This window comes from Vulpes lagopus, chromosome 1, assembly GCF_018345385.1.
Source record: "Vulpes lagopus strain Blue_001 chromosome 1, ASM1834538v1, whole genome shotgun sequence".
Taxonomy (NCBI): domain Eukaryota; kingdom Metazoa; phylum Chordata; class Mammalia; order Carnivora; family Canidae; genus Vulpes; species Vulpes lagopus.
Window position 1 is genome coordinate 21,980,445 of NC_054824.1, and position 72,089 is coordinate 22,052,533.

Sequence of the window (72,089 nt, forward strand, 5' to 3'; positions counted from 1 at the left end):
CCAGACATTTGTCTGGTGATTTCCTTATGCACGCACTTGCTTTGGAGAAAGAAATGGCAAGCAGTTAGAGTTTAGGGTTACAAAAACAAGGCAAGGGGTAGATGCACAGAAGTGCCCATGTTGGATGGCGCTTCTGATGACAGTGTTGTCAGAATGTAAAAGGATAACAGAGAAAAATCAGCATGAGAACAGCAGGATTGTCCACAATGCCTTTATAGAAGAATAGCCTAGGTTTGTGAATAAACGCTCTTTGTGTTTCTGGCTCAGCTTTGCCTTGTCTGCTACCTAATTCAGTCCACATTTTACCTGCTGGCTGCCACCTTTTATATACAGGCAAGTACTATTCCTTGGCAATGCTCAGCCATGTAGCATTACCTAAGGCACCATTACAGTGTCAGTTTAGCTGGTTAGAACAAAATGCTCAATAATCTAAAGGCACAGAGGGGTGGTTTAATCAGGTCGTTTGGCTTTGTACAGAAAACCTCTCCCCTGCAAGGCCTGGGGCTGTCCTTCACATTCCTGTCTCTTAGGGACAGTGGAGTTATGCTGACACACCATCACTGTCTGGAAAACCATTGAAAAAAACTGCTGTGACAAGAGGGTCATTTTAGGGATGTCATCCTGTGGGAAACTCACATTATTTCCCACTAGTCAAGTTGTTTGGAGGTTTGTTTGTCTTTGTTCATAATGCTTAGCTGTAGCCTATGTCCTACAATTTGAACAACTACTTGAATAATCTATTCTAGCATGCCTGCTTTACATGTAGAGAAAAACCTCTGTAGCAGATATGCAACTGCAGCTGGTCCTGAACTTGGTTGGGATCCAGTTCGTAGATAAAATCAAAAGGTGATATTCTAAATGGCATTCTACAGGTGGCCAAAAAACTCTGAGTGTTGCCCTATTTCTCAGTGCCCTAAAGAATAAAATGGTTTATAGACCTTTAGTTTAGTTTAAAACTTGATGTTATATTGACATCACACCCTCACTTGTACACTGTTACATGCAGGGACAGAAACACTGAATCACTGCTCATCCAGTCGGAAGTATTCACAATTTGCACCAATGTTGTTTGCTGACATGGGGGCATGTGCAGAAACGATTTTTCTATGAGAAGTCAATGAGAAATTTTAATTGTTTATGTGGCATATTTACATACTATGGTTTGAAACAGAACATTTTTATAAACATATTAATCTTATGTATAAACTAATTATAAAATTAGAAGTTCACATAATTATACCTATTTTATTGAAGGAAAACAGAGGTTCAGGTATATTTGAACTCAACTATAATGGTTATACAAGGCAGGCAAATAAGAGTCTGCTATTTTTAAACCGGATTTCATTGAATAAATACTACTTAATCTTAGAACAAAGCTAATAATCCTAGTGGATAAAAATGTAAAATATATGGAGATAAATTGGGCTATGAATTATTATTCATTTTTGTGATCAGAGAACATTGTATATAGACTGTTTCACCCATTGTAATACCATAATATAGAAGACCATATAGCCTACAAATATGGGAATATATAATAAGTATTTTTAAATGCACAGTTGTGTTTGAAAAATATGTTACGGAATTCAACAGGGAATAGGAACTGCAATAAAATTCCAGAGAAGGTGCAGAAAGGATTGTTAGTGTCAGTAACCTAGGATTAGAGTTGTTATCACAGAAACAGACATAGGGATGAGGTCTTGGGCAAGCAGAACTTTGGTTTAAAAGAATACTCATGTAGAGACTTTAAAATAGGAGTATGGGGGCTCCTGGCTGGGTTGATCAAAAGAGTGAGTGACTCTTGATTTTGGGGTTGTGAGTTCAAGCCCCATGTCAGACATGAAGTTTGCTTAAAAATAAAATATTTTTTAAAAAAGTTTAAAAAATGACAGTTTGAAATAAGACCAGTTCACTTTGAAAAAAGTCCAGTGAATCTTTTAAAATTTAAAAATACAGTCTTTGAAATTAAACACTCAGTAGGTTAATCAACAAGCAGATCAGACACTGTTAAAGAAAGGTTTTGTAAGACACTAAAGAACTTATCCAGAAAACACAGAGGTAAATATGGGAATCCATGAAATGTAGATTGTAAGTCATAGAAAACAGAATGACAAATTCCAATAAAATTCTACCAGAAACTCCAATACAAAATAGGGAAGATGTAATATTTACAGAGTTATATTTCAGAATTGATGAGAATATCTGATTTCAGGATAAAGACACTTGGACACACAATAATGACATTGAAGGATACTCCAAACGAAACAAGTTGGTAAATGTAACATGCAAGAAAAAATATGGATTATCTCTATAGGAGAGGATGATGGACAGGTAGCAAATCTTTTAGCAGAACCAGTAAGAGTCAGAACAATATATTCAAATGACATATGAGCAAAGACTTAAAGCAGGTGTATTACTTAGCCACATAAATTTCAGAGAGCAGGGTTAGGAGAACATTTTGCACCAAGACTCTGAGACTACAAAGTCTTTAGAACAAGGATATGTCTTGTTTGCTCAAGAAAAAGGCCAGAGTGGCCAGAATTTATGGAGAAAAGAAGATAAAAGAAGCTGGTAAAATCAAAGAAGAAAACAGGGTCAGGTTATGTGGGGCCTTACAGGCTAAGTAAAAACTTTCTCCTCACTTTTAGTGATGTGTGAACCATTGCAAGGTTTTGAGCAGAGAAGTGGCATGATCTGATTCACCATTTAAAACGACTACAGTTTTATTTTGGAAAGCAGGTGGTATAGTTAAGGAAACCAGCTAAGAGGCTGATGGAGCAATCCAGGCTTGGACTTTGGTATTGCAACAGTAAAGGTGGTAAAAAGTGTTCGAATTCTGGGCCATTTTGAAGGTGGAGTCAATAGGGTTTCCAGATTGATTAAATGCAGTGTGTGGCACAAAGAGAGGAATCAGGGATGATTCAAAGATTTGGGGCTTGAGGAGCTTAAAATATAAAATTGGCTTCAACTGTGATAAACTGTGATAAAGAGGCTGCAAGCCCATTTGGGGAGAGAGTACTAGTTTGGTTTTAAATATACTCTGTTTGATATGATAAAGCTTATATGTAGAATGAAGTTGCTAGAAATGGGATGCTTCACCAGCTCTTTCTATCCTTTAACCCTGACCCCACCTTTGTGAAGTCCCCTTCATGAAACTCCTTCCAGTTACCTTGTCTGATTTTTCTGTTTCCTGTTACAACTATGAGTGATAGGATTATGAAATGAAAAATTTATTAATGTAATACAAACTCTTCCACCTGCTTGGATCCTTAATGCCAGAACCCCTTAAAGTGTGTATTTTGGTACAAATGAATTTTAAGTACTAAAAAAAAAAAAATCACTAGATTTAATTAGCAGTATGCTACATGCATTTATCTTAACCAAATTTCAGATAATGAAGATAGCACTTTAATCAAACTACTTTAATGAAATTTTCCTAAGTAGTAAATGACCTGAAGTTTCCCATGTTTAATTCACACGTCATCATCTACCATCATAAGAAAAATTATGGATAAACCATATGTGTATTTGGGATGTTTTGCTTTACTTTGTTTCTTTCCCAGGCTGAAAGCCAATAATGGCATAATCTGGCAGAGTCTAGGAAAGCTACCGATCACATTCCTAAAAGAAGAGAAAAGGCTAATGTATACAAGACTATGTCCAAAATTATAATTAACTGACAAAGAGAGATTTTCATGACATGAAGCATTGGGTCTTTGGGGAAAAATGGATGCAAAAATGTGCAATTTATCAATGAACTACAGAAATGAGAAATAAAACATGCATAATGCTAATAGATGTGTAGACTCTTCCAAGGGATAAAGTACAACTTTTATCTTCTTAAAATGTCACCTGTGAATTAATGCCCATCTTCCAAATCCCATCTCCCTCTTCCCTGCGTGTGGGATGAAGTATGCCAGGGCAAGGAGAGTACCCTGCAATGCCACTATTCCTCCAAACAGATGCAGCTCGTGTTTTCACACCCACTCAAGTAATGCCACGTGTAGGTGTCATGCACCATAACACATTTGCTTTCCAAAAATTCAGAATAAAGAGAGAAAAGAAATAAAAAAAACATAATTTTAGAACCATGTTTATATTGAAATTTAAACACCCAAGTGAAAGAGATTTACATAAAAGAATATGACCTACATGGTATAATGTACATGAGTGAAAATTGCTTCTCAGTTCTTCATAAAATTTTAGCTTGACTGGCAGGTACAACGTAAAAACAATATGCATGCCCTGCTTTCATTTACATTTTCACTCTCCCATGTCACATTGGATAATAAATTTTTTTTAGTATTTTATCACAGCAATAATCACTTCAAAGTGTATTAGTGCTGTGCCCTTATGCAATATAAACAAATATGTGCCGGAACACTGAATTCTTGCATTAACCCTTGTCTAACATGGCTTAACATAATGGTATTTTTCCTCATTCATATGAAAAATGTAAAATAGTGGTTTCACACATCACACACATACAAACACACATACACAGAGACACCCATATCATATCACATAATGACAATTATTCACATAGATTAAATCAACAAAATTAGCATGTTTGATTCTCTAAGAATTGGGAATTAGCATCTTTACTTAACAATATACATCCAATTCTAATATGTGAGCTTATAAATATTTACTAAGTGCCTAATACATACGGGGCAAGTATTAAGTAGAGGAAAAAGAAAATGGATAGCTTTTTACAGTACAATTGCAAGGAAAAATACTTATATCATAAATGGGAAATTTCCATATAGTATGTTAAGTGTTAAAATAGGTAGAGGCAGACTGTGGTAGAGGGCCAGACAGGAAGCCTGCTTAGCTAAACCTAAACTTGAAAGTAAATTTCCTGAAAGAGATGATTTGATATTTTTTGCCAAACGGTCACACAAAGTATACCTACAGAAATTTGGAACCCAGAAAAATAACACTTTCTATGCTAAAATGATGTTTCCTAGCTTAAAAGATTTGAACATTTTATTAAGCATGATTCTTTATGAAAATTTACACTTTCATGAATATAATAAACTTAGAATTAATGTGTAGAATTATTTTCAATGATTTATAACATAAACTACTTTACCTTTGTGTTATTTTAATGATGAGATATATTTTTTATGGCTGATAAATGGATATGGTAATTCATGGAATGTTTTGATATTAGAACTGGGTACTTCAGCAAGGATTACTACAAAAGGCTATTGAAAAAATTAAGGTAAGAAAAATGGTAAGCCCTAAACTAGAGAAGTAAATATAAGTGTGGAGTCTGACTGAATTAATCATTTGTGTTTATGTAGAACATCAGCAAGATGTGGGGGTGTGAGATGCAGGACTCTGGGGTGGCTCCCATGATTCTGACATGGTGAATGAGGCATGCAGAAGTGAGTAATGCAGAGAGAAGAGCGATTCAGGGCATGTTGAAGTGAAAAGTGAAATTGGACTATCCAAATCATCTTATGATCTAAAGCTCAGAAAAATCAGAGCTCAAGAAATATTTAAAGTTATCTACATGCATAGGGCACTTGGGTGTCTCAGTGGGATAAGTGTCTGACTCTTGATTTCAGTTCAGGTCATGATCTCAGGGCTGTGAGATCAAGCCCAACTCCATGGCCAATGCAGAGCCTCCTTAAGGTTCTCTCTCTCCTTCTCCCTCTGCTCCTCCACACCCCTGCTCTCTCTCTCTTATAAAAGTTATCTATATGTAGATTAGATAATAATTAAAACTAAGAAGGACATGAAATCATCTTATAGGGAATGCATAGAAGCAATGCTAAAAGCCAATGTAGAAATCCAAAGTATTAACGATATTTAAAGAGCAAATAGAAGACCGAGTATCAATGCTCACAACGAGAGTGGAGAGAACAAGAGGAAAAGATTACAGAGACACATGGAAAAGCTGGAGAGAATCTTGCCATGGAAATCAAATGAATAGAGAGTTTTCAGAAGAAAATCAGCACTATCCATTGTAGCAGAGATATCTAGCAACATTAAAGACCGAAAAGGGACTATAAACTTTCATTTCCAGAAATTGAAACCTGGGGAATTCAGGCCAGACTCCTGCTGCAAAGAACCACAGATTGAAAAGAAAAACAAAGGGTTGAACTAAATGAAACAAAATGAAGTCGCCAGAAATTTGATGATATAGTGAAGATACAGAAGATTAATAGAATAATTTTATTCACTAATTTTGCCTACTTTTAATGTACTGTGAACAAATACAAGTAACAAGATTTTTTATCAAAGAATTAATATCTTCTGAAGAAGCATGAGAGAATGTAAGAATTGAAGGACACTCACACTGATAATTTGCCATAAAAATTGTGAAATACTGGCACATTTCAGTGTACTTCTTAGGTATTTCTCCATTCTTTGCTCCTCTGAAGATAAGTATGGGTAGCTAGCTCTCACATATCACAACTGGTTTGAGAAACTGTCTTTAAATCTAAAAATCTAAAAGAGGAAGCTTCAGGGAAAAAAATCTTCTCAATCCCATTGTTTATTATCAGTGATGGTTTTAGACAATGTCAGCTCTTGAAATTGTTTTCAAACATTTTCCTCCTCTGCTGTTTTTTTGTATTAGAATTACCTTTCCAAGGGGACTATTTAAACCAGTGAATGCAAGGACCAAATAGAACACGTGTGGAAAGGCTAGTTCTGAGTGTAACATAGTGAACAAGTTCTCACTTTGGATAAACAGAAAGGTGTTATTGTTCCATTTGATTTTTGAACGTGAAGTTCAGTCTATTAAAAAAATGTTACTTTGTTACCTTAAGTAATGTTTTTCCAGACGCTTTAATGTTTCTCCAACTTAGTTTGTTTTACCACAAATTGAATTATTAGTTTAGAAGCAATGACTTTTAATATCCTTAAAAAGTAGCATTTTTTAGAATAAGAACAAGTTGGTTGTAGTGCCATAATTCCCCTCCAAAAGCTGGTACTAATGTATATAAAACATGAATTTACATAAAAACAAATTATATAAATGTGGAAAGAAATCTGTTTAACATTTAAAAAACACCCCTATTGGGGGGGTATAAGAAGATTTGAGGGAGTGCAGATATTTATACAATCTCAAGTATAAATAATAGGAAGTAAAAAGCAGAGGGGGAAAAAGATGTCTATAAAATCTTGATGATTCAGAAACTTTTTAACTGGTGTCATTAATTTACAGTTTTGGATACATAGCATAAAGTGATATAGAGTTAAATGAATAGATAAGGGCTTCTCCACATGTGCCCCTTTTTCACTCCAGTTCATGTCTACTAACAACAATGGTTTTAATAAACATTTAGTTGCCAACAACTCTCAAACCTACATTCTTTATTCTCTACCACTCCCTTGGCTATTTAACTCTTCCACTTGCCTGTCTCAAAGGTACTTCAGACTTCATCTAATGTCAAACTCATGATCCTTTTGCATAAACTGACTCTTGTCTAGAAGCTCCCAATTCTATGAATAGCATAACCATTTAATCTAGTTTAGCAAGATAGAAGTCTAGGGTCATCTTTGACATCCTTCTTCCCTTTTCTATTATTATAAAGTATGATAATTATATGCATATTTATTTCAAAAGTTATTAATCTTCTGCATTTTGTTTTGTATATGCCCAAATAATCATTAATAAAATCCTATTTCAATAGTTTCACTGCACATTGCCAAGCCTACACTTCAACATCCTCAATCTCTCTTGTCTCCATCTCCTCCTTCTTCCCTCTTTCCTTCTTTCCCTCCAATTTCTTTTTGTCCTCTCTTTCTTTCTTCTTTTTTTAATCTTTGTGGTGGCTAGAATCTTCTTAGTAGTTACATTTTTTTATGGATGGCTTATGGATCCATTCATTAATGTATACATTCATTCAATATGTATGTATTATGCACCTACTTTGTAGATTGTATTATACTGGGGAATTCATGTCTCAACATAAATTACAACAATTCCCCAACATAATTAATTTTCAGCAATTGTGTGAGGCCTTATTTTAAAATGATGATTGGACTCCCTTTCTAACAATGTGGATTCATTCATCCAACAGCCATAACAATAACAATTATGTGACCAATCCTGTACTGGGACTAGAATACAAAGATGAATACATCACAATTTATACTTACACCATAGTACAGGGAAACAAGACAATAAAAAATAAAGAAACTTGGATGCTAACTATACTGCGATAAAATGGACAATGCAAATAAGAGTCATAAATTCCCTGGAGAGTGAGTGTCTGGAAACGCTTCATGGTAAAAAATATTTTTCTCCTAAGGACTTGAATAGTTATTCAGAAGACTTTTCCCTCTCTGGAATACAATCAAAATACTCTTTTCACAATGAATTGGGCATTCTATTCTTAACCCAGTAACTTAGTATAGGTTTACAGTGTTGTTCGAAGTCTCTCTTACATTACCTGGTAAGTCAGTTGAAGAAAATGTCCACATCTGGTTACTGCAAGTGCTATGGTGGTTCAGAAAAATGAATATTAAACTTAATCTGTTATAAATCGTTTCTGTGACCATTACTAGTAGTAGTATTAGTAGTAGTAATATCATTATTATTATTATCCAGAATTGGAATTACCCAAGGATAGAACTCAGTTGTTGTTGTTTTCCCTTCTCCTAAGCCACTGTAGAAATCAGGGAAATAGTTGTCAAGTTATCATTATAGTCAGAAATACAGAAGTCATGTTGGGATAGGGAAAACATTCCAAGAAAGCAAACTAAAGAGGAAAAACAAGGACCAATGTAAGTGACTCTGGATATGAAGCCAATGTTGAGCCCATATGAGAATAGATACCAGTTGTGGAAACCAAGATTAGAATATCCAAGACCACCACTGAGAAGGGCAGGGAAGTCACTCTAGATCAGAACGATAGATTCAAAACAAAAACACAAATGCCTTGGTGATTTATTTCCTAACTTTAAATAGAGGCTCATCTTTATGGAAGAAAAGCCATTTGGCTTCCCAATAGACTCAACAAATCTTCTCCTGAAACCAAATCAGATACTTTTGCTAGTCACATTACTTCATAAAGTAGTTTGATACAACTACACAAATATCCAATTTTAAGATGTGTAGACAATAAAAATTATTTATGACATATCTAGATATTCACTTTAAGTTAGTAATTCAGTATTTTGATTATCCATCATGAGTGTTATTTCTGAGTGATTTCAACTGCGGAGCAATATTAAAGGTGAGCCCATTCCCTTATTTTACTAATAGTATAACTTAGATCCAGAGAGGTAAAATGCCAGGTGGGGGTCACACATGCAGCTAGAGTTGAGATGAGGATTAAAACCTCAGTGCTGTATCCTCTAGCACGGTATGCTTTTCTAATACCTTACTGCCTTACACGAGTATTTTAAGTGTTTGTGAACACAAACATACTACCTACAATAATATATGAATAGCCATGCTAAAAAGTAATTATAACAATGATTAAAATTAGTTTTAATTAATCTGTGTTTAAAAAATAAATGTGTCATTTCATACTTGCACGTGCCACAAAACCCTAGTGGGAAATACACATGCGAAAATGTAAGCTTTCATTCAATGACCTTTCCAGAAATTATAATCTTGCTTAATTCTATCTCAAATATTGCTTCAAACTATATGTTTTTTACAGAGAAACACCTCCCTGAAAAATGCTCTTAAACAATTAAAGTAAATAATTTTTCCATGATACAAATTTTTTAAAAAATGAAGAAGAAGACTGGGAAACGATGATGAAGAAGAAAGATGTTAGGCTTCAATCTGTCAAAGGAAAGCATTGTGTTCCTCAGTTACTCCGGATCTGAAGGGAAGAAATGAATAAGTACAGAGGCATTACAAAGGAACCTCATCTCTTACCTCGCTGTCATCTGGCACCTTCATAAGACGGGACCCCCTCAGCTGCCAGCAGCTCTCGTGAAGGCAGACAAAGAGGGCAAAAGGATCAGCACCGCAGCGCTCCTCCTTGACAGGTGAATGTAAGTGGCACTTCTAATGCTGTTACTAATTTATTAAGTATTCCAAAGTTAGAATTTAATCAGAATATTTTTGTCACATTATCCATCACTAACTTAGAAGAGATGGAATTTTCTTAAACAGCCGTGCCGTGCAGTGCCTTAGGCAGGCTTTTAGTCATTTCAGTTTGTCACAATGGACTAGTTCCATTTTAATGATTTAGTTAATTGTGTGACAAGCTATGAAAAATGGGAGTGACCCAATACCTAGTCCAAGGAATATGCCAAGGTCTAGCGGCTAAGTTCCTGAAAACCACTCTCATTTGCAAACGAAAAGGAAAGAAAGAAAAGTTTCTACTTTTCTCTTTTTCCTTTATAAATTTCAGATTTCATTTGTTAAGCCATAGTCAAGTTAGAGAATAGCAGTTCATTTATATAAAGACAAGATGAACATAAAAAAGTCACATTAGTGGTTTAAATGATCAAGTTAAATAAGACACAGTTTAGGTGAAAAGATAATTAAGTGTTGAAAATGTAATGATCCATTTGACAGTGGAAGAATATAGATGCAGAGAATTCCAAATACAACCGCCCCATCTAGATATCACACTTAGCATTCCTCACAAGAGAATATATACATCTGATAGTACTTTGCTAGCTTAATACTCAAGCTATCACTTAATTAGGGCACACTCACATTCTATACAATATATGTTCTTAATCACGGTAGAGTCAGAGACAAGGATTTTTTTTTATAAAAATCATGCATCAGAGAAACATTGATAGAAAATAATAAAAACAGTGTTTTGCCTTTGCTCTGCTTCGATTTTGCATAAGAATTTTATTGGTGCAAACTTAGACTGTCCTGCTAATTCCTTTTGTCAAAGCATTTAAAATTTTCACTCCATCTTGGCAGGAAAGTAACAAACAAAAAAGAATGACTCTATAAATAAAACACATTAATAACATCTTCACACTCAAATCCAAATATCATATTAATCTCTGTGGCATTTTGAAAATAAGACAGTCTGTACAGTCTAAAGATCTAGGTTCAAATAACTGATTGAAGCAGCTTGTGTAATCTCCCTGAGCTGTGGTTTCTGCATCTGTCAAATTGGACTAATATTATCTACCGTATGTGGTTATTGTAAAGGGAAAATGTTAATTTATGGAAAAGAAAAGATTTGGGTCTATATTAATAAGGCTATGTATTATAGTGGCAAACACTGGGAAGTTAAACAGGCTAAAGGCAACCTCTCTGGCATATCGAAGGAGAACACCAGGCAACCAGGCATCGCAGATACTGTACTGCAATCCATTCCAGGTAGGTATTATGATCTATGGAGTGCCCACCGAATGATTCCTTGAAGGTACTATAGCACTATTCAGAAAAAAAAAAAATAGCATACATTCTAGAGAAACCTCAAACCATTACATATTTTAAATAAAAACATATTATGAGATATATTATTGAACTGACAGGTAAATGGGTTCGGTGAAGTACCACATTTTTTGTGTCTCTATTTTTATAATGTTTAAACAGTCTATGTATGCCCCCAGCACTCTATCACCATGCTCTAAAGACGATTAAGTGGAATAAATGTGCATTGAAATTCAATGCTGAAATATAGACAGTGACCTGGTCACAAAAAAACCAAATGCATAGCAATTCTATGACAGCCAACACATCATCAGTTTATAGTGTATATTATGCTCATAGATTGTAGTGTTGTCTAAAAGGCCTAAAAAACAAAACTGAACAAGAGAAATATATACTAATACTCTTTAACCAAATGATTCATATGAAAAGGAGAGTGGATGATGATATCCATTTGTAGTTTCTTCTGTCTTTATAATTAGGGCATTTTTTCAATTTATCCAATTTCATACACAAAATTTTCTCTTAAAGAAAGCATTAAAATCACTATAGGAGCCTGTGTTTTCATTGTTTGACTTAAAACAATGTGATTAGGCTAAAAATATTTGAAGCTATATTGCAAAATGAATATCCTCTAAAAAACAGATGTGTGTAACATCATTTTTATTTTTACAGTTTACATGATACTTCTCCTAGAATGAATTTAGCTGTGTATACATAATAAATTAATTCATTAGAATATCCACATCTGCATGCAGAATCAATTTTCCTGAGTGCCTACAAAGTCTCCAGCTACACTATAAAAACTATGTTGAAACTTAACTCATTAATTACTCTTAATATTTAAGCATTCTCCTTATAATCTATTTACAGCTGACTTCTCTTCCAAATTAATTCAAATGGCCAAATGTGATCCATTACTTATTATCAATCAATCAACCTACTATATATCCAGAACCTTCCAGATGTGCTTGTTTATGCCTCATTTATACCTACTGACCAGGAATTGGGTGTTTATGTACCAACTGGAGCATTGATATATAATTATTAATGATACCTCTGGTTAGTACTGCTTAAGCCCTGACATCTACTGAGGATTCCAGTCACCTTTAATGATAAATTTATGGAATTTAGAGAAAGAACTTTTTCTGTAGAGGATTTTGCATTTTAAAATTGTTTATTTTTTTTAGGTAAGACCGTTAAGCTACTGGATGAAACATTTCCTTTAGTATTTCTTTCTGGGAACCACATCTAAGTTGTTCCCATGTGCTGTACAAATTTATCTGCATTTATCCCTGAGATGAAAGATCAGAGTAGGTAACATCCAAGACCTTCCCGGTTCAAAATACTTGACACTCAGCCTGGGAACAACCACCAAAGATCAGTGGTATAGAAACTTCCCTGAACTCTATCTAATGGCCTCAATTCCGACTTCATCGCTCTCCTCTTCTCCAATCCTTGTTATTACAAACATTGGCAGAGTGTTTGGAATCCCCAAACACCCAGAGATAGTGCCTCACTTGGTATCCCAGATGACAGAGTGAAATGTTTGGTAAGAGGAATGGCTATAAGGAGAAAACGTGAAGAAATTACATAGGCTGTTTTTCTTTTCTTAGTGACATAGCATCAGAGGAAGAGGTGGTAAATGACACTGCCAACACCATGATATTTCACCCCTCTCGTATTTTAGTTTGCTTCATTATGCTTGCACATAATGTCCCCAAGTCTCAAGCTCACAAAACAATGTTTCACAAAAAAGAAAATTAAATAAAAATGATTAGAATTTTCAGAACTTGAAACTTGATAGTATATGAAATCAGCTATACAGATTTAAAAAAAAAAAAAGTCATTCTAGCCTAGAACATAAATTCTTTTTCTGGGGCAATGGGGAAAAATCAGAAAATTATCAACAAGATGGAAATATAAGGAAGCTGTGAATATCCTATCTAGCAACTACCCCTTTTCCATATTACTATATGCCCCTCTAGATATTTTTAAATTTCTCACCTTCACTCCTTGTTCCTTCTACCTTCAGCCCCTTCTCCATACATGTTTACCTAGTGACTTGTGCATACAAAATTCCTCTCCTTTTCTCTCTAGCCCTTTCTTCCTCTCCCTTCTCTCTCTCTCCTCTCAGATTCTCTCTTCAAAACTACTTATTGGTGATTCACGTGTAGTATCTCTTTTTAACTCACATCCATAAATGAATGACCTTATCCTGCCCTCACCAGAAATACAAATTTCTTCCTTTCTCGTAGCATCAGAATCTGCACGTCCCTTGTGCTAATGTGCCAAAGAGCCTGAGTTTTTTTTCTAAAATATTTCAAGGAATATTTAGGCTGAGCATTTGCCTAAAAAAAAGGACATTATACCAATATTTCACCTATATCATGACCACCATCATACATATACAGCTGTGTATTCCCCTTGATAAATTTGTTTTTATCTCTTCAAAGTTTTAAATATTTACTAGAAATTTCACACTATCTTCAGTATTTTTTTGTGGGGTGAATAGGAAGCTAGAAAGTACATAACTGTTTTCTAGTTCACAATGTACCAAGGAAGTGAGAAACCTTCATGGAAACTGTCAAGAAATTGGTGGTGAAAATAGTTCATAAAGTCCAAACCCTGGGAAACTTAAATTTAAAAAAAAAAAAAAAAGAAGAAGAAGAAGAAAGTAACTCATAAGCTAAAAATCTAGCTCCAGATCTTCTGCAGCTCACTACTATCTTTTTGCTTCCACATTCCTTTTCCATATCCTGCCAGCACCCTGGATCAGTCTTTCTCCAAAATCTCCTATGATGTGGTTTAGAGATGAGGACTGGATGGTGTTAAATACAGAATTTCCAAAGACTGTTGCCAGGAAGTCAACAGAGGAAAATGTTTTTTCCAGAATCTCTAGTTGGACATTCTGATTCATAATCCTGCAGAACCATCATGAAACATACCAGGTGATCCATGTAGCATCACACATGTAGAACTATACTTCAGTTACACACGCATGGAGGCACATTTAGACTATGTTGAGACCCAAACTCGGTATTTTGTCTCTGGTTCCAAACAACCAACAATCCAAATGACTTTTGAGAATCCAATTCATTGACAAATTTGGATTTGTCTATGCCTGTATTTGTTATAAAATTATCAAGAAGACTAATGAGGTAGTATATTTGGAAGAACTTTGAGAGCCTACTTAAGAAAGCATTACATAAGTGCAAAGTATTGTAAAGAAGTGATGGTGGGAAATGTGTTGGCCGAGGAAATAATTGGCAATAGGGAGAGGCAACATTTCTTGCAGCTGGACAGAAAATGTTGTCAGGGAATACTGAGCCAGGTGAATGGAAAAAGGATTTAGGTTTATTGGAGGAGGATGACAAGTGCCAGCAACTTGGAAAGAAGTGGAAAACAGATTTGACTGTTTGGAAAACATTCTTCGAGAGTACATGATGATATTTCCAGATTGTCAACTGGACATTCACCCTAAGTTTCCCAAGTGCCAACTCTTTGCCTTTGAATTTGAGTCAACATATGTTATTAAGAAGTATGCAGGTAGGTATTTATGTTTTTTTTGTGCCTATGTGCATGTATAATTACTTATAAAAGGTAGAATAAGAATTGTTATTAAAATATCCAGAGAGGCCATCCCTGGTGGCACAGAGGTTTAGCGCCGCCTGCAGCCTGGAGTATGATCCTGGAGGCCCAGGATCGAGTCCCACGTCAGGCTCCCTGCCTGCTGCTCCCTCTGCCTCTGTCTCTGCCTCTCTCTCTCTCTCTGTCTCTGTGTCTGTCATAAATAAATAAAACTTGTTAAAAAATAAAATAAAAAATAAAATATCCAGAGAAAAATGCAGAGTTCACAAAAAAGTAATGCTCAGAGAGATCGATAAACATTACACTAAACAAAACTGAAAATTTTGATTAAGTGTTCCGACTAAATAAAATTATTTTGAATGAGATTTTTTTCTAGAGATTTTAAAGGTTTAATTTGTTTAAGGCTGGTAACATTTGAAGCTTTATCTGCACGTGTGATATACTGCTTTTAATTAATAATGACATATCAACCACCACAATACCCAGGTATCAAAGAAGGATATGGTCCATAGCTAGTAGTACAGATGAGAAAAAATTTCTTGGGAAATAAAAAAACACGCAAAAAATGTGGGCTTTTTAGCAAAAAACGGCATGCTGAGTAGATATATTCACTTGTTAATTTAACTTGTATTTATGTAAGATAGTTTTAGTCTCAGAATTTTAAAAAATCCCACTTTATATCATCACATCAAAAATCTTTTCCGTTTCAATATTTAAGGAAGGCCTGGGAGTGGAAACATTTGTCCTGTGCCCACTGTCCCCTAGCTCCCATAAAATCCATAGTACTGAGCTGCACAGTAGTCCAGCTGTCTTCCTAAAATTACCTTTGGATAGAAAGTTCCTTTGTTTCTGTCCTGTGCTGGACAATCTCCCTTGATTCCACATTATTCTCTTTTTTCATTGTTCCCCTCATATCGATGAAACAAAACTTTTATTACCTCCTGGAAAAGGATGTATAAAACATTAAAATTTGTATGCATGTAATGTCTTTCTGCCATCACTTTTGTTTTATCTTCTGGTATAATATAGAATTTTAACTGAGAATTTTTTCCCCAAAATTGAAAGTATAATTCCATTTTCTTCCAGATTTCAGTATTATATCTCATATATCTGATGCTATTCTGATTTCCCAAATCTTTGCTTGCTCTACTTTTTCTCCTCCCTGGAAAATGTTGGCATCTTTCTTATATTCCTGGAATTTTGAATCTTAATGAAGTAGGGTATTTTAAAGGATCTTTTAAAATGCTTCTATGCTGATTATAACATGCTGTAATCTTTTGACATGGAAACTCATGCCCTAATAATATAGATGATATTCATCTATTATTTGATTCATAATTTCTCCCTCTTAGTTTTCTCTTTTCTTTATTACTGAAATTCCTATTTAGTTTATACTTCCTGGACTGTTTCTTTAATGCCCTTATCTTTAAACTTCTGGGTTTTTGGTCACCTTTTTGTTTTCTTTTTGTTATTGTTGTTGTTACTTTTTACATATATGTTTAGTTAATTTCTCCTCAGCTTTTTTTTCTTCCAAGCCTTCTTTAAATATGTTTTGTACATGCATATGTTAGATATGTGTATATATATACACACATATATAAACATAGATATATGTTAGATATGTATATATACGCATGATAGAAATATACCTATTTCATATGTATACTTATGTTCTTAGATATGTGTGTATATATATATATATATGATTTCTCTGTTGGTCCCTTTTTATGGTGCCATGTTCTTATTTCACAAATGTAATAAAATGATCATTTTAATAGGAACAAAAAAATCTATTGAACACTTTATGTTCCAGTTATGGTTTTAGGAACTTTCTGGTCTTAAATAATTTCATCCTTTTATTTCTATGAGATAGTTTTTTTTTCTTTTGTTTCATTCACTGCTTCTGTGTTCTACAATGCATTTAAATAATCTTTTTTCTTTTGTTTCTTTTGTTTCTTTCATTCCTCATATCTTCAGTGACACTTTCTATGAGGATTAAACATTTGATTGGAAGTATTATGTGTGGGGCAGGGTTGGTCCACTGGTGAGCTAGGCAGAGAATTAGACTTCTTTGCAAGACGCTCCTTTTGTGACAGGCAGGATTATAGAATGGCCCTCCATGAGTCTCTACTCCCTGATGTTATTCCTGTATTTATGTTACATTATATAGCAAAAAGGATTTTGCAGATGTAATTAAGGTAAAAACCCATTACTTTAAAATGGGGAAATTACAAACAAATAAATAAAATAAAATGAGGAAGTTATCTAGGTGAATCTAAGGTAATATTTTGAGCTCTTTAAAATCTGGCCATTTGGGCAGCCCCGGTGGCTCAGCGGTTTAGCGCCACCTGCAGCCCAGGGCATGATCCTGGAGTCCCAGGATCGAGTCCCACGTCAGGCTCTCTGCATGGAGCCTGCTTCTCCCTCTGCCTGGGTCTCTGCCTCTCTCTCTCTCTCTCTCTCTCTCTCTCTCTCTCTCTCTCTCTGCATCTCTATGAATAAATAAGTAAAATCTTAAAAAAAAAATTTAAAATCAGGCCATTTCCTCCAGGCCATTTCCACCATTTCATGGTGGCATGAAAAGGAGAGAGATTTGAAGCACGAGAGAGATTTGGTGAGAAGGAACAGACCACATGGGAAAGAATCGAGCGGCCTCTAAGTGCTGAGAGCAGTCTCCAGCTGACTAGAGCAGTCTCCAGTTGACAGCTGGCAAGACAAGTAGACCTCAGTCCTATTGTGAATAATATTACTAAGGACATAGGTGTGCAGATATCTGTTTGAGTTCCTGTTTTTACTTCTTTTGTTTTATACACCGAAGTGGTTTTAAAGATATTACGGTGGTTCCATGTTTAATTCTGGGGGGAACCACCATCTGGTTTTCCACAGTGGCTGCACCATTTTACTAAATTTGTGTTGTTTTAGCCACTAAGTTTCTGGTAATTTTTAATGTAAGAACAGAATATTAACACATCACCCTTCCCACCAAGTGTTCATATCTACAGGATTTCTTGTTGTTGGATAAGGGAATGCTAGTCAGTTTTTGCCAGAGAGTAATTAATTCAATGTTTGGAGAACAAAAAGTTTGATAAATCAGTAGAAAAAAAAATGGCCAAGTCCCTTATTTCTTCCACTTTCAAATTGGTTCTTCTTCCCTAACATTAGCCACGCCAAATATTTCTTATTCCATTTATTGAAAGAGTAAAACTTCAGTTTTTTTATTGGATGGGAGAAGTAACTTACAAGTTGTATGAGGTGGGCAAGGATATTGAGAGGGTTGATTGCTTGCTAATTATGAAGAAAATGTTTAAACGTTTAATGGTTGTTAGGTGCACATAACTGGGTTAATCATATTCCTTTATTATGAAAAACTGTCATCTTTGGTCCATACATGGGCCTTTTGTTTATCTATATATCTATCTACTTATCTATCTATCGTAAATAAGCACACAAATATAAAAACCAAACCTTTGACAATACCTTACATCTAACTATATGGCCCTCCCCCATCATTTCCTGATATTTCCTCATCTGAAGCAACTACTTCCTTGATTCTCATGTAATAATTGTTATCTCTAGCCATTATAAATGTCTATATGTTTATAAATTTAAAAAATTACATTATACATTTAAATGTATTACATGCAATTACAAATATGCATACACTTATGTTTAATATCCATACACTTATGTTTAATATCCTTATATGTGCATATATGTGTGCATATATACATGTATGTACATGTATTGCATACATGTGTGTATGTGCGTGTGTGTGTGTGTGTGTAATGTTTATCACCAAAGTTTGGCAAATTTTCCCATAAAAGGCTGAATATAATTTTGTGGGCCATGTGGTTTTTGTCCCAGCTATTCACTCTGCTATTGTGCTGCAAAATCAACCTTAGGTATAATGTAAATTAATAAGTTTGACTATGTTCCAATAAATCTGTATTATTGATACTGAAATGTGTTTTTCAACAATTATGTATATAAGAACATTATTAGCTCAAGGAACAACCATACCAATACAGGAAGATTTGGTCCTCAGGCCATAGTTTGCTACTCATGATATACATATAATCATATGTATATTTTTTAAGTTTATTTTAATTTTATAAGGAATTAAAGCTCTATATAACATCTTATACTTCCTTCTTTCCATGTACATATTAATACAATGTATCCGTATTTCCTATTATAGTTACTTCATTTTGCTTGATGCCTATTTCATTTATGAGATCATATCAGAGTCCATTTATCCATAGAGTCCATCTATTCTATTGATGGACAGTTGGGTTCCAGTTATCTGGCCCCTCAAAATCCTGAGAATCTTGTAGGTTCTGTAGAAAAAATTAGTTTCTGCTTGTTAACTTCTGCCTTGGAGTCTAGAGTGTCAGTTTCTGTCACCTGCTGAGTCCATACATCTGCCATCTTCCAATGTCCCCTTGATATCACTTATCTGCTGTTATCTCCTGTCTCATTCTCTATTTAGTCTTTTAGATAAGTTTAGTTATTTTATAATTTTTTTTAAGTTTTATTTGATGGGTGAGGGAGAGAGAGAGTACAAACAGGGGAGCAGCAGGCAGAGGGAGAGGGAGAAGCAGGCTCCCCGCTGAGCAGGGAGGCTGATACAGGGCTCCATCCTAGGACCCTGGGATCATGACCTGAGCTGAAGGCAGACACTTAAGAAACTGAGCCACCCAGGCACCCCAAGTTTAACTATTTTACTGTTGTTCCTAAGGAAAGAGGATTCAGAGGTAAACACATATTTTTTTTCTACCATATTTAACTGTAATTTACTTGGATCAAGTCTTCATAGATGATTTCAGGAGATGTGTTTGAGGAAAGATTAAAGAACCCAGAGGATTCACTCCTGGCATGATGGAGTGAAGACATCAACAAATTCTCTCAAAAAGCAACTATGAAAGTGGGCAAAACTGTCAAAAAACAAATAACATTTTGGCACTCTGAAAATCAAAGGCATACAACAAACTAAGGAGAACTTATAAATGAAAATATTAAATTTGGCATAAGAGCCGCAGGAGTCTGTGATATCCTTTCCTGAGACTACTAACATCGTTCCCTCGGTTCTGTTGGTGAGGAAGTTCAATCATAGTAGAACAGGTCTTGAACAAGCAGCACCTTTAATCCCACTAGAAGAGAGCACTCAATTGATTTGGAGCCTTGTCATTTAAAGTGGAAAAGCCAACAATGAGAGCCAGAAGCTCAGTGATCTATAGGTTGCAGTATTGTGTGGGCAAACAAGAGACCTGCAGACGAGTGAGTGATTTAACTGAGAGTTCCTGAAGGTGTAACGACCACAAGGACTTAAGAAATTTCAGGTTGATCCTAATCTAATATACTGCAGAGATCAGAGCAAGTCAAAGTTACCCATACATCCTTGGCTAAAGGTACCTGCACATACACACACAGAGGGTCCAGCAGTAAATGAAAGTGAGACAGATCCTCAAAAACAAACCCCTGATCTTTAAATGCACTTTTCAATCTATTGTTTTTTGTTTGTTTGTTTTTGTTTTGGTCTGCTTGCTTGTATTTTTGTTTGATTATTTATTTACTTGTCTGGATTAAATCTGCAAAATATATCTCCTCTACAATGTGTGGTCATTGATGTTTTTGTTCTAGGTTTGTTTATTTTTTCCTCTTGATTTTAGTTTTAAGCCCAGCTTCCCAAGGGCAACCTTTATGTCTGCATAGCTAAATGTTCAACCAATGATAAGTCATAGATTGTAGGCAAATGTCTTGAGGAAGTAGGATTTCTACACTTCAACTTCCAAGTATTAGAAAAGTTATAGAAAAACTGGCACCTTCCTACATTGCTTGTGGAAATACAAGATTGTACAGCTTTTGGGGAAAACAGTTGGCAGTTCTTAAAAAGTTAAACATAAACTAGGCATTTAAGCCAAAAATTCCACTGTTAGGAATCTACACAAAGGAAATCAAAATGTATGTCCATACAAAGATATGTATAAATGTTCACAACAACATTATTAATAGCAGCTAAGAACTGGAAAAAATCCAAATGTCCACTAAGTGTTAAATGAATAATAAAAATGTAGTATACCCAAGTATGGAATACTGTTCAGCAATAAAAAAGAATAAAATATGGATATATGTTATAACAGAATAAACCTCAAAGATATAATGTTATGTAAAAGAAGCGGGGTGCAAAAAACTATTTGATAATTTAGAGTCTTAGTAGAAGTATTTTTAAAATCCAGTATTTACCCAAAGGATACAAAAATACTGATATAAAAGGGATATGCAAAAAATACTGATATAAATACTGATATAAAAGGGATATGCAAAAAATACTGATATGCAAAGGGATATATGCACCCCAATGTTTATAGCAGCATTATCAACAATAGCCAAATTATGGAACCAGCCCAAATGCCCATTGATGATGAGTGGTAAAGATGATGTGGTGTATATGTACAACGAAGTATGACTCAGCCATAAAAAGAATGAAATCTTGACATTTGCAACACTGGGATGGTTCTAGGATATATTATGCTGAGCAAAATAAGTCAGTCAGAGAAAGATAAAAAAAACATGTTTTCATTCATAAAAAGAATTTAAGAAACAAAACGGATGAACATGGAGGTGGAGAAGAGAGGCCAACCAAGAAGTTGACTCTTAACTATAGAGAACAAACCAATGGTTACCAGAGGGCAAGTGGGCTGGAGAATGAGTTATACAGCGGTAGGTTAAGGAGAGCACTTGATGATGAGCACTGGGTGTTGTACATAAATGACGAATCACTGAATTCTACACCTAAAACTAATATTACACTGTATGTTAACTAACTGGAATTTAAATAAAAAGCTGTAAAAATAAAAAATAAATTAATAAAATAAAATCTGGATCTTTAAAATCATATAAAGAAGAAAGGTTAAAAGTTGATGGTATGTAGTACTTCAGTGTACCGACTTACCACATCATCTTTACTACTATAAAATTAATGAATCATAGAGACGATATGAAAAATCTGATCTTTTTTCCCTTTTTTGCTTTTTTAAGTCTAAACAACAAATGATTATGATAGAAAAAATATTACAGTGAAGATAGAGTGATATAAAATTAAACTACCCTTCTCCCCATAATGTTAAACTATGTTAGGGAAGCCCGGGTGCCTCAGTGGTTTGGCGCTGCCTTCAGCCCAGGGCCCTGATCCTCGAGACCTGGGATCAAGTCCTGCATCAGGCTCCCTGGAGGGAGTCTCTGGAGGAGCCTGCTTCTCCCTCTGCCTGTGACTCTGCCAATCTCTCTCTCTGTGTCTCTCATGAATAAATAAATAAAATCTTAAAGAAAAAAAAAACTATGTTAGAAGAGTATGTTAGAAAACTATGTTAGAAGGTGATAGAGACTCATTCCCCTCACTGATCAAAGGTAGGCTACACTTGCAAAGGAAATAACAAAATTTAAGGATGAACAATTTACACAGATGAAGATGTATTTGATCTGCACAGTGATAGTGAGCAGTGAAGGGAGAAAAAATGATAAAAGACATTACATTGATATTGCCATACATGGGGAACACACGATGACAAGAAAAAACAGAGAGCAAGAGGTGATTTAGAGGATAATGGTAGGAAGGGGAATATAAGCTTTTGACACTTTAAGGGTGTATATATATTTTAACTTTAAAACAGGAAAGAAGTTACGGATTCTAAGATGCACATGAAAACTGAGCTCTGCACTGCCGATGCTGTTTATTTATTAGATGAAATTGTCACATATAAGTCTTTAACCTTTAAAAAAAAAGGATTCTAGAATACTTCAATGATTTCAAAGAGATTATCTTTGAAATTATACCCATGAATGTGAAAATAGGAATATATCTGAGAACAAAGAGTATCAGTTACCTTACAAATGACACCTAAACACTGCCCCTTTCACCAACATTCTAGAATGTTTTAATGAATTAGTCAGGTGTGCTTTTACTTTATAATGAACATAAATTCCAATTCAGTTTCAAGGCTAATTTAGAGCATCTGTTTCTTCCTGTGAGGAAGCACAGATTGGTTCACATATCTGTGATACATGCATGAGACCTTAATCATGCTCAAGGAGGCTGCTTGTGAAAATAACTGGCTCCATTCTTCAATTTGGCAGGAGTGGCTTGTGAAATAAAGACACATGGCCATCCAATGAGCTTCCTCTGAGAGGGAAACTCTTTGCCAAGAAAACTGTATCCAGTGCAGCTACAGAGATGTAGTGAGTAAACAATACAAACTGACTTGATTCATTTTGTTCTCCAAAAATACTGCCGGTCCAAAAGGAAAGCCTCTCTCTCTCTCTCTCTCTCTCTCTCTCTCTCTCTCTTTCTCATATCTACCTCAACTAGTATAAAGTCTTCAAATGAAGGATCCTTTTTTCCATATGATTGTGAAGGGTGTAAGGCTTTATAATTGGGAAAAATGGGCGAAGAGGATTAAGAGTTACAAACTTCCAGTGTGAAAATAAGTAAGCAATGGAGCTATGATGTACAGCATAGGGAATATAATCAATAATATTATAATAATTTTGTATGGTGACCGATGATAACCAGTGTCATCATGGGGATTATTTCATAATGTATAAAAATATCACATTGCTGTGATATACACCTAAAACTGACTGTCGTATGTCACTTATACTTTAGTTTAAAAAGAAAAAGTATTCCAGACACTTGCCTGAACATGTACAAGAGCTTCATTCTCTAGACCATGCATCCAGTTCCCCTTTGAGGCATGATATTAGCTTTCTCTTGGTTCCTTGACATAATCTTACTAGAGGCAATGTGAAAACTTTCTCTGCTTCTTCTGGAAGTAACTTTCTGAATCTCTCTGCCTCATTGACTCCTGTTCCCATTTCAAATGTTAACCATATATATTCTATTTTTCATCCCCTCTGCTTCTTAGATTATTTTTCTTTCTATGATGTCTGTTTTTCACAATGTAGCTATATTACTTTATCTGCAAGAACTTTGGAGACATTGTTTTTCTTATAAGATAAATCTATTTTTTAGAACTAAACAAAGAAACAAAAACTTCAGAATGTACCATTGACCATATCAGATCCTAGACATAGCTTAAATCAATATGTGACCAATAGAAATGTGAATGAATCTTATATTCAAGACGAGTTGAAATTCTCCCAATATAAAGTTACTGAAGTGAGGTACGTAAGAAAAACTAAATTTTTAAATATGTCATAAGAAGTTGTGATGTTTTTGAGACTATATTTGATTCAAGTTTTATAATAAACTACAAGGTACACACATTTGTAGATATGTAGCATAAGATATCCTGATAACTAGAAAGGCGATGCACAGCTTGGGGTATAAGCTTTCTGGACAAACATGTAGACTTACTGAACAATATTTGAATTCTTGTGCTAAGAGAAAGTTAAGATATATTATCATTTATGATTTTTTTTCCTGATGAAAACCTTTTTGCTGGGATGCCTGGGTGGCTCAGCGATTGAGTGTCTGCCTTTGGCTCATGGTGTGATCCCAGAGTCCTGGGATCAAGTCCCATGTCGGGCTCTCTGCATAGAGCCTGCTTCTCCTCCTTCTTCCTATACCTCTGACTCTCTCTGTGTATCTCTCATGAATAAATAAATAAATTCTTTAAGAGAAAATCTTTTTGCTGATGATATACATAAGACATTAATTTCAAATATGTGAGAATATGTATTTAGCATAGAAAATAGATTATATTATATATAACTATATATACTTATAGTTACTTAGATACTAGAAGTGGACCCACAGTACAAAATGGTTTGTATTCCAATTCTATATCTTGCTGTAACATTCGTAGTCTGGGGAGCTGTTTCATTAGAAGATGTGATATGCTACTCAGATTTATTTTTCAAAATGTGTCAGTATTTCTTAACAGACATTCATGTACCTCGCTAATGACTGCTTCACAAACATGTGTTGTATACTTTGACAATCATAAAAGATGTGCAAATATTTACTCATTTCAAATGACATAATCTCGTAAAGGAATGAAAAATAAATCTTGGCAGGAAGAATGAGAAGGGGATGAAGGTGGGAGAGAAGAGAGACAGAAAATTGCTATGAAGCTATGAAATGCCATTCTAATTAAGTACATTAAATGTATTGTTTCTAGCGGGCTGCAGTCCCAAGCATACCTCTGGCTTAATCCTTTACAAAATTAAATATAAATATATTTCAATCTATTAAAGGAAGTTTTCTGTCATAGGAATTATTCCTATTTTTTACATGGAATTTTAAAGGCCAAATTCATATTAGAGAATGCCCATGACAGTTAACCTTGCTGGAAAACCACTACTCCATCAAAAAAGGATGGCTGTCATCTCACATCACTACGAAATGAACAAAAGAATAAGTAATACCCATGATCTGCTGATTCTGAACATGAAACAGTTTTAAAGTTAACCAGGCTTACTTGGTGGCATGGCATTGCTGATAAGAAATATTAAAATGCCAAATATCACTGTACTTAGATGTATCTTTCAACTAGGCAGGGAAAAATCACCATGTTTTTTTACCGTGATTCAAAAAGAACGTGTGAAATGTAGAAAATGCAGTAATGACAGTCTGTGTTTTGCTTCTTGATATTCCTCAAAAAAATATTATCAGAGAAAGCTACTTGGGGAAATATAGGATAGCACATCATGTATTTGCCTGTATTTAAGGGGAAAAAATGAATAAGGAAAAATTTGGGGGGTTCATTTAAATTCCAGTGGTGCTCATTGTAGTCAAAGCATCATTTTCATGGAGTAACAACTTATCTAAATGCAAAGCACACTTATTTTAACAAACTATACATGAACTGATGCTTTCCTTCAAAATAATGCATATTAATTAAGACAAGCATTTCTTATACAGAGATAGGATTGGCACTATTTTTTACATGTGTTTTCTATTACAGGTGCAATGATGGTAAAATTTGATATCACTAAGGAACTTATTGCTTTTAGGAGACTTTTAAAACTACATGAAGATATCCAATATCAAGCAATCTTCCATTAATGAAGCAATTACTGGAACAGGCTTTCCCTGGGATGTGGAGTCAAGCACACTGCTTGCAGAACAACCCCTAACCAATACCAGGCCAGGGAACGAAAACAGGATCTGCTCTGAAAATGACATCTGGAGGATACTTATTTGAGTGGCTCTTGTCAAACGAAGATGCAATTAACTGTAATGGTGGAAAACTGCCTGATTAGATTATGGCACCGTCAGTGTCCTACAGGTACTTTAATTTGATTAGTTCTTTAAGAAACAAGTATGGAGGAAGGGTTTGGCGCTGTAATCTACTCTGTATTAAAATGGTTAGACTGAAGAGAAGCCTGATGATCATGAATTAAAAATGGAAACATTTAAAAAAAATAAAAATAAAAAAAATAATAATAATAAAAATTTTTTAAAAATGGAAACATTTATCTAACGCAAGGTTTAAACAAAGGAAAGCTTCTGCGATCGCCACTACAGATTAATTGAGGAAAATATTCATTACAATGAGGTTTGTCTAGTGGTGCAGTGTCATGTGCTCTCCCATATAAAATTTATCTCTATATAAAGACAAATCTGGTGACTTCCTTGTTCTTTGAGGGTTAATTGGAAACAAGCCTCATTCAAGTCAAGCTGCTGTCCTCACCAAGATCCCTATAAATGTGCAGGTGGAAGAGGAGAGCTTACATTTTCTGGTCACTTCTTATTTTAAACTCTAGTTCCCCTTTCTTAACTTTTTTTTTTTTCCAAATTAGGAATTTGTATTTAGATTTTTGGGCAAAGCAAAGAACCTTGGATGAGACCAAGCTCCTTGTTTTAGAGTCTCCTACTATCCCATGACTGATACTCTTGTTGCTGATCTCCCAGTGTCCTTCAAGGTCCTCCTGTCACTTTTCTTTAGCGTGATACCCCCATTGAATCTGAGGCGAACTTTGCATATCCAAAATCTCATTAACTTGCTCTGCAACCTGCTCTGTTCTCACAGAAAGGCTGGCAGATGCATTGACAGTGATTGCCTGACCGCTGGCAAAATAGATCTCCTTTTCAAGGTAGAAGTAACTCCCACATAGCTGAAAAGGTGAGTGTAACTATTAAATATTAGGGCATCTCTGTAAGATAGGCATTATCGTTACTATTTCTATTCCACAGACGAGGAAAGTGAAGCTCATTGCTAATTTCTGGCTTTCTGTGTTCAGACAGGAAGTAAAGATTAACACTAGGGCTTGAATTCAAGTCTTTTGAGCCTATTTAGTCCATCTTTCTGGCATTCAATGGAGTTTCTCTCTTTTTGGTAATAGGTTACTATCAGCCAAGTTTTCAAATTGGAAATAGGACTCTTTCTAAATAGGTGCTTCTTTCTTTCTTTCTTTCTTTCTTTCTTTCTTTCTTTCTTTCTTTCTTTTTTCTTTCTTGTTTCTTTTTTTTCCTTTCTTGTTTCTTTCTTTCTTTTTCTTTCTTTCTTTCTTTTTCTTTCTTTCTTTCTTTCTTTCTTTCTTTCTTTCTTTCTATTTCTTTCTTTCTTTTTTCTTTCTCTTTCTTTCTTTCTTTCTTTCTTTCTTTCTTTCTTTTCTTCTTTCTTTCCTTCTTTCCCTCTTTCTTTCTTTCTTCTTTATTTCTTCTTTCTTTCATAAAGAAATATTTACCAAAAAAATGGGGGGAGAGCATCTGGGTGACTCAGTTGGTTAAGTGACCAACTCCTCATTTTGGCTCAGGTCATGAGCTCAGGGTTGTGAGATTGGGCCCTTGCTTTGGGCTCCACACTGAATGTGGAAACTGCTTGAGATTTTTCTTTCTCCCTCTGTCCCATCCGCACCTTTCCCTTTAAAAAAAAAAAAAGGGGTGGGGGGGGGCAGAAAGAAAAGTAAAAAAAATAAAATAAAATAAAATAAAATAAAATAAAATAAAATAAAATAAAATAAAATAAATTATTTACAGAGCCTTGAGATTATTCCATCAAATCTTTACTGCTGCCTGGAATCTATCTTCCCGCATGGTTTATATGTGAGTGCATACAGTTCAAAGCTGTGGGGAGTAACACTACATGTGGCATTCCCACCTTCCATTGTTTTTCTTTTAAAAAAGAAAGATTTTATTTATTTATTTGAGAGAGAGAGAGAAAAAAAAAGTGGGGAGGGTAGAGAGAGAAGCAGACTCCCCACTGAGCAGGGAGCCCTAAGGGTGGCTCTATGTGGGTTCAGTCCCAGGACCCTGGGATCATGACCTGAGCCAAAGGCAGACACTTAACTGACTGAACCACCCAGGCACCCCACCTTTTCTTCTTCCCTAACAAGGTGTTGTGGTTATGCTGACAGAGCATTGCAGCAAGACTGGGAAGATGGGAACACAAAATAAGCTGATTTCAAAGTTATCTTGACAGTTGTGCATGCTCAGACCTCTTATTGAATGTGGATAGTGCATGGTGTTTTAATTCTTCCTGCATCCCTTTGGTTCTGTTCCAGAGAACAGAAAACAAATAGGTTTTTCAAAGTGTAGAGAATTTAATTCAGGCAAAATTTAGATAATTTAGATATAAGACTGAAGAAAGAACTGAAAATCCAATTGGATGATATATTTATTTATTATTATTTTAAAGATTTGTTTATTTACTCAAGATAGAGCATTAGCAGGAGGGACAGAGGGAGAGGGACAGAGAATCTCAGGCAGACTCCACACTGACCGTGGAGCCTACTATGAGGCTTGATCTCCTGACTCTGAGATCACGACCTGAACCAAAACCAAGAGTTAGGTGCTAAACTAATTATTCCACGCAGGTGCCCCTCAATTGCAAATAGGCAATCCAGACCAGCAAGAGTAGGGAGCTCGAAAATTCCAATGGCTAAAGGATGAGTGACAGACAGTGGAGTAGCTGGAATTGGAACCCAGGCCATGTGGCTAGGATGCTCCAGTGGGATCTGGGCCATGAGGGAGGTAGAGCTTTTCTGCAGGCTGTGGGGCAGAGAAACGACAAAAAACTATCTCCTGACCTCCAACCCTCCTTCTATATACCCATTACAGAACTATCAAAATCCAGCTATCAAAGGAGCTTGAAAGAATATTTTCCTAAAATATCAAGCAGAGCAAAAAAGAGTGGGAAATGGAGCAATGTGCAAATGAAAGGCACACTTGTCCCACAACATCCACAGCTATTAATTACCTTCACATTTGCCAACCATAAAACTAGTTAGTGAATAGCTTTAATGAATAGGAACTCTACAACTCCAATAACTCAGAGAAGATTTCTAGGACATAGCAGTTATCTTCTTTAGCATGGATATTAGTGACATTAATAATTTTACTTTATTAATATAACTAATAATTACCTATTACGTTGAAGTAAAATGAAAGCAACCTTCAAAGCTATTCATGACTAATATCTTGATTTTTTTCTTTAACATTTATTTCTTCTTCCTTAAGACTTGTTAGCTATGACCTGGTCTATAATACCCTGGTTTTAAGGGTCTTTTCTTAGAGATAAGTGATGATTCATTTGGTGTGGTTTACCAGGGGGGGTGTGTGTGTGTCTCCCTCTTTTAAGAAACTTTCTCATCTTAAAACATGTCAGCATGAGTGTCTTGAAAACAGAAGCTGAGAGAAGGGATTTTCCAAAGATGGAGGAGTGTCTGGAAAGAACAGAAGGATGCCAGAGGAGCCATAAACATTTCTTTTGAAATGTTGCTTAAAGCAGATCGTGCCTTTTAAGACCAAATTAAAAAAGAAAAATAGGCCATTTTCTGAAGGGCTCAATAAGACCAAGAGTCATAGAGGCCCCGTATTCAGAAATTGAAGCAACTTGCTGAGCACAAGCAAACCTGCTTGGGTTACCTATTGATGCTGATGCCATCTGATGTGGGATTCGAGCAGCCTTCTCCTCCCCAGGCTCACCTCACCCATCCACTCCCCAGGCTTGTAACTCAGGGGTTTTATAAACCGACTTCCTTCTCTCTTTCCCTGTGCTTGTTCTGACCAAATACATTATTCTGGCTTAGGAGGCATTGGGCTTGTATTTATCAAATAAAAAATGTCTATGGAGAATTTTGCTCATGTAGAGCCATATACATATTTTAAAGGGTTCCCGAGTTGAGATAATTTTCAGAAGAGAGGCTACAGGAAAAATAAGAACTTACTAGGTTTCTTTGAATTGTTTTTAAATATGAAATATTTTCCTCATGAAAGAAGTTTTTATTAATCAAAACTGCTTAAAAGACATCCATATTTTATTTTTAATTTTGGTATAAAATATCAAGTTTGAAATTGTTATATAAACATGTCACTGGATCCAGCTGTGTTTGGGACCATTTGTGTCTTAAGTGATATAGGTGTGTTAGGTGAAAAACATTTGGGTAAAGATTAGTAATGTTTAACGTACCTAATCATTCTCAGCTTTCCTGAACCCCTGTGATGTTTAAGGTGGTAAATTACCTACCTTTTATTCTTTCTACAGTTTCCTTTAGGCTTCTATTTATCTCAGTCTTTCCATCGTAAACAAATTCATCAGTCTTGGTCAACTGACCATGGTTTTATTTTGGCAGCAGGATATATTATGATTGTTATTGTTATGGCTCACTGTGCACTTATATGTTGCATTTCTGTAAAGAGGTTAAGGTACGATATTAAATCTGAAGACAATTTTTATAATTCTCAGTAGAGACACACGGAATATATTTAAAATCTTAATACCCCACCAATCTATGCATGTATTCCATTCTAATCCCCAGTACCAGCATCTATCCCAATGAATATTCCAAATTCTAAAAATTCAACTAATGAATATTCATTTTAATTAAAGAGATAAAAAAATAGGAAGCACAAAGTAATTTCACATTAAAACAAGTATTAGAGCTATGCCACATCTCATAAACACCCAGACTCTTGAAACAAAATAGATTATTAGGGAGGATACTCAGTATTCTGCCAATTAAAGGGATTAACTCATTTTATGATTTGAGTCCAAATTATAGAGTATATCAAAATAGCTTATTTCCTCCATCTGGTCTTAGTATCAATTTTTAAAAAATAATTATTATTCTCAAATAAGAAACAAAGAAAACCTCATAAAACAGATGTGTAGTTTACTAAATTATCAAAAGGTGAATACTCATGTTAACACCATTTATGTCAAGGAATAAAACCTCATGAGCTGCACCAGGGGTCCCTAAATAGCCCCTAATCACAGCCCTTTCTCTCTCTACTGAATTACTTCTCTAGACTTTTATTGTAACTTACCTCCTTACTTTACCATCCAACTGTGTTTTGATAGACATCAAAGTTTAGTTTAGCTTAGTTTTTTTTTAAGTATTTTTGTTTTAATCTGTAAGATTCCCTCCATCACTTCCGTTTCCTGAAATGTTTATTAAAGAACCCAGTTATCCATCCTATAATTTTCCACAGGCTGGATCTTGCTGATTGCATCTTCTGTAGTTTACTGTGTTCCACTACCTTTCTCCAAATTTGTAATTGAATCTAGAGGCTTACTCAAACTAAGACTACCTTTTTTTTTTCTCCAAATCTACTTTATAGCCAGTATTGTGTTCCTCATGAGGGATCATGGGAGGTACTTAATGGCCAGTTGTTTCTTTTGATAAAATTAGAAGCCCTTAATCCCTGAATCCTTTAATTAATTAGAATTTGCAAAATGTTGAAATTGCAATTCTGTCATTCTTTCTTCTTGTGTTTTTTTAAATGTGTTTATGATGAGACACTTTCCTTCATCTACACTTTGATTACCCAATTCTATAGTTCATATAGGAAAAACAGGATAAATGTTTGATGCCTTCCTTATATTTATATTGGTTTATGTTTTGAAGTTTTGTTGGCTGTAATTCTCATATATTTTGGAACCAAGTTCTATAACTCATCTTTAAATACCACAGCTGTGCCTTTCAAAAGAGAAAAATGCTTATTTCAGTTTTGGCCACATATCCGAGTTCAAAATTTGCATTCAAGATATTACACCCTGAGACACATAATGATCTAATGCTATCCACTTCCTTTAAAATTCCACCTTCACCAGATGTATAGTCGAATAGCTACCCACTCTAATCCGTCTTACTTATGGGTATCCTATTATGCTTTATCCTTTCCTGCATGTTATTGGTATTAAAATTGTTTTCTATTTCCAGTAATTAGGCTGGAATTATATTAGAAACTTAAAAAATATTCTATTTTTTTAAAATATTCTCCTGAAGTTTTCACATTTTTATTAAGATCTTGAAATAGAGAAAGTTCAACATCAAATTCCTGTGTGGACCAGACTAAAACCTTTGACCAAGGTGATTGAATCTTACTAGCTCTGTTTTATTTGGTTAGTTATCAAATAGATCTCAGTGTCACAGAGAAATAAGCAAGAAACTAGGAATGAGGGTCCTAGGAGACCTTATATGACTTAGCCGAGAAGAGGATCCAGGGATCTGACTTATTAATGTGATTAAGCCGTTCCAACTAAATGTGGCCTCGGGAATAAGCATGTCCATTTGGAATGCAAAAATCTTAAAGCTGAAAGGCAAACAGTGCATGTCCCTTAAGGTAAAGGAACATTTTTTTTTTTTTTTAGGATTCTATTTATTTATTCATGAGAGATAGACAAAAAAGTCAGAGACAGGCAGAGGAAAGAGCAGGCTTCCTGCAGGGAACCTGATGTGGGACTCCATCCTAGGGCCCCAGGATCACTACCTGAGCTGAAGGCAGACGCTCAACCACTGAGCCACCCGGGTGTCCCTAAAGGAACAAAATTTAACATTTTCTTGGGTAACTTTCCTTAAGTTCGGTGCCCTGGCTAACACTATAAGTTGACAGTGTCATTTGTACCAGACTCTCATAAATATTTAAAATAATTAGTAGAACATTTTAATATAATTTATGTTTCTGAACACAAAAAGGAGAGGAGGAAATAGGGACAGCAGGGATCATATAATGCAAAGACATATTTTAATGATAATGTTCTTTATTCTTAAAGCAATGGTTTTTAGGCAGGGGAGATGGTGATTACATTTTAATTTGGGAACCACTGTACCTACAGAGAAGGGCTCAGAAGAATCAAGAAGGGGTATGGGGAGACAGCTAAGGTATAATGAAACAATCCAAGTGATAAACTATGGTAGATTTCACAGAGTCAAAAAGAATGAAATTAATATACTACTCTTAATGAAAATATTTAGTGTTCCCTTTTGCTCTGGCAAATTTAAAGGCTAAATTTGCAGTGTAATTAGAAGTTAAGGATATTTTTCTTCTATAAGATGGGACCTTCATGATGACTTATTCAGGATGTCCAGGGTATGTCTCTCTCTCTCTCTCTCTCTCTCTCTCTCTCTCTTTCACTATTTTCTTCTTCTATCCTTACATCTCCTGACTCTGTCTATGCCTTGCTATAATTCAAAACTTAGAATTTACAAATATAAGGACACATAACACAAAACATTAATTTGCCTTTTGTTTGGTCTATAAATAACATGTATGTGGCAACTTGACCTGATGTAGGTTATTCTTGGATTTTTTTTTCTCTATTTAGGATCTGATTGCTTAGGAATAAATTGCAAATTTACCCTTTTACTCCACTCTATGAAAATTAGAACAACAAACAATTTGAAGATCTTATTTTGAAGACTTTATTTTGAATTAAGATTGTATATCCTATGTTTTATCTTACTTAATCTTCATGACAATCCTACATATCTACTTTGGCAGATGGAAAAAAGGTAAAACATTGGGCAGCCCAGGTGGCTCAGCGGTTTAGCGCCGCCTCAGCCCAGGGCATGGTCCTGGAAACCCGGATCTCCATATCCGGTTCCCTGCATGGAGCCTGCTTCTCCCTCTGCCTGTGTCTCTCTGCCTCTCTCCTCTCTCTGTGTCTCTCATAAATAAATAAGTAAAATTTTAAAAAAAGAAAAAGAAAAAAGTAAAATGTAAAGAAACTTAAGTAACTTGTTTAAGATTCCCTAGCAAATAAATTAGAGTTGGAATTCAGACTGGGTATATCTATATCTAACTCTCCAATCCAAAGGCTGAAAAGCAGCAGACAACATGTTGTCATTCATTGTTCTTAGACATGTCAAAATGACACATTTGTGGTTTTTACTTACAGATAGAGATAATGTGTCTGTGTTTCCCTTGCATGGGTGATGAGGTGCAAAAAGTCACTTGCATTCACTTGTGTGTCCCCTTTTATTTATGTACTTATTAAGACAACTTTTTAAGAGTAGTTTAAGGTTCATAGCAAAATTGAAAAGAAACTACAAAGATTTCTCTGATGCCCCTTGCCCCTACACTTGCATAGCCTCTCCTTTATCAACATCCCCCACCGTAGTGGTAAACTTGTTACACTTGATGAACCTACGCTGACACAGTATCCTCACCCAGAGTCCATAGTTCACATTAGAATTCACTCTTGGTCTTGTACATTATATATATGAGTTTGGATAAACCTATAATGACATGTAACCATCCTTATGGTATTATGTAGAATATTTCACTTCCCTAAAAATCATGTTTTGCTCTGCTTGTTCATCTCTCCCCTAACTCCAACCTCTGGCAACCACTGCTTTTTTCATCTCCATAGTTTTGTCTTTTCTGGAATATCATATACTTTTCAGATTGTTTTTTTTTTCACTTAGTAATATGCATTTAAGCTTCTTCCACTGTCTTTTCATGGTTGAATAGCTCATTTCTTTAGTTTACAAATATTTTAATATAGTTATAGAATATTCTAATATGATTTTTTCTGAGCATAAAAACACAGAATATATAATTAATGTAGTAAATAAAGAAGTAATTAAAAGTCACCTTTACCTACTATGCAGCTAGCATTTTTTATCGTTTCCTTTAATTTTTAACTTTTTAAATAACAGTTTAACTCAAGAAGTCCTAAAACAGACAAATATTTCATTGGATCTCACATTCTACCCCAAACGGCATATCCCTTACAAATTTAGAAGAGCCAGGAACGTTTTCCAATACTGTAATCAATACTGGACACAAAAAACAGAAATGTACTCAACTAGTTTAAGAAAAGAAAATAATACTGAGTGACAAGGGGGTCAATTCTGTCATAAACCAATGTCAGAAGAGGAATAGTGACTCTTAAGGGCTTGGAGTCAGAAACTGGAAAGCCATTTGGGAACCAGCCTTTATATATTCTTCTCCATCTCCCTCATTCTATCCTTTTCCTCTCAGTCCCTGTCCATTTCCTTCACTTACTGGTTTCTTCTTTTAGCTTCATGTCCTTCATCTGTTTTCTTCTCTCTCTCTTTTTAAAGACTTATGTGTTTCTTTGAGGGAGAAAGAGAGAGAGAGAGAGAGAACAAGGGGAAGGGGCAGAGAGAAAGAGAATCCCAAGCAGATTCTGTGCTAAACCCCAAATTGGGGCTCAATCTCATGACTCTGAGATCACTAACTAAACTGAAACCAAGAGCTGGTAGCTTAACCAACTGAACCACCCAGGTGCCCCTTCCTTTTTTTTTTTTTTCTTTTTTCCTTTGGCAGCTGATTTGAAGTTTTTAAAATCTGTCTAGAAGTTTTGGAGGAAATCTTGTCCCATTCTCAGTCCATATGGTTCAATGGTACTGACCTCAGTCCACTGTGAAGGTAGACATTTGACCCAGGCCTGGTCAACAGATTATAGTAATTAGTTCAGATATGAGTATGCAGAATATTGATTAAAATCACCAGATTTAGAGTAAAATTAATGCAGTTCAAATCCCAGCTCTAACACTCACTAGCAGTAAAAACTTGTGCTAGTTGTTTCTCTTTCCTGAGATTTAGAACGACATCAAACAACTAGTAAATGATTAATATATTAACTGTTATTTTCATTAATCTAGTCAAGGACAGTCAATGTTGGGATTATTTGTGGAACTACTGGATTATCATGGGGCTACTGGAATTTTGTGCTTCTTGGTGGATTGAACATAGGCTTGAGGGTTCTTGGTGGCCATTTGGACACATTCTGCTTGAGAAATAAATTTATACAAAGATGTCATGAGCCAGGAATTGATGATATTATGTGAGAAACCAGGTCCAGCCAATTTATCTCTGGACTTCTCACTTAGGTGAGGCAATGCTGTTCAGCTTAAGGTTGACTTCTCTTACTTGCAGTTATAGTGGTTAGCATTCTGGATCTCATTATCCATATAACCATATACATAATCATAAAAATATATATTATGTACACTAGTATGCCTGTGTGGGTACATCCATATGCAGTTAATCCTTGAACAATGTAGGAGTTAGAGGAGCTTACCTCTCATGCATTGGACATCCACATATAACTTTTGAGTTTCTTAACTACTAGAAAAACTTAACTACTAGAGAAACTTAACTACTAGTAGCCTATTGGTGACCAGAAGCCTTAATGATAATATAAACAGTTGATTATTACACGTGTTGTATATGTCTTATATACTATATTCCTACCAAAAAAAAAAAAGTAGGCTATAGAAAGAAAATGCTATTAAAGAATCATAAGGAGGAGAAAATACGTTTGCAATACTCTACTATTTATTGAAAAAAATCTGTTTATAGATCTGAAAAAATCTGTTTATAAGCGGACCCACTCAGTTCAAACCTGTTGTGCAAGGATCAACTGTAGTTACAATTTCAAAAAGTAAAAAAGTGTATCAGATGAGAAGACTCACACCTAGGTCCACCAACACTTCTAATCCTACTCGTTTCAATTCTTTCATGATTATAATCTCTTCTGTAGGAGCTCCTGGATGACTCAGTCAATCAAACATCTGCCTTTGGCTCAGGTCATGATCCCAGAACTCTGGGATCGAGCCGACTCTGGGATCGAGCCCTGGATCAGGCTCCTTGTTCATCAGGGAGCTGCTTCTCCCTCTCTCTCTGCATGCTACTCCCCCTTCTTGTGCTGTCAAATAAGCACATGAAATCTTAAAAAAAAAAAAAAAGAAAATAAATAATAATCTCTTTTGTATTTAATGTTTTTGTCATGTTTGATTTAACAACATTAGACAACATCTCTGAGTCTCAATATCTGTTATTATTTTAAATAATTTAGTGGTAAATTTATATTTTCTGTTTTATACTTCTATTTCGGTAACCCATGATCTTAGAGATTTTCTTTTGACTTCATAGTATGTAAATTTTTTTAAAAATCAGCATAGATTACATCCCCCCTTCTTTTTTTTACATCCCCCCTTATTTCTTTTTCATATTCCTCTCTTTGTTTTACCACATTGATGTTTTCAGAATTGTTGCATCTGTTTGCTGTTTTTATTTTCCTAAAATTAAATCTTCAATGCACTCTGCCTATTGATTAATTGGATTGTGAAAGCTACTAAACATTCATAAATATACAAACATTTTTATTTTATAACAAGTGAGTACATTTGGATCCTTAGGAAAGGATTTATAATCTACACCCTAAACTTTACTCTTCAAAGAAATTTCAAAGCATCAGTGTCAGATGCTTCTCCTTTCAAATGCTCATGGACCATATCATATTCTAGTTTGTTTATTATTAAGGTCATAATTGTATGTGTTTTTCTTAGCTTAAATTTGAAATTCTGCCTTTTTGTTGTTGATAGAAATGATACATGAAGAGCCTCTTAATAACATATTTGTTGTGTGTATTCCACTTTCTTATTAAAGATATTTATTATTCGTGAAGACTTCAACTTCCTATTTTAGTTTGTACAAGGATATTTCCTGGGACTATGTACAGTTATCCTCTTTGGGTATCTTTTCAAGGGAATAATGTTTCACATATTTCACATTTTTCTTTAGAATATTTGTATAATGTGCTGTTGTATATATTTTGATATGTTTTCAGTAAATTCTGTATGGATGTCAAGCTTTTGCTACATATTAAAGTGTATGTATGAAAATGGTTTAACATTTCCTTGTTCTTCGTTAATGAGAAATTCAGTCTAAAAATCTACCTTCAAGAAACTTTTCTTTTAGACTTTTGAATGTCTTACTCCAAAGTATTTTCATATCTGGCATTCTTCATGCTAATTGGTTCTCTTTATTTTTTACATGATTTGTGTGTGTGTATTTGCTAGTGTGTTTTGGTTTTCCCTTTTGGTAGGCTTTTAACTTTATTCCTGAAATTTTAAAATTTTACCAGCTAGTGAATGTGTGTTTATTCATTCATCTCACTTATTAAGTATTGAGTTTTAAATAGTAATAGAAATCTTTTTTGTAAGGTGCCTGGGTGGCTCAGTTGGTTAAGCGTCTGCCTTTAGCTCAGGGTATGGTCCTGGGGTCATAGAATCAAGCCCCACATTGATTCTCCTGCCCCTCTCCCAGCTCATGCTCTCTCATACTCTCTCACTCATGTGCTCTCTTTCTCTCATAAATAAAATCTTTTAAAAAGTATTTTTGAATAGTAATGAATACCATTTATTTTGGTAGGGTTATGGTCAGTTATCTCTCTTGGAATTCCCAAGTGGTTTTTCAACATCATTATTTGTTCCTTCCTTGATTCTTAAGGTTTTTTCCCCATATCTTAATTTTTAAAATAGTTATTATAAACTTTTCCTTTCTCCTGTTTTGAGAAATCTCCATATTTAATCTTCCAGATTATTTATCTGGCCTTTTGAAATTTCCCTTTTATTTTTCATTCTTACTGACTTAAAACATTATCATATTTTTAATTTCCATGAACAGCTCCTTATTTGTCCTGCTTTTGCACCTTTTCCATAGAAGTTATGTTTTTCTATGGAGAAGATAGTCTGTTGAATTTTTATATATCAGGAGATAATATGAATAAAAATTTACTTTCCTTATGTTTTTCTTCTGACGCTAAATAATCACTTTCTTGTGAGAATATTTCACTAGATACATTTCTCCTTATTCTTCTTTTTTGTGTTGTTTTCATTAAATAGCTAATGATGTTTTCTGAGTCATTCATGTCTATAAAATGGACTGTTTCAGCTGAAGAGAATGGTTTTTGGAGGCAGAGATTAGGTTTACTCTCTAAAGTTTTCTTCCCTGTAAAAGAAGGCTCAGAGTGGTTTTGGTGCCTGTTAAAGGGCTGTTGTGTGCAGTACTTTCATTTTGAGAAAGTAAAGTTAGGGAGGGTGGAAGGCAGGCTTCAACTTGCCCCTCCTCCAGCACCACAGATGAGGAGCAGCAGAGAGCAAGACCTCTGCCACTGACAAGTTCTATGACTTGGTCTGATTTACCTGATCTCTCTGTGCCTCTGATCTGCTAAATATATGACTAATAAAATCTTCAACATAGGGCTGTTGTGAGTTACATACAAAACATTTAGACCAATATCTCACACATAGTAAGCGCTCAATAATTGTTAGTTTAAAAATGAAAACATATTGACGAATTTAATTTTAGTATAAAAAGTATTTAGTGTATTTTTCTCTTGTAAAGAACTAGTTTTTTACTTGTTTTTCTTTGTTTTTGTCTGGTATAGAATTCTTTTCTGCTTCTCTGGAAGGCACACCCACTCTACACCTCCCTGGGGAAGGTCTGCTATTATCTTCACAGCTATGTTCCAGATTTAGCTTTAATGTTTCTATTGCCTGCCTCTTTATATTGGCTGTGAAAGTGGAGAAGAAAAGAGAAGGAGGAAGGACTGACTGGCCCAGCTGTTTCTTTCAATAATAATGATAATTATGAATGGTCAACACTGTTCCTAATAATCATGACAACTCTATTGTACAATGTCTAAACTTGTTCAGAGTTTAAGTTTCCTTACTGTGCACTTTAATGTGTCCAGGGCTCCCACTAGAAGAATGTCTGTCGCCTTTGCTGCCAATCTTCTTCCCATATCGTATTTTTAGGCTACAGTGTACTTTATCTATCAATGCAAATCCATCTCCTGTCCTCATATCACATATTAGACATAATATACAGTTAAGTAATACCATTGTTTCCCCATTCCATGCGTTCATTTGTCTCTGTATCTAATCCTAACTGTCATCTTGAATCTGAAGCAACAGTCAGTTCCTGCATTCTGGAATTTCCAGATTGGCTTTGGCATCAATTAGATTTCTTAGTTCATCTTTATGTATTATACATGCACTTGTCTACATCTACTCTTTGCTCCTGGTTTCCATTTTAAAATAAATATTAGCTTTTGATTTTTTAAAAAATAATTAGTATTATTAGATTAATAGCTAAATAGGTGTAATAACATCTATATCTATCTACGTGGCTGTACATTTTAATACCGTTTAATAAATTAATGCAATTCTTTGTGTTAATAAAAGTCTTGAATGGAAAGCACTTTCACCAGGGACAATCTAAAAACATGCATTCCCATTTGTTGTTATTAAATTTTAAAAGCATTTTCCTGTGTAACACCTCACAGACATTAAGGATTTAGATTGGTTCTCTTCTGTTAGTAATAAAATCAGTCTACTTTGAGAAAAATGCATTCATTCATGGACCATATTAACTAATCAATAATTTATGGCCCTTGTTTACACATAAGATATTAAATATATACAATGTAAATCTTTAACTATGAACAAAGAAATGAATACATAGTGATTAAAAACGACTTGAGAAATTTAACTAACAGAACATTTTCACTTCTAAGGTCAAAAGGTTATAGCTGAAGTAAGGGGATAGATTTACCTGTGAACAGAAAAGACTGTTTACTGAGATGATCTAAATCACGTACATTTTCAGCCTTCTGCTTCACAGTGTGGATTACAAGTAAAACTTTCAGTGTGGGTGAACTAGGAATGAAGAGGAATCAAGGCTCTCTAGTATGACAGTGATCCTGATGGCTGTAAATGATGGCAGTGCTCCAATTTTTGAAATTGTTTCATTTAAAAACTAAGCATTGGATTCCACACAGTGTTATAGGATTCTCAGCCATCTTGGATTCAATTTAGAGGAAACATTTATGGAGCTTAAATTGTTCCTGGCAATTCTATGCTCTGTAACATTTTAAACAAATGTATTTTATACCAAACTCTCCCACATTGAGTGTAGATAAAATCTAAAAATACGCAATCACATCTCGTTCATGAACTGGTTTTAGTTTTGGGTGGGTTCAGCTGTATGCTCTTTTAGCAAAAGGAGAGTCAAAACTGATAAAAGCGAAATTTAAATTCTTAGCTGGTTGTATCTCAATAAGATGACTCTTTAAATCTAAAAACAATAAAATAAAAATAAATCAAATAAATCAAATCAAATCAAATCAAATCAAAATATTCAAAAAGCATATAATTCAAATCCTGAGGCTGGAAAGCTAAACTTCATTTTTCCTTTTCTAATCAGACACAAAGTGAGTTTTAAAAGCCATGATTTGATTCATCAAGTTCTTCATTTGCCTTTTTTATTTCCTTTATGGGTATAAATGTAATAAAATCAAGTAGCCATGTCCTAATTAAGGAAAACTGGTGCACTTTAATGTTACATGGGTTATTCTTGACCTGAGCTTTGACTTGTTTTGTTGATTAGGAAACTTACCTGTCATTTTTTTTTTTTATTTAATTCCTTAGCATTTAGAAAATAATTACTAAATACCTATGGGGGCCATGGCATAGATGATGAATGTGTCTCCACTTCTTTCTATTTGTTAGGAGATTTGGATGACAAAACACTTCTGAAAGTGTTTCATGTTCTCCAAATTTGATACTAAGTGGTATTTTAAAAGGTTATATTGGGGATATTTGGTTGCTCCTGGGTTGATTTCCGTTTCCTTGAGGATCTTGGAGGAAATTAACTCTTCCACTTGGGGGTCTTCAAAGGTCTTCACAGCCAGCCCCACTGTTCAGTGATTGGCAGGACCTCCAATTACCAGAATTTCACTAGTCAGGTGAAGAGTTACCTTTTACTATTACACTTTATGAGCTGACTGAATTAAGTTAAACCTGTACATCATTTTTCTTTCTGGAAATTAAAAAGATTTACACTCACTGTTTTGAACAAGTGGATTTTTGCTTGCAGCTGTCAAAACAAGCTGTCATTTCAATTATCTAGAGTGCCTATTAGTCAATTTTTAATAAAGTTTCCACTACTTTTTCCTGTTTTTTTAATGAATAGTGTCCCTCACACACCTTTTAAATATATGTTCCAAGGCCCCTATAGAATTCTGAAATTAGGTAGAAAATATTCAGTAATTTAATCATAAAATGCTTTACATTTTTCCATGTTGCCTAGAGCACACTCTTTTTTAGCAGTTTTATTTCCTTTCCTCCTTAGAAAAAAATCACAGCAGCAACCATAAAGATCATAGTATTGACAAATTCAAGACAGTTACCTCTTGTTCAATGGAGCAATATATAAACAACTCATGTAATTTATCTATTATTTATCTTTCTTTCTACCTATCATCTATCATCTACCTATCTTTAAATCTTTTCAATTTATTTTCGAAGATATGACTCTTTCTTCCACCTGAGTGTAAACTCCTAAAAGTAAACTCTATGTACACAGGAGGCTGGAATATGAGCAGGAGACCAAGACAGGGCCAGTTATCAGAGTAAAGCAAACATTGCAAGTAGGAAGGGAATTTATGGCTCAGTGAACATGGAGATGCCTACAGTTTTTTCGTTAATGTCTCAAATAACAGCTTTATAGTAATAATGATAACTCTTGTTACCCATCTCCACCACCGCCACCACTGAACTTCTAAATATGGAATTGCTTGGTTAGAATCCAAAACAACACTAACCTAGGAATGAATGGTATAGGTGACTCTAGATGACTGATCTGAGATATAAAAAAAAGAAGAATTAAATGAGAAAATTGATGACAAATGCCTGATAAGCTATCTGTCTTTTACATGCTACTTTACAACCTAGATCTAAATATGTTCCTGGGTATCACTGTAGTGTCTCAATCCTGCCTTGCATGTAATGGGTGCTTAGTAGCTTTCTTGTAAATTAAGTGAATGAGTAATTAAATGAACTCTCTCTCTCTTGCATTTTCTTTGATGACAAGAGTATACAACAAATATCTAAGGTTGCCAGATTGCCATTTATCATTTTTTTGGTGTCATTTTGAGTTTGAATTTGAATGGTATTTGCCAAATAAAGGAGAACACTTCCAATCATTTAACCATCTGTGCATTGCAAAATCCACTCTATAGACACACAAAGTCTTCAGTTAAAAAAAAAAAAAGTGAGCAAGACCATGGCTTCTCCTTCCACTGGTATTGGTCCTGGAAACTGCTAATTTACATTCTAAATATGAAAATTTTCTAAACTTACCTCAGAGGGAGACTGAGTATCAAAGCATCATTTTATTCATGAGCTAAGATTCCAATTACTTCCATGATGCTTACTATTGTTAAATTACTTAGAAGAGGCAAAAATCTTTGCACTCATTAGTAAGTTTGTGGCAATCTCCATCTTTCTTTTTTTTAAGATTTTATTTATTTATTTATTTATTTATTTATTTATTTATTTATTTATTTGAAAGAGACAGAGAGAGACAGCATGGGCAAAGAGAGGGTGAAGCATACTTCCTGCTGGGCAGGGAGCCCAATGTGGGGCTTGATCCCAGGACCCTGAGATCGTGACCCAAGCTGAGGGCAGATGCTTAACTGACTGAGCCCCTACAGGTACCCCAATCTCCATCTTTCTTAAGTTTTTTTCAGAAATTTGTTTCAAGAATTATGTTTTTTTGAGACTTTTAGTTCCATTTTAACCAATAATTTTCCCATGACTTTAAATTATGACATACTAATTTTATTATTTGTAAATTTGTCTTACGCATATGATTATATGGAAGTGAAAGGGGTATAGCCTATTTATTTTATTCTTTTAAAGAAATTTATTTTGGAAAAATTCACAAATGCTATGACATTATAATGCCTTATGAAGCAAAATATTTAAAATGAAATTTTTAATATTTCAATTACAAGATAAAAGATGCCACATTCTAATTTGAGGTGTGACATCACTATATAGGAGGTAAAAAAGTAGAAGTCAGAATATTTGGGGTTTTTTTCTCTTGGCTGACTACGACTTTTAGTCTATAAAGGAGGCTGGAAAGATTGAGAGGGACTGGACATTTGGAGATCTTTATAAAGAGTTACTAGTACCATACTGTCTTGATGACTACAGCTTTGTAACACAGCTTGAAATCCAAAATTGTGATGCCCCCAGTTTTGTTTTGCTTTAGCTTGGTTTTATCAGAATTGCTTCAGCTACTTTAGGATTGTTTGCTTTAGCTCTGTGAAAGATGTCAGTGTGTTATGATGGAGATTGCATTAAATGTGTAGATTGCTTTGGGTACGATAGACATTTCAACAATGTTTGCTCATCTAGTACATGAGCATGGAATGCTTTTCCATTTCTTTGTGTCTTCAATTTCTTTTATAAGTATTCTATAGTTTTCAGAGTATAGACTTTTTACTTCATTAGTTAGATTTATCTCTTAGTATCATACTGTTCTTGGTGCAATTGCAAATGGGATCAATTCCTTGATTTCTCTTTCTGTTGTTTCTTTATTGGTGTATAGAAATGCAAGAGATTTCTTCACATTGATTTTGTATCCTGTGAGTTTTCTGAATTCCTGTGTGAGTTCTAGCAATTTTTTTTGATGGAGTCTTTTGGGTTTTCTACGTAGAGTATCATATCATCTGCAAAGAGTGAAAGTTTGACTTTTTCCTTGCCAATTTGGATGCTTTTTATTTCTTTTTGTTGTCTGATTGCTTAGGTTAGAACTTCCAGTACTATTTTAAATAGTAATGGTGAGAATGGGTATCTTTGTTTTGTTCCTGACTGTAGGGCAAAGGCTCTCAGTTTTTCCCAATTGAGAATATTAGCTATGGGTGTTTTTTATATGGCCTTTGTGATGTTGAGGTATATTTCATCTATCCCTACTTCATTGAGGTTTTATATCAAGAAAGGATGCTGTATTTTGTCAAATGCTTTTTCTGCATCCATTGAGAGGATCATATGGTCCTTGTCCTTTCTTTTACTAATATGGTGTATCACATTCATTGATTTGTGAATATTGAACCAACTCTGCAGCCCAGGAATAAATTCCACCTGATTGTGGTGAATAATTCTTTTAATGTACTATTGAATTTGATTTGCTAGTATTTTATTGCGAATTTTTGCATCCATGTTCATCAGGAATATTGGCCTGTAATTCTCTCATTCAGTGAGGTCTTTTTCTGGTTTTGGAATCAAGGTAATGCTGGCTATATAGAATGAGTTTGGGAGTTTTCCTTCCATTTTTATTTTTTGGAACAGTTTGAAAAGAGTACATATTAGTTCTTCCTTAAATGTTTGATAAAATTCCCCTGGAAAGCCATCTGGCTCTGGACTTTTGTTGTGAGTTTTTTGATTATTGACTCAATTGCTTTGCTTTGCTGGCTATGGGTCTGATCAAGTTTTCTATTTCTTCCTATTTCAGCTTTGGTAGTTTGTAAGTTTCTAGGAATTTGTCAATTTCTTCCATGTTGCCCAGTTTGTAGGCATACGATTTTTCATAGTATTATTTTATCATTGTATTTCTGTGGTGTTACTTAGGATCTCTCCTCTTTCATTCATGATTTTATCTACTTGGGTCTTTTTTCTTTTCTTTTTGATATGTATGGCTAGAGGTTTATCAATTTTATTAATTCTTTCAAACATCAGCTTAGTCTCATTAATCTGATCTACTATTTTTGTTGTTGTTTCTGTATCATTTATTTCTGCTCTAACTTTGTTTCTGTATCATTTATTTCTGCCCTAACTGTATTATTTCCCTTCTTCTACTGGCTTTAGGTTTTGCTATTCCGTTTCTAGCTCATTCAGGTATTTGAGACTTTTCTTGCCTCCTGAGGTATTCCTGTACTTCAATATACTTCTCTCTTAGGACTGCTTTTGCTGTATCTCAACGGTTTTGAGCTGTTGTGCTTTCATTTTCATTTGCTCCCATGTATTTTTCTAATTCATATTTAATATCCTAGTTGACCATTCATTCTTTAATAGGATGTCCTTTAACCTCCATGTATTTAAGGTCTGGCACAAAAACAGAAGACAGAACCCCAAAATGGACCTACAATGTGATTAACTAATCTTTGATAAAGAGGAAAGACTACTCAATGGAAAAAAAGACAGTCTCTTCAACAAAGTGTTGGAGTGGACAACTGGACTGAAGTGTTGAAAACTGGACAACCACATGCAGAAGAATGACACTGGACCACTTTCTTATACCACACACAAAAATAAATTCAAAGTGGATGAAAGACCTTAATGTGAGACAAGAATCCATCAAAACACAGGAGGAGAACACAGGTAGCAACCGCTTTGACCTCACTGTGACAACTTCTTACTACATACATCTCTGGAGGTAAAGGATACAAAAGCAAAAATGAACTATTGCAACTTCATCAAGATAAAAAAGCTTCTGCACAACAAACAACCAACAAAACTAAAGGCAGCCTGTGGAATGGGAGAACATATTTGCAAATAACATATCTGATAAGGATTAGTATCCAAATTCTACAAAGAACTTATCAAACTCAACACCGAAAAAACAAATAACCCAGTTAAGAAATAGGAAGAAGACATGAGTAAACACTTTTTTCAAAGAATACATCCAGATGGCTAACAGTCACATGAAAAGATGCTCAGCATCACTCATCATCTGGGGAATACAAATTCAAACCACAAAGAGATAGCATCTCACACCCATTAGGATGACTAAATTAACAACACAGGAAACAACAGATGTTGGTGAGGATGCAGAGAAAGGGGAACCCTCTCATACAGTTGGTAGGAATGCAAAATACTGTGTTCACCCTGGAAAACAGTATAAAAGTTCCTCAAAATGTTAAAAATAGAACTACCCTATGATCCAGCAATTGCACTACTAAGTATTTACTCAAAAGATACAAAAATACAGATTCAAAGGAATACATGCACCCTGATGTTTATAGCAACATTATCAACAATAACTAAACTATGGAGAGATCCCAAATGTCCATCTACTGATGAATGGATAAAGAAGATGTGGTGTGTGTGTGTGTGTGTGTGTGTGTGTGTGTGTGTATGTGAGTGTTATGGAATATTATTCAGCCATCAAAAAAGAATGGAATCTTACCATTTGCAATGACATGGATAGAGCTAGACTATATTATGCTAAGTGAAATAAGTCAGCCAGAAAAAATAAAAATATCATATGCTCTCACTCATAGATGGAATTTGAGAAAGAAAAAAGATGAACATCTGAGGAGGAAAAGAAAAAAAAAGAGAGGGAAACAAGTCATAAGAGATGCTTAATGATAGACAACAAAACTGAAGGTTGATGGAGGGAGGACAGAGGGGGTGGTCTAGATGGGTGAAAGGTATTAAGGAGGACACTTGTTATGATGAGCACTGGGTGTTGTATGTAAGTGATGCATCACCAAATTCTACTCTAGAAACCAATATTGCACTATATGTTAACTATCTGAAATTAAAATTTAGAAATAAATAAATAAATAAATAAATAAGCTATTAGTGTGCTGTGATTCTGAACAACATCTCCAATGGACAAGGCTGTGTGGAGTGCATTCTAATCTTAAGTCAAGAGGTGAGCTTTTAAAAGATCGTTCAGAGAGCATCATATGTGTGTCTTGAAATTTTAGAGACACATGACTTGGTACCTGATTCATCCTTGAGAATATAAATGGTGAGTATAATCCTGGAGAAAATCACAAGCTGAATTTAAGAAGATGGAGAAGAAAGGTAAGACTCAAGATGGGAAAAGTGAAAAGGAAGAAGCAGACCTGAACCCCAGCTTTTCTTACACTCAGAAGCCAGGCCACTTTTAGCCCTAATTGTAGGAAGAAGTAATACTTGGATTTCAGATTCATTTTGAAAATGTTATCATTACCATAAACCCAGAATAATTTTACTAAACTGAATCAGTGTTTCTTATGACAAGTAGCTGAAGGTATCAGAGCATGTGAGAGTTAGGAGCTGAATGTGTCCCTCCAAATTTACATGTTAAAATTCTAACTCTTAGCACTCATAATGTGATTATATTTGAAGGCAGGGCCTGTAAATAGATTATTTGGTTAAAATGAGGCCATTAAGGCAGGCTCTAATCCAATGCAACTAGTATCTTATAAAAATAAGAGAAGAGGACATGCAGAAAGAGATCCCAGACACATGCATGCACAGAGACAATCATGTGAAGACACTGGAAAAGATGGCCATCTACAAGCCAAGGAGAGGCCTCAGAATAAAACAAACAAACAAAAACTGTAGACATCTTAATCTGGGACTTGCAGCCTCCAGAAATGTGAAGAAATAATTTTCTATTGTGTAAGCCACCCAGTCTGTGGCATTCATCATGGCAGACACAGTAAACCAATGCACAATATGACCCAACATGTCAGGATATTTGTACAAAATTTTACCTGACAGTCGGATAGAGGAAAAGTTACTCTATAAACAATATCTAAAACTAGAGTAATGATCGATAAATACATCCCATATGCAGATCATCCCATTTAAGACTCATGGACTTATATATATATTCAACATGTGTATAATTTGAAATCATTTTCTTAATGATTCCTTAAAAATTAGCTTTATCACAAAAACCTTTAATGACAACCCATTAAATACTAAAACCTTGCCCAGTTTACTTCAGTGATCAGTAAGCTGAGTAGAACGTGCAGCAAAAAGCAAGAATGATAAAGAAATTAAAAATTGCAGATTTTCTTAATAGTCCTGCCTGATTATCCTGGTAGACTCCCTCTGCTCCCCCTCACCCTGCCATCATCCCTGTTGAAACTTTTTTGTCCCCCTCACCACGCCTGGTAGACTTGTTAGAAGCTGGAGAGCAGAAAAATGGAGGGAAAAAAAAAAAAACTTTAGGTTTTACCAGTTGATCACTTTATAAGTATACATAAAACCTGGCATACTAATAGAATACCAAAAGCACAAGCAAGAAAAGCAAAATTGAACTGAAAAGGGCTACATCGAACTGAAAAGCTCCTGCACAGCAAAAGAAATAACCAATAGAGTAAAAGGCAACCAGCACAATAGGAGAAATTATTTGTAAACTATCTAATAAGGAGTTAATTCCAAAACAACTAAGGAACTCCTGCAACCTAATAAACTGGTTAAAACACTGGGCAAAGAGGGTGTCTGAATGGCTCAGTCAGTTAATTGTCTGACTTGGTTTCAGCTCAGGTCCTGATCTCAGGGTCATGAGATGGAGCCCCAGGGTAGGATCTGTGCCATGCAGAGCCTACTTAAGTTTCTCTCTCCCTTTCCCCTGCCCCTCTGCCCACCCCCTACTCCATATGCTCATGCTCTTTGTCTCTGCCTCTCAAGTAGATAAATAAATCTTTAAAAAAATACTAGGCAAAAGACTCAAATAGACATTTCTCCAAAGAAGACACACATTTGGCTGATAGGTATATAAAAATATTCTCAACCTCACTAAGCATCAGGGAAATACAAATCAAAACCATACAAGATATCTTTAGGATGGCTGTTACTTAAAAAAATAAAAATTAAAATTGTTGTGAAGATGTGAAGAATTTGGAACCATTTCAGGTAACTTTATATATGGTATGAGGTTTAAATTAAGATATATAATTATCTTGCATAATGCAATCTTGTTGTCATTTACCTGTTCTGATACTTAACTTGAGGATACCTTAGGATTTTCTGTATACAATATCATATTATCTGCAAATAAAGATTATTTTAGTTCTTTTCTAGTATGAATGTGTTTTTATTACTTTCTTTATCTATCTGCTTTGGCAAAAACTCCAGTGATGATTACAGACACCTTTATTGATTGATTGATTAATTGATTGATTGATTGTATTTCTTTCCTGATTGTAGGGGGAAAGCAATCATTCTTTTACCAATGAGTATGATGTAAGCTGTAGGTTTTACATAGATGCCCTTTATCAGATTGATTAATCCCTAGTTCTTTGAATCTTTTTATCATTAAAGTGTCCAATTTTGTAAACTAATTTTTCTGTTTATTGAAAAGATCACGTGGTTTCTGTCCTTTATTCTATTGATATGGTGTATTATATTGATCAATTTTTGGATGTTAAACAAAACTTGCATTCTTGGCATAAATTCTACTTGGTCATGGTATATAATTCTTTTATATGTTACTGGACATAGTATGCTAGTATTGTGTCAAGAATTTTTGCATATTTATTTATAAGGGGTAGAGTTGCATAGTTTTATTTTCATGTGATATCTTTATCTGGTTTTGATAAAGAATAATACTGGCCTCATAGAATGAGTTGGAATGTATTTTCTCTATTTTTTGGAAGAATTTATGAAGGGTTGGAATTAAGTGTTCTGCAAGTATTTGTAGATTTCACCAATGAAGTTTTCTTTATGGAAGTTTTATAGGTTACTATTTCAAATTTCTTATTTGTTAGAGGTCTATTCAAATTTCTTTTTCACATTCTTTCTTTTTACTTTTGTTTTTTAGGTGTATCACCTATAAATACCTGCTAGCTGGACTTTTCAAGTCTATTCTAATTTTTTTCCAATTTTGTCTTCACTGGGTTTTTTAACCCATTGATATTTCATAAAAGACAATAACATATAGGATTTTACCATATTTTAAAGCATTTTAATTTATATTTCTTCTTTCTTGTGTATTATAGGATTGATAGATATTTTTGCTCTTTTCTATTCTCCTAATCATTATAGATTATATATATTTCCTTCAACAAAATCATCCAAATATACTCCCCACAGGTGGTCATTCCACTCCCTGGAAATAGTTTGTTTCCTGAAATTTTCTCTGAATACAGCAGTATAATTTATTTTATAAAAGTAAGGTCAGGGGTGCCTGGATGGCATACTCATTTAAGTGTCCAACTATTGGTTTCAGCTCAAATTGTGATCTCAGGGTGGTGAAATTGAGCCCTGCCTTGTGTCGGAGGGTAGGGGGAAGAGGAGATGGTCCACACTCAGCTGGAAGTCCACTTGGTATTCTCTCTCTCTCCCTCTGCCCCTCCTACCCACTGTTGCATGCTCTCTCTCTTAAATAAATAAATAAATCTGAAAAAAATAGGTCCAGACATCTATCGAATGTAATATATGGAGATTTATATTATTGTTTTATTAAACAGCTGCATAATACTCTATTATTTGGAAATTGTATACTTTTAACTTACCAGACAATGATTAAAAAGGTAATACATATTTTAAGAATAAACAGTACCAAATGTAAAATATGAAAATAGAAGACTTTGGCTAAAAAGGCACACTCTTATTAGGATTTGGAAAACCCTTTCTAATGTGATTCCTATTTATACCAGCTTAAGTGAATGACAACCCAACATTATCACTCAATGCTTCAAAAAAAGAACACCTATTTCCTGAATCCAGAATGTATCACATTCTCTCTTCATGACCTGTGCACATTGTCCTCATTCTACTCCACCTGTAACTAACCAACTTTAACAAGCTTAATCCTATTCCTTTGATTCTCAATATAGATGTTGTTTTCTGTAGAGAGGACTTTGTGGTTTTCTAGACACTCTCCAACTCTGGATTACATATCCCTTTTAAGTGCACTTATAACAACGTCAACTTCATTATTGCACTTATAAAACATACTATAAATAGAGATTTCCTCTCAAGCTTAAAGTAAAAACTGCATGAGACAAATAAGTCTGCTCAACACACAATGGTATTGCAAATGTTCAGTACATATAGAACAAATACTGGTTAAATAAATGAAAGAGGTGATTAATATTTCTTTCAATATTACAGTTTAGGATTCAACATAGTATTTGTTCCAACCAATCAGCATAGTAATATGTGGAAATATAAAGTATAAAATTAATTATTCTGTTACGATTACTTGAAATTATTCAAATTTTTAATTTCAAGGAGTAGCCATTTTTGAACATATTATTTATTTCCCCTTTCTAACTTACTCATTGTGAGAGTTTAACTTGTTTATATTACAGGTCTGTATGGTTCCATTATGATGTTACTACTCTAATAATATAATTATAGTTTATATATCACACTTGCTTTATTTCTAATATAGTTTATATATCACACTTACTTTATTTCTTTATGAAAAAAGAAGAAAGAAAGAAGAAAAGAGAAAAAAAAAAACTTTGCTTTAGGGAAGATTTTCTGCTTTACAAATTTCTTCCCAGAAACTTTTTCTGGGAAGAAGAAACTCATTATATGGTGTGCTAAATGTTTTCACTCCATTTAGGATTCTAAATTGGGGTGAACTACTTGAAACTATTGTAGGACAGTTGGTTTTTAGTTGACTAATTGCCATTAGCACTCTCAAGTCGGTTCCTTTGTTCCCTTTGGGGATAGAAGAAATTTGTTTTTTGTCTTTCGTCTCTCTGTTAAAGCTATTATCATATTACTGCATCTATTCAGGCACTGGAGGTAACATTCTTAATTCTCCAAATTTCCTTAATCAAAACATTTGGCTCAATGCCAACTGCTCCCAATCCTATACCTAAAATACATCCGAAATCCATTCTCTTTCTTTCAGGCCACCAATGCAGTTTAGTTTCCTGTCACCTCTCGTTTGGATTCTTACAAAACTTGACTAATTGATTTCTTTGTTTCTGTTCTTTTCCTTATCCAAATTATGCTTCTATCACTAAATTTCTTAAAAAAAAAAAAAAAACACCCAAGTCTTGCCATGACCCCCTCTTCCCACAACACATACTTAAAAATCTGTGGATGATTTCACTTAATCCCTTGCTAAAAGCCACTTGATTACACAGCCTAATAAGAAATATAATGTGAAACATAAATTTAAGACACAGATTTTAAACTTTCCAGTAGTTAAATTAGAAACAGTAAAACAGGGATGGCTTGGTGGCTCAGTGGTTGAGAGTCTGCCTTTGGCTCAGGTCATGATCCAGGGGTCCTAGGAGGGAGTCCACAGAGAGCATGCTTCTCCCTCTGCCTATGTCTCTGCCCCTCTCTGTCTCTCTCATGAATATATAAATAAAATCTTAAAAAAAGAAAAACAGTAAAAACAAAATAGGTATAGCATTAATAATACATTTGACTTAACCCAATATATCTAAAATGTTATTTTAACATACAATCAATATTGAAAACAAAATAATGATTTCACATTCTTTTTTCAGACCAAGTCTCTAAAATCTGATGTATTTTAACTTGGAGAACATCTCATTTTCAATTAACATTGCTGCCCAAATAAATACAGGTGCTGAATAGAACCAGTGATTTTTGTTACTACTCTTGGATGAAGTTAGCTGAGATCTAGACTGAGTTCAATAATCACTAATTTTCTAAAGCAGATAACTTCCTAGCATGGCTGGAACCCCAGGGGGTAGCCCAAACTATTAAAAGTGACAATATAATCTTGAAATGATCTGTGTATATATAAGGGGGAAAAGTAGACCACTTTTCCTAAACCAGGTTGAAACGTGGGAAAGATGGTTAGTTGTGATCATTGCTAGATGTGTGGCCTCTGTATATTTGCCAAGACTTGAAAGCAAACAACGTAAATCAGTAGCTCTTTCTCCTGTTTACCTATTTTTAGGCAGACTTAACTTTCTCCAAAAGCATGTATATTGGAGTAGAACTTGAGGTTTTGTCAGCATAAGATAGTCCCCCAAACTGCAATGTACGTTGCATTGCATCATTTCTATATTCAAGAGTTATGGGTCAGGTTACGACCAAAATCAGGATCTACATGAGATAATGCTTCAGGGTGAGAAAAATTTTCTCAACTAGCAGAGAAGAGGAATACAATTCCTTGTTTTCTTGACATATCAAAGAGACATCAAGAAACAGAGAGCACAAACAAGTAATGCCAGTCAATGTAGTGCTCTTATGTTAACCATGCTTCTTCCAGAAACGTGGCTAAAGAAAGTTTGGTGTATCTTTCTTTTCAGACCATAAACTGTTTCTGAGTTTTAACATTCTTTCTAACTAATATATGTAACAACCTTCACTGAATCCTTTAGATTCCTCTAGTAGCTGCTACTCCTCTGCACGGAGAATAGTAATCTCCTCATCCCGTTTCCCACTCCCTCACACCAACCATCTACCTCTGCAGGAGGGAGATGGCAACCGACTGCTCCAGGGTTCACATCTATGTCCACCTCCACCAGAGTGGGATCAACTTACATGCTTACTAGTCCTACATTAAAAAATCCCATATGCTTTTTATTAGATCAGAGAAGTGAGGTCAGTATAAACATGGCAGCTTTAGGGGTTGATAAGGCAACATTTTCCAAATGGAAGAAAGATGCTTTCACAGAAGAAAAGGATGGGAATTAAATAATAAAAAAGACTTCAATTCCACAACAAGTAGAAAATTAGGATTTACCTCTGAACCTCTAGGCAATTTAGATTGATGCTGCATCAATTGGCCCGGAGCAGCCTGTTCATATCATGACCTGTGTCTTACCTGCATTTTGACAGGCCATCAACTCCTCTCCTTCAATATGTCCTCTTTTAGTAAGTGGCACAACAGGTACCCATTGTTCATCAGACAGTTGAGAATTGTTTTAAAGTCTTTCTCTCTTTCATCTGTCACATCTTTTGTTGCCAATCTTCTAAATTCCAACTCTTAAATATCTTTTGAAATAATCTGGTTCCTTCCTATGACCACTATCCTTGTTCAAACCAACATTTCCCTCCTGGACACTGTCCTACGTTCATTACTCATTATCCAACTTCCACTCCTGACTCTCTCGAACTCAGACAATACGCTGCCCCCTGAGTGACATTTTAAAAATGCACATCTGATCATTTTATGTCCTTTGGTGTAATGGCTTCCCATTGCTTCTTAGAATTAAGATCTCAAGAATTAAAGGTTAGGATACATATTCTTAACAAGTTCTTAACGTGTATGATTTCTCCCCTGCCTACCCACTTAGCCTCCTTTCTCAGCATTCTCCTTTTAAAAAATATATAGTTAAGTCAAATAGCATATATTTCAGTTCAATAAGTTTATACTATTTAAACTGAGGTCTTTTTGCATGATATTCTTTATGCCTTGGACATTCTCCCTAAAATTTCATTCCTATGTATCCTTCTGTCTCAATTTAGGCACCCCTTCTTTCAGGTAACCTTACCCAGTAACCAAGATAAAGTTTGTTCACATGTTAAATATTTTGATGGCATGCTGCATTTCTTTTTAGTTGTCTAGAGCACTTGTAATTATTTGTTTACTAGCTATGAATTCCTTGAGGGCATGGACCATGTCTTTTCATCTCTCAAAGCCTGGTACAAATGTCTGACCCATAGAAAGTGTTAATGAGCATTTGTGGCATAAATGCATGAATGGATGAATGAATGATTACATCGGTGAAATTTGCTGTTTATAATTCTGTCACACATCACACCTCCTTTAACAGCAAATCCCCGAAGGCTTTGTATCCCAGTGCCCAGTGTAGTGTGTGCTTTATGGCAAGCCCTAAAAATATGTTAATGAAAATAGACAATACCCGCCATGTGAGATACTTTCAATTCATCTTATTTAATTCATTGTACCTCTTTCTGACAAGGTCCCCTCATAGATATTGAATTTTTGGGTCGCCACCTTTCATTTACCATTTATTGTAAAATCAAGCTAACTGCCTCAGTCAAGTTCCTGAAAAGAACCTTTGAGTTAACCTATCAAGTTACTGATAAGTATGGAACTACTGAGTTCTGCTCTAACTTCATAGTATTTAACTTTTTCCCCACAGGTTTTTCAAAACAAGCCTAGACCCCATTGTTAAAAAGAACTACTTCATGCAGAACTGCAAAGGTCAGCACCATTTTCAAACCTACATCTGATGGTCCAATGGGCTAAGACATACCGTGAGGATATTATCTTGACAAGGAGCTCAAACCCCTGTCCTTATATGTAATATTTTTAAAAACTCTAAGTAGTACATAGATCATTCCTTACTCTATCAAGGTCAATCCTGTAATTATTCTCTAAAATTATCTCCCATTTCTTTACTGAGAACTTATATGAAATAGGCCAGATGTGGTAGTCATTGAAGATATAGGGAAAACAAGACATGGTCTATGGTGGATACATTATTAAATCCCTCTTGTAATGGAGTCATCATCACCTATTCTCGAACACTGTGGCTCCCTTCTCATGATCCACATCGGTGAACTAAAAAGCATATTCTGAATCATATTGTGTATCACTAAGCAATAGACCAAATCATTGTTGGGGATGAGGAGTGGCTAGGGTAAGGAAATAAGGTGGAGTAACAGATGATCCTATTATTTATTTTATTTTATTTTATTTTATTTTATTATTTATTCATGAGACACACACACACACAGAGAGAGAGAGAGAGAGAGAGAGAGAGAGAGGCAGAGACACAGGCAGAGGGAGAAACAGGCTCCATGCAGGGAGTCTGAGGTGGGACTTGATCCCAGGACTCCAGGATCATGCCCTGGGCTGAAGGCAGGCACTAAACCACTGAGCCACCCAGGGATCCCAGTAACAGATATTCCTCAAAGACACTCTAGAATAGAGAAAATATTCCAATGGGCTAATTTTCAAAGTGTCCCACAAAGTGTTCATATTAACTTGGCCATAGAAAGAGCAAGTAATAAATCTTAGAAAACAAATAATTCAAAGTATCATTTACAACCAAAGTAGATAAAATGATTAAAGGAAGTTTGTAGGATATACATATGATATGTATGGCATAAGTGTTTTAAGAGCTAATAAATTCAGCCAAGTTTTAGGATACACAATTTATAATACTAAAATTTGTTACCTTTCTACACATTAATAAACTATCAAAGGAGGAGTTAAGAGAATAATCTCATTTCCAATCGCATCAAAAAGAAGAAAGTACCTAAGAATACATTTAGCCATGGAGGTGAAGGGCCTGTGAAGATGAAAGGCTAGTATTGCACTGCGCATATGACTGGAATTATGAAACAGCACAGAATCGCACACACACAGAAGTAACAGAGCTGTCCTGTGCTGTGTTCTCTGTTTGCTATACTTTGGTCCTGTTGCCCAAATGGCTCCTATTTAGTCCTCGGATGAATTTCGCTTTCTGGATTGAAGATATGTTTTCCTTTGATAGCCATGGTGGCCCTCTTTTAATACCTCATCACTGTTTAGCCTCTTAGAATTCAGAAAGACATTCCTTTTCCACTTGATCAGGCACTTAAGGCTTTCTCTAAAATAACTTGTATTTATTTATTACCTATTTATGTATGGACTTACTTGCTTACTTACTTATTTTGCACAACCAGTCACACCAACAGCATTTCCAATCTCAGAGTCAAAGTCTCCATAACTCTTTGGTTTGGTATATTAGTTTCCTAGGACTGCCATAACAAAGCGGTGGCTTTAAACAAACCAGGTGGCTTAATACAAAATAAATATATTCTCCTAATTCTGGAGTCTGGAAATCTGAAATCAAGTTCTTGGCAGGGTCACGCTCCCTTAGAGGTTTCTAGGGAAGAATCCTTCCTTGTCCCTTCCAGCTTCTGGTGGCCTCTGGCTTTCCTTGGCTTGTAGAAGTATAACTTCAATCTCTGACTCCATTACATGGCCATCATTTCACTGTCATGGTTTACCCTAATCCATTATGATGTCATCTTAATTACCTCTGCAAAGATCTCATTTCCAAATAAGGTCATATTCTAAAGTAGACATGATTTTCGGGGGGAGTGAGAGGAAGGAGGAGACATTATTCGACCCATTAAGCATGACATAAAATTCTCTTTACAATCCAATTTTAGTTTACCTATTTTTAAAATACCCTTTCAGTAAATGTTGGTTGCCTTTAATCTGTTTGAAAGACATAAAAAATGATTCAATAAAAGAAACCAACTAGTGTATTGCTCATTTGCTGTTGTTGTGCCTTCCTATGAAAGCTCTATGCATTTAAAGTAAAAGTCATATAAACCTAGTGATAACCAATGCAATTTAGGAGGATTTGTTTTTCTGATCAAGACCTTACCTTCCCAATAATCACAGGATAAATATAATCGTAAATTGAATTAATAATCTACATGTCATGTAGGTTAATGATCTGTATAATAAACCATGTTTCTACTCCAAGATATAGATTCAAAGCAGTGAATTTCTGATTTACAAGAGAAAAAAATGTAGAATAAAATATACATACAGCATATAAAAATAATTTATTATAATTGTAGCCAAATAATTAACATGAGGTTTTTTTTTTTTTTTTTTTTGCTTTCTCAAGATTTATAAAGACTTCGAGGACATAGTAAACATCCTAAGGTTAACCGGTTGCCTTCTTTTCTCTTGATAATTTTTTTCTGTAGAAAATATGGAAATTTGAAATGGATTGAACTTCAGCATTTTTCCCAAACGTCGTATCCAGTGCTTTATAAATGTATTTTTTATCAATAATGATGATGACGGTTTCTTCCACTGAGAAGAATTTTAAAGGTAAGAGACACTCTGTTATTCTCTCCCTTTGCCTAAACTTGATTCTATTCTAATTTACAACTTTAACCAGCTAAAGAAAGGATCCTTAAAAACAATAAGAGCAGAGGGGTACCTGGGTGGTGCAGTCCATTCAGAGTCTGCCATTGGCTCAGGTCATGATTTCAGGATCTTGGGATCAAGTCCCACAGTAGGCTCCCTACTCAGCAAGTCTGATTCTCCCTCTCCTCTACTCTCTCACCCCCACTCTTGCCTGTGTGTAACCTCTGTCTCGAAAAATTAATAAAATCTTTATTTAAAAAAACCAATAAGAGTAGCATAGTAGGAAAAAAACCTAAATACTCATTTTGAGCAAGTAACTGCAAAACACCAGGAGGATAAAAATGGACTTGACCTTGTTCTAGTAAAAGCCCATGAATGGTAAGTGAGGATGAATTCAGGGTTGATAAGCTCTGATAGAGCTTAGCACTATTGCCCATGGGGTGTAAAGGAAGCTTCTTTTCACATCAGGGACAGGTAGCCCAGAGGAAGTTTCCAGGGGAAGGGGACACCTCAACTGAGACCTGCAAGTTGAGTTTATTTCTGTATAAAGAAGCACAGGATAGGGGCACCTCAGTAAATCCATCAATTAAGCGTCTGCCATGGCTCAAGTCATGATCCCAGGGTCCTGGGATGGAGCCCCACTTCAGTCTCTCCGTTCAGCGGGGAGCCTGCTTCTCCCTCTCTTTCTGCCACTCACCCTGCTTGTGCTCACTCTCTCTTTCTGTCTCTCTGTCAGACAAATAATATAATCTTAAAAAATTAAGAAACAAAAATGCTCAGGATGGCAGGGGGATGTAGGCAAAATAGAAGAGTCAAAAGTGAAATCAGAGAGGCTACAAAGTTACAAGGGCCTGATGATTCCTATCACTCTCCAACATGCATTTGATTGTTCTTGTGGCTTTTCAAATAAGCAATAATATTCTATAATGTTTTATAACTTCTCAAGTACTGTGATATATACTATCCCAATGTTCTCTTATACCTATTTTTGTAGTTGGTAGCCATGATAGCTATTATCATCCCCCTTTTACAAGTGGGTTAAGAAATTTGGACTTGTAAGCTGCTCTGGATGGAAAAATGAAGAAAAAAGAGTGGAGTATTTTTCTTTTTCTCTAGTTTTTTTTTTGTTGTTTTCTTATGAGTCCTCTTTACAGGAAAAACATAATAAACATAAAAGGAAATAAGTTTTAAAAATTAAAACCATTTCTCACAAAATTGTTAAAGTAGCATGAGAGGACTATGCAAGTGCTTGCTGTCATCTTAGTCCTTCAAACATGGGAGGAAAAGTCCTAAAAAGCAACATTGTAAGGTGACAACTGATAGTGCTAAGTTATAGGGAGAAAGATTAGACCTGGAGAACATTCAATTAACAAGTAAATTTTAAGCAGTCACTACACACCTGTCCAGGCTGTATTCTTTGCTTAAAATTTCTGTGCCTCATGAAGTATAAACACATACTGTATTTTTATAAATATTTGTTAAATGAATAACTGAGGAGGATTACATGGGTCATGCACAGATTCAGAGAGATTTTAGGAGTCTCTGAAACACCTAAAGAAAGTGTCAAGGGAAGGAGACTCAAAATGGGGGAACAAATCACTGGTGGCAGTCAACTTTTATTTTGAATCCAATATTTTTTATTATTTTCTCTACCAGGAGAACATTCCTTTTGAAGCCAAGAAACTCCAGCTTTCAAGATCCCTATAGCAATATATAAGAGGTCCTCAAACATTCTATTCTCTTTCTTTTGGCAGGCCTTCTGTTATTATAATGATATTTCATTTTTCAGAGAATCACAATAATTCTGGTAATTTTTATTTCTTCTCATTTTTGGCCCAATGTCAGATTGGGCAACAGCTAAGCACACCCTCTATTTTCCCCATCGTTTCCTTGTGGTGAGCGTTATATCATAGTTATCCATGTGATAAGGATGCCTCTTCCCTCAAAACACTCTATCAGAATGTTCACAATATCCAGTCAAGGTATAAGCTTCTGTGATATCTGCACAGCCTAAGGTCTTGCCTTACTTTGACTTGAAACTCAACTTCATTCAAAGCTGGAATATGTAGCATACAAAAGAGTTCTCTACTCTAAAGCAGTAATTGGATGGCCTCTGACTAAGGCAATTTTTACCAATCTAAATGATCCTGCTAACACCACATCTGGTGCCTTCTTTGAGGGTACCATACCTTAAATCACCAGGTTTTAACTCCTAAATCAAAAAGCACATTGTTTCAGTTAAAATTGATGAGTGTGATGTACATTGATATTAATACTCTATTTGAGAATTTCCTCCTCAGTGAGTGGTGGTAACTATTATTTTGAAAATTATATATAAATTAGGTCTGTATAATTTGACTGAAAAAAATGCTAAACAATCACATTCAATCTCCTAATAACTTAGTTAGAATATATATATGAGATCCTCCACTGGTAGCCACATATTTGCAGGTCAACCTGAGCCTACTCTTGGGATGTTCCTTTCAATTATCCGTGTCTCTTTGAGATTTCTCTGGAGCAAAATAAAGAGCTCATCCAAAAGCAACAGCACTACTTCTCCTTTTAGATTGATTCTTGGTGCCTAAGCAGGATATTGACTTTGTCTGCTGCAGTGGGTCACTAGCTGGTCCAATTCACTTTACCCCATCAGAGCTTAGAACCATTTGAGTCCGCTGCAAATCAGAACCAAATCTATTTTACTTAGTCTTGTTTTTCCTGTGCTTTGCACAGTGCCTGACATGTAGAAAGGACTTCAAAAACAATAGTTGAATAAATGGGTTAAATATCGAGTTTCATAAATAAATACTCAAAAAAGAGTGGAGTATTTTACTGTCTGTCTTCCTCATTGCAGGGCAAAGTCGTGCAATGGAAATCGCACTCCCTTCTCAGTGAATTGATTGCATTCCTTCTCTTTGAATAGGGCAATTTGCCCATCTAGATGGAGCATTTTCTTATTTGTAGCATTGCCCAGTGCATTTCCTTTCATCTTAGAACATTTTGTAGTTTTCTCTTGCAATTGGCAAAGAGTTCATTAGAATTGAAATCTTTACTTCTCTATGTGATGTAAGATCTATTTAAACTTAGTACTCATTTTTCCTTTGATGTTCTGATGCTGCATGTTCTGATGCTGCAAGGACTCATGCCACTCTGAGGAATACATCCTGGGACAAGATGTAGAGAGGCACCAATCCAGATGATGTCCTTTTAAAGGATTATTTACTGGTGTTGAATATCTTAGCATATCGCAGAAAAAAAAAAAAAAGGAAAATAAGCACACAGGAGGAGACCTTGCGGATAAATGGGCATGTCCCTTCATAAGCACCTTACTGCTTTCTTGAGGATGTGATTTTTTTATAATTATGAAGGAGTGTGTGTGCAATAGGAGGAGTTATAAGGGTTATTTCACTTGGAGAGGAGTTTTGGAAGTATAATCCTTTGAAAAAGTTGATTTCTGTGCTCAAGACTTGGAAAAAAATTTCTTCTTGCTACTCAACCACTCAAGAGTCATAAAGTCGGTAAATCTTCTGTAGATGAGACTACTCTATCTTTATTATGGTAGCCTGGTGACTCCAGTGAGGCAATATGACTGTGTGAGCATGGGAGTCATCTGGGTCTGAAACTGGGAGCAACATGCACAGTTGCTGCAGATAGCTATGAGGCAATTACCTTTTTTTAAGTTGATTAAGTAGAGTGAAATTTTATCATGCATATATTTAGCTTACACTAAATCAACTAGAGAGAAATAGCAATTCATGTTTATGCAATATGGCCAATTTCACTTATTGTGCATCTTTTCCTGAACAAGCATGGTAAGAAACAGTGCTTAACCACAACAAACCAGTCTCTATTCTCAAAGCCCTCTTAGATGGGGAATGTCTTGCTGAACTGAGTACCTTTGTAAAGCTTAAAATATGAGTGTCTCTATTTTAGAATGCCCCTAAATGGAAGCCAGCTACTTCATCAGTCACTCAACTGAACAGATTATTTCAGTGCTGGGGGAGAAACTTTCCTTGAACTTTGAATAACGATACTTTGGTCTTTAATGTGGTGGATTTTCTTAGCTAGTTGTGAATCTATTTAATTTTATCTTACACATGGACTTCAAAATTTTACCACCTCAGAAAATCTTACTACCTGGACTTTCCTAGATAATTAGGTTTCTGAAGGGCCCACTGCTTGTACAAACCAGAAGGTAACTTTCACATTGGATTCAATTAAATAGAGCATGCTGGAGGGTACAATTGGCCCAACTATGAACATCATAAATTTGCTTGGCTCAATTAGAACAGTGATACCTGAAATACAACTTTAGAATTCATTCAGTTATTCTTTTCATACATATTGATCATCAATTATGTGTCAGGCAATATTTTAGACACTGAAAACATTAAACTTTTTTTTTTTTTTAGGAGATCTGAGTAATCATCTAATCAAGTTCCCAACTTCCAACTGAGTTCCCTGAGCCCACTCCCGAAAGTCATGCAGTTTTTCCATTGTATTGAAGCAAAACATTTTTTTTATTTTTTTATTTTTCTATTTATTTTCTTTATTTATTTATGATAGTCACACACACAGAGAGAGAGAGAGAGAGAGAGAGAGAGACACTGGCAGAGACACAGGCAGAGGGAGAAGCAGGCTCCATGCATTGGGAGCCCGACGTGGAATTTGATCCCGGGTCTCCAGGATCATGCCCTGGGCCAAAGGCAGGCGCCAAACCACTGCGCCACCCAGGGATCCCCTTTATTTTTTTTTTTAATTCTACTCTAGTTCTGCCCTTGGACACATAAATAAATTTCTAATATCTTTTAATTATTATAACACTAACCATTAGAAGAATATTTGCTCATTATTTCTCTGCTTTTCTCCCTTGACAGGAAAATCTTGTCTTTGTTAAGCTAAGTATTTTCTTTTTGGAATACTTTATATATCAGGGCTTCCACTCTGTACTCATCTCCATCAATGTCTTCCTTATAGTTTCTCATCACCCACCACCCTTAAATTCTAGACCCAGAGTTAAACCTATTACACCTGAGGCAGATAAATAAGATAAACTGAGGCAGTTGAATGAGACTCTCATATCACATGCCCAGGAAGATTTAGCCAAAATGCACTGTGGACTCATAAGATAATATACTCTCACTTGCTTACAAAGGATTTAGAAATGACACTAGGACCCTTCTAGGATATATTTATCACATTTTGATTATCTACCTTTTATCTTGGTCTTTCTTTGAAAATGTTTATTACATAATATACAACCTTCTCTGTGTTAATATGGATACTTGAAAGCAAACTAAATAGAAATATTAGTTGCTATTATGATCTGGAGTAGCATCTTATTTTTTTCTTTACTAGAGTATTAGTACAAGATGTACAGGTATATAGGTATTAGAATTATTAAAAGTGTCTATATTAGAGATTTGAGCAAATGTTTAGGGAAAACATATATGTTTTATGTGTATAAATGATTTCTACAACAGATTTTTGTAAAATATGGTTTAAGATAACTTTCCTTATAACATGAATTTAATTTGGAAGAACTTAATAAAATTTTATTACTTTTAAATGCAGATTTCCATAAATATACCATAATTCCAGTTAGTAAGTTAATTATAAATAAAAGTTACAAATATTTATTTTAATATTTGTATATATTTGTAATCTGTCATTTTCCTGTTAGAAATTAAAGTATTGGAAATTTCCCTTGAATTTTATAGAACATTTTTTACTTGTTTTTTTTATTGTTCAGAAATGAAATTTAAAGTTTTAAAATATAGCAAGAAAAATCTATCTTTTCATGACTAAGGAAAAATTGTTAAGATTTATACATGGGAAAATGTTGCTCCTTTAATTGCTTACATAGTGTTATTTATTTTTATGCAATTACATTTTATAGACAATAACACATGCTTTGTCCACACAATGCCAAAACATCTGGATGAAAAGTGGAAAGTATAGTAACAAACCCAGATGGTTTGTAAGTACAAGGCCAAATATCCAGATGGTGTCAAGAAGGCAAAGCATGTGGTTGACAAATATCAAATCTTTCATTCAGATGTCATGGCATCACAAAGGCACAGTATATCAATAAATTCTTTTAAATGAAGGTGAAGAATGCAGAACAAACTAGAGGTCAAAAAGAAAGAAGATAAATTTATTTTTAAAAACCCCACCGTATTTAACATTAAATGAACTTTTAAGTTTTAACAAAGGTAATTTATAACTGATTTAAAATGTAACTTATTTAAAGAGAACATGAGAAAAAAGAAAACCAAAGATCCAGTTTATTACATGCACTTTCTAATTGCAATAATCTTTACTGAGTTTTTGATTTGAGGGAATTTTCAATACAGCTCACGTGTGCAATAAATGGACTCAATTAAAAATTGTATTTGATTCCGATTAAAAGTTGCTTGATCTTTAGTATCACTATATACTGCAATCTCGAATTGCATCTAGCATGTCACATTCAATAAACAGACTTCTTTGCTATCTCTGAATAATTAACTTTATCTTTGTCACTTGGAACAAAAGTAATGAAAGCAGTATAGATGTTATTCATTTATGCCTAGATTGAGAATCTTATTATTTTGACCTGTCTTCCCACAGTAACCTCTTGTTTGGTGTCTTATAGACTTTATATGAAGTTATTTCTGGCAGAAGATGTCATAGTTTCAGCATGATCTCTTATTTCTTAAATCCTGAAAGAAATATGAGAACGATAGTCAGTATGAATCTAAAGAAATATTAAATAGTCATTTATTGAATGTGTATTCCCTCTAAACCACTGAAATAGGTAAAATACAGAAACTCCTATTCCTCAAAACTTCCTATAATATGAAAACTTTTTCATCCCAAAACAGTATTTCCACCAACATCCTTGCAGGGATACAGCCTTTGTATCTGCTGCTAAAAGTGTTGGCTATGAATAACGCTATTAACTTGGAGCTATATAAATTTAGTGGATGGGGGGTGGGGGGTGGGGGTGGGGGGGTGCCTGGGTGGCTCAGTCAATTAAGTGTCTGCCTTAAATCAGCTCTGGTCATGATCCTGGGACTCCAGATCAAGCCCCAAATCGGCTTCCTGCCGTCAGAGAGTCTGCTTCTCCCTTTCCCTCTGCCCCTCTCCCAGATCATGCTCTCTCTTTCTCACTCTTGCTCACTCTCTTTCTCAAATAAACAAAATCTTTTTAAAATTTTAAATTTAACATTTAAAAAGATCTTTAAAAAATTAAATATTTTTAAAAAATTAAATATTGTGTGTGTGTGTATATATAAATCCTAAGCCCCAGTACTTTAGCATGTGAACTTATTTGGAAATAGGGTTGTTGCAGATGCAGCTAGTTAAGCTAGATGAGGTCATACTTTAGTAGGATGGGTCCCTAAGCCAAGATGACCAGTGCCTTCATAAGAAGATGGCTATGTGAAGACAAAGACATGGGGAGAATATCATGTGAAGATAGGGGATTATGATCATGCACCTACAAGCCAAGGAATGCTAAAGATTGCCAACAAATCACCAGAAGTTAGGAAGAGTCAAGGAAGTATTTCTCTACAGTTTCAGAGAGATCATGACTCTGTCAACACCTTGTTTGCCTCCTGAACCGTGAAACAATACATTTATGTTGTTTTCAGCCACCTCATTTGTGGGGCTTTGACATTGAAGCCCTAGAAAACTAATACAATGAGTAAATCCACATTTTGACCATGCTATTACATTTCATGATTTTATTTCTTTACTTTTTAAGCTACAACATAACCACTTTATTTATGAAATAAGAATTACCCAAAATGTTTTAAGGAAGAATAGGCTCCAGAAGCCAAAAGCAATTCTCAAATATTAATTCTAAAATTAAATATAACATTTTTTAAAGATTTTATTTATTTATTTGAAAGACAGTGAGTGAATAGGATGGAGAGGGAAAGAGAAACTGAAGCAGACTCCATGCTGAACACAGAGTCCAACACCGGCTCAATCCCACAACCACAAGATCACCACCTGAGCCGAAACTAAGATTTGGCACTCAGCCAGCTGACTGATCCACCCAGGTGCCACCCCCCCCAAATTAAATACAATTAAAAGTAGCAGAATCTTTTCCTCAATATAAAGAGCTCTCCAAACTCCTGAGGGAATTATTTGGATGAAAATAGAATCCATCTGTCTATGTTGTATATTTGATTCCTAGTAACTATATTGACACCTTGTGATCTAATGGAAAATTGCTTAAAGTGCAAATAAACAACTGTTGCCAAGAACTTAGATTTTAAAATTATGTTTTTTTCTGTTTCAAAAGAAGCCATTTCTCTATGTTCCTAGTAAGTATCCTATATGATTCTAGGGCCTGTGAGGGAAATGAAAATTCCAACCATTTCTTCTCTCCAATCCTCTGGTTTGACACATCTTCAAACTTGAAGAAGAGGGATAGTTTATCATTTTCAAGCACATGTATTAGAAGTTAATTTCCTCTTTCCATTGTAAGACTTCTGAGAATTTCATACTATACGAACAGTATTTTCCCTTTCTTCCTGCCTGCTGGCCTACCCTGCTATTATTCTGGGACTCTTTCAACCAACTGTTGGCCTAAACTGTTGAAGATTTTCCAATTTCCACCCAATTCATTATCTGATGCCAGGAATACTTTCTTGAGCTTACCCCCCAGGCCCTGGTAACATCCCTAATATTCTGTATTACTGCCAGTGTCTAGGCAAAATGAAATATGATCTTTACATACTTGTAAACACCCCCATTCTGCAATAACTCCAGATTACAGAAATCTGTTTAGTTATCATTGCTGAAGCTTATATTTGGGAACTTGCCTAGATAACCATTGTAGAATGAAGAGTCTATGTGAAGACATGGAGTGTTCTGAGGGATATTACAAAAAAATCAATTACCCAGAGCTATCCTTATCCCCATGATCTATATCATTATATAGAAGGGAAAATTATTTTATTACATATAATATTATCTATTATTAAATTCACACCTCTGAGTTAGGCATAACTCATAAGGTAAAAAATTATAATATTATATATTATAAGGTGGAAAATTTATCTCCACAATAAAAAAAGAAAAATAGTGCATTTACAATGCAGTAAATTAATACAGTACATATAATAGAATCCAAAAATGCAATATAAAATACCTTACTTTCATTCAACATTGAGAAAGGGATAGATACATATTTGTATGGACTATGTTACCAAATATATTTTTACTTTCTGGGAAGTTCAAGGGAAAAAACACAGTCCCTGCTGTCAAGAAGATCAGACCTTAGGGAAAAAGAGTTAAACAAGCAAAAAGTTGTAAAACAGGCTGGCAAGTACAATAGGTAGATTGCAAGGGTGCCTTGAGAACACAGAAGAAAGAAACTTCCGCAATAGGTTGAGAGGAAAAGGCAAACATTACTGTAATTAGTTACAGTATGGGGAAAGGATATTCAAGGTCAATGGGCAGCTAGGTGGAAAGGCATTGAAAAAAGACCAGGAGTTGGCCTATTCCTGCTTCAGGTGTCAGTTTATCATGGGTTGACCAGATTTAGTTTAATGAGCACTTATCACATCATAAGTCACAATCGATATGAAAGAAACAGTGTAAATCTTGCCACTGAGTTTCCTTTTTCATTCTGAATATAAAATATATGCATTATGATAAGAAATCAAAAGCAATCAGTGGCTTTAATATAGGCAAAAGAGAGAAGATGATACTTGATAGAGGGTAAGGATTAATGGATTCTGGGTCAAGTGAAGGAAGAAGGAAGGATATTTCTGGCAAGAGAATGAGCATTCATGAAAGCTCTGGAGAACTGGAGAGAGAAGAGAATGATGCTTCCCTTTCAAGTATTGAGCAATGATGAGACTATGGTGGGTGAAGATATTATCTATTGGGGAACAATGAGAGATAAAAAGCATTGACAAAATGGTAAAAAGAGAAATTAGGCAAGTCCAGCGCTGGACGGAATGAACAATACAGAAAGAGAGAGTATGGATCAAAGGAATGATAAATTAATTTAGAAAGAGTTACCAGGAACACCTGGGTGGCTCAGCTGTTGAGCATCTGCCTTCTCGCTCAGGTCATGATCCCAGGGTCCTGGATGGAATCCCACATCGGCTCCCTGCAGGGAGCCTGCTTCTCCTCTGCCTATATATCTGCCTCTCTCTGTGTGTCTCTCATGAATAAACAAATCTTTAAAAAAAAAAAAGTTACCATTCATATACAGTCTTTAGAGAGGAAAAAATGAGATAAGGAAAAAAAGGGAAGCAAGTTAAGGTTTACTTTACCTACATGTAACTGACTGGTGAAATCAGTCTGAGAAATACCCTGAAACTATGGGAGGGAGATAAGGACCTCATATTCTTGAAAGTAAATCCGGGGAAGCCAAGTTTCGGTGAGCTTCAGGAGTCTCTGGGTTTCCCTACCGAATGGCGTGAGCCTTGTCAGGTTCCAGACCATGGGATGCTTGTCCTAGAAAATAATCTGGTCTAGGAAAAGCTCAGCTGATCTTACCTTTCTTGGGGTGAATTTTCTCTTGGTGTGAATGGGTTAGGGCTATAAGATAAAAGCCAGAGGCTTTGTACTTGAGCAGTACTGCATTATTCAAGCTCAGATATAAGTAAACAAGGCCCAGAATTAGTGAGAGATCATTCCTTTCATTTTTTGCTCCAGATCTTTCAGTATTTTGACCTCTGGAGATCATAAACCTTGGGAGCCTTGAGAAGCTAGAATATATACTCAGTATCATTCTCAAAATGGTCAATTAAAAGTGGGCTTCTTCAGGTGGTAATAAGTGTAAGCTGAAACAGCAAAGGCAGATTTTATTGAATACTGTCTGGGAATGGGAATGAACTAGATTCATAAGTTTAGTGTGCACACGCATCTTTAGGGAGACCTAGAAATATATTTGGAGTAGTAGTTTTTCAGGAAGGTTCCCATTTCTGTGGTGATGAGGTAAGCACTCAGAAGTAAAATCCAGAAATTATTGTTACTGTGACTATGGATAAAAGTAGTAGAAGTAGAACACTGATTACATACCTAAATAGCTATTCAAGGAAGACTGTAATAATGTACCTGGTAAGGAAAATACAAAGGTGCAAAGTTTGACTTTGCTTGCAATAATCTTACTAACCATCAAGGAAAAGGTAAAATTTAATTTGACCTTTGAAGATTACGAAGAATTTAATATTCAATGTTTGATGTGGGGGGCACATAACAGGGGATGAGGCCGCAAAACCCCAAAATATTATAGTAGTCTATAATACCCGCATTTATATAATTGTATCTGTCATGTGTTTATTGCTATGATAAAATCAAGTGTATTATTGTGAAGAGATTTCATTCCATTTTTCATTAATTCATTTATTCATTGGAAGTACATTTAATAATTAGCCTACGTGCAAAGACTATGATAACTGTTATAAAAGCCACATAAACGTGTAAATTCAGGCATGACCATAAGGATCCAAATGAATTGAATATTCACTTGTCTGAACTACAATTCAGAACTACTAATCTGATGGTAGAATGTAGGATTAATATAATGAAGTAAAATCAGTGTTGAGGATACTAATTTTCTTTGTTGTAGTCAAAGAAAAGAGAAACTAAAGAAGCAGCAGTGAAAATGGAGAGTAGTGGATGGAGGAAAGATATTTGAGAGATAAATTAAAGAAACATTTTGTAAATCTTAGCAAATTTTTAGATATTCTAAAGGAGAAGTCTGTTGATTCTAAGGTTTCAAGCCAGAGAGAGTGGGAACATAGAATGCATCAAGCACACAATGAAGGAGTAGAAGATATTGCTCTAAATGTAGGAGAGGATGGTAGGTATAATAGTAGGATTGTTGAGTTTAAGGTACAATTTTCAAAAGAAAAATTAAATTAGAAATCATCAAATTATAATCAATAATTAATAATTAGTATGAGCACACATAATAGAGAACTAAATAATTAAACGATGATAAAGAATGAGTTCCCAAGGGCAAGAATTATGTTTTTACCTTAAAACAGAATCAAGCAAAAATTATACTAATCTCTTATTTCTAATTTACACCTAATAAATGCCCAATTATAGAGACTGTGAATTAAAATAATTACATTTAGTTTACACCCCTGAGGTAAAAGTCACTCTTCACTCTTACCTAGCTGAGCTCGTCAATGTTTACCAACTTTTTATTCACTGTAATAATTTCATTTTTAAGGAAAATGTGTTACGATTTAATCACATAAGCCATTTGTTAATCTTCTTATATCCAAATTATTAAATTTTTATAAAAATTACTCAAATTGCAAATATTGTAGCATGGTGCTATGATACAAAATAAAATCATATGATAAAATATTAAAAACAGAAATCTGGAAAAGGAAAGATAAAAAGAAATCTTATTTCAACAATTCTAAAACAAATTATAGAAATTTATAAAAGTTGTGGAATTCTACAATGCCAAAATCATTGAGCTCAGTTGGCTCTCTAGTTAATGTAACACCTATGTGAGTGACTCTATGTTCTTTTATATAAATCAAATTGGCAGTCTGAAATGTAGTATTTCCCTGTGCACTTAACCAAGTCCAATGAGATGAATCATTGGAAAGCACTTTACTCTGATTTGTGTAAATCCATTAAAATAATACTAAACTGTATCTAGAAAAAGGATGAAGAAAGTCCTAGAATTTTTATAGGTAATTAGGATTGAATAAGTCAAAGTTCAAAGTTGCATAGAATCATAATAACTCATTTTTTACTCTATTCTCTTTAAAAGATATTTGAGAAAGAGTAATAGATGCCTTTCTTAAAATAGAAAATGTCCTGGTTCTAAAATATTAGGAGGAAGTTTAGCATTATTAATTTTATATATTATTCATCTATCTATTAAAACTTCTACTTGAGAAAACTTTAATTTCCTCTTTAATTCAAAGAAGACTGTGAAACATAAAAAGGGCAAAAGGTATCAGAGTAGTTTTCTTTATTTAAATATCCATAATGATAAGCAGAATATTAAAGATTTGAAAAGTATAATTAGGCCAAATGTCAAGTTCTATTTTATGTTAGAATAATGTGACTTTTGTAATGGAGTTCACCATGAGCTTCTTTGCTTTCAGAAATCTGTATTAATTCTTTCTATGTTCAGGTAAAAACTTAAGTGCCTTTGCTGGGGATGTGTGTTGCGGGGTGGGTATGTTTGTGTGTATATGCGCACACATAGTCATTAAATTAGTAGCAGAAAGTTTATATTTTACTTCAGTAGAAAAATCAATAATTGATTCATTCTTTAAATAAATGCAACCAATCTGCCTAGTACAGTGATTCCTTTGTTCATTGGAAATGACACTGTCGCATGGTGTCAGAAGCAAACATATTGAAACATTCATGATTTCTTAAACCAGAGACAGAGGATAGAGAGGGCATACTGATGACAACTGATTTATAGAACCTAACTTTCAGAATTCTTAAATATCATATACTGGCCTGGTAAAGAAATGTTTCTAACGTTGTCAGAAGAAAAACACATGCAACTTTAGTTATAGAACTGTTATACTAGGCAAATGGTGTTATTTGGAATAGTCATCACTATCAGGGCGAGGCCAAAAATGTTACAATGTGACGAGAAAAGCTAACAAAATAATGTTAGAATAACGAGGCACAGAAACTATTTCTAAATACTTCTGATTCTTTTAAATACCTTGAAAAGCAAGTCAGAAAATAAAACTGAAAGTGAAATGGGTCTTATATGCTAAGGTGAATGCTACCGAAGATATCCCCATCCCTTTAAAACTGTGTATTTTGGTGTGAAAAGAGAAAAGGAGGACTGTCAAGTTCAATTTGGGAACTATTCTTTCAACAGAACTGGGAAATTCACAA